General features: G+C 48.3%; 4 protein-coding genes and 1 long non-coding RNA gene across 6 annotated transcripts; 3 read left to right on the forward strand and 2 right to left on the reverse strand.

The window, feature by feature from the left end:
- Positions 1-14,695: 14,695 nt before the first annotated feature.
- LOC116216923 lies at positions 14,696-22,758 on the reverse strand. The gene is made up of 4 exons (XR_004160601.1): positions 21,276-22,758; positions 20,984-21,166; positions 20,002-20,157; positions 14,696-17,783 (listed from the first exon to the last, which is right to left on the reverse strand). It is a non-coding gene; the product is annotated as an uncharacterized LOC116216923 (long non-coding RNA).
- On the forward strand, positions 20,036-27,414 carry LOC100539461 (putative P2Y purinoceptor 10). Its single transcript, XM_010715079.2, has 2 exons — positions 20,036-20,125; positions 24,811-27,414. The coding sequence occupies exon 2, from the start codon at positions 24,813-24,815 to the stop codon at positions 25,833-25,835; it is 1,023 nt and encodes a 340-aa protein (XP_010713381.2). The 5' UTR covers positions 20,036-20,125; positions 24,811-24,812; the 3' UTR covers positions 25,836-27,414.
- Positions 27,415-28,989: 1,575 nt separating this feature from the next.
- On the forward strand, positions 28,990-34,393 carry LOC100541562 (putative P2Y purinoceptor 10). Its single transcript, XM_010715077.3, has 2 exons — positions 28,990-29,901; positions 32,228-34,393. The coding sequence occupies exon 2, from the start codon at positions 32,278-32,280 to the stop codon at positions 33,391-33,393; it is 1,116 nt and encodes a 371-aa protein (XP_010713379.1). The 5' UTR covers positions 28,990-29,901; positions 32,228-32,277; the 3' UTR covers positions 33,394-34,393.
- Positions 34,394-38,259: 3,866 nt separating this feature from the next.
- GPR174 (G protein-coupled receptor 174) lies at positions 38,260-44,208 on the forward strand. Of its 2 annotated transcripts, none has more exons than XM_010715081.3 (2): positions 38,260-38,531; positions 41,506-44,208. In XM_010715081.3, the coding sequence occupies exon 2, from the start codon at positions 41,952-41,954 to the stop codon at positions 42,981-42,983; it is 1,032 nt and encodes a 343-aa protein (XP_010713383.1). In that variant the 5' UTR covers positions 38,260-38,531; positions 41,506-41,951; the 3' UTR covers positions 42,984-44,208. The 2 variants fall into 2 exon arrangements, with proteins under 2 accessions (XP_010713383.1, XP_010713382.1); XM_010715080.3 differs by having other exon boundaries at positions 38,260-38,497.
- A 9,007-nt stretch (positions 44,209-53,215) lies between these two features.
- ITM2A (integral membrane protein 2A) lies at positions 53,216-59,808 on the reverse strand. Its single transcript, XM_010715082.1, has 5 exons — positions 59,617-59,808; positions 59,202-59,390; positions 58,522-58,632; positions 57,277-57,427; positions 53,216-54,270 (listed from the first exon to the last, which is right to left on the reverse strand). The coding sequence occupies exons 1-5, from the start codon at positions 59,791-59,793 to the stop codon at positions 54,182-54,184; spliced, it is 717 nt and encodes a 238-aa protein (XP_010713384.1). The 5' UTR covers positions 59,794-59,808; the 3' UTR covers positions 53,216-54,181.
- Positions 59,809-62,299: the final 2,491 nt, after the last annotated feature.

The raw sequence follows: 62,299 nt of genomic DNA on the forward strand, positions 1-62,299 counted from the left end.
TGCAGTCCAATGGGGTTTTTGGTTTTCTTTGATTGCAAACAGGGGTTTTTAACCAGAGCAAGCTGGAAAGGAGTTTTCCAAACAAGATGCAATCATGCATCTTGGGCTGCGGGAGGGAAGAAAATCATTGCCTGTTGCCAAAGCCATTGCAGTGAATCACAGCCCTGCAGGACCAGAGCCATCCGACAACAATAGCGATCCGGCAGTTCGCATCTGTGAGTTAAACAAGCTCACGAGCCCTAAAAATAAACCTGCTAAGCTGCTGAAGTCGTATTTTCCTACCAAATTTCCTGCTGAGCTGTTCCAACCATCATTCGACCGCATACTGCCTCATTGATAGACCTTCGTGGTTTATTGCAGGCAAGGAGATTTAATTAGCAAGCGAGGAAGCAAGGAATTCCTGTTGGTGTTTTTGTGAGGGGGGAGCTGGAGGGAAGAACAAATGAGACAAATTATGAACGATGTGAGCGTTTTCCTGGCATCAGAGCCACCTCGGGATAAATGTGATCCTATGAAACACACCTCCTTCCTCTGTGGCTCTCCTTTCCTTCCCTTCATACAGCGTGGTTTAAATAAAGAAACATCTGCAGAAACTCTGCAGCAGATGAGCCCTAATCAGGTGAAGATAAACACACATGTAGGGTGCATGGAGAGGTGTAGGACAGCAAGGGCTTTGTGAGCAGGGGATCCCAGGCTGCAGAATGGAGCTGGCAGGGGTTTCACAGAGCTAAATGTCTGTTCCCAATGGGGAAACATGCTGCAGCACTGACACAGGCCAGGGAGTGCTATGGGAAAGTACGCACTGAATATCACAGCACAAAAAGACATCCGAGAAAAAAGGAAATGCTATGAGACAACCTAGGCAGCAGATGTATGGGATGAGTCGCTGATAATGCAAAGATATTTGTGGTGTGAGTAGCTTACAGCAAGAGCCAGAATTACCCTTTGGTTCCACAGAATGACTTACTTTTTTTTTTTTTTTTAAGCGTGGGAGATCTCAGAAGCAGACCCTGTCTGTGTCTTCCTGTCTGTGTCTAGGGAGAATCCAAAGCAAGAGAGGCTCAGCCCCAACCAGGGGTTTGTTTGGGAAATGAGCTATCAGGGTCCCCTTTCCAGGTGCTCTCTGGATGCCTCCTGGACCAGGAGAACTCAACCTCTGTTGATGCCAACAGAAGACCCAGTCGCTGTGCAACCACAGTGATTCACGTTGTGCTGCTTTGCTCTGCCACCATTCAAAGCAGTCTCTATCTGCTGACTGCAAGCAGCACCACAGCAGTGTCAGTGCTTCAAACAGGAAATCTGCATCACAGGGCTCTGTGAGCAGCAGCCACTGCTGTCAGTGCTGCTCCTTCCCCTGCTCCTCTGCTGGATGTCCCACCTGGAGGAGACGGATAACAGATTTAAAGCAGTTCCTCATAAAAACCACTGCGTCCCACTGCTCCAGGAGGGAAATTTCATCTGCTGAAGTTGAGCAGAGAGTTGCAGCTGGAGAGGGGGGAGACCAATGCCTTGCACAGGATATATTTTTACTGGCTTGGTCTCCCTTGGCTGCTACAGCAAGAAAACCTGAGGGCACTGGGCAAGAATCAGGCGTCAAGTTTACTTCCTTTTCTTGCAGAGTTTAAAGCAAAAGAGCATATTTCACTGTGCCCTCTCATGAAAACATACTAAGCATATATAAATATATTCATTTTGCCATAGCTATGCGTGACTGCGGTGGATAAAGACCAGAGACAGGGTCTGGTGTCTGTCTATCACTGACATTACACTGGATGGCTTCAAATACAGAGTTCCAGAGATACGTTAGAGGACACTTGCAGGAAGAATGTAACCGGCTAATTGCTAACGTGCTTGGCTGAGGGCTGGGAGGGGACTCCAGGGCCTGAGCAGAGCTGATGAAAGCTGCACCTCTCAGCTGTGTAACACCAAGCCAGAGCCATGGGGTGCTTGTCGGATCCAGGCAGGTTGTGCAGCCCAAGGTCACAGCTTGCCCTGCATAGAGCAGCACAGTTGGGCTGCAAGCTCACACCATGCCAAGAGCCCTCCTGCCCCAGCTGTGTCACAGTGCTAAGGAAAACAGTGCCTTAGAATCATAGAATCCCCCAGGTTGGAAGAGAACTCCAAGATCATCCAGTCCAACCATCGACCTGTCGCCAATATTTCCCAATAAGCCATGTCCCTTAGTACTACATCTAAATGTTTCTTGGTCCCTCCAGGGACAGTGACTCCACCATCTCTCTGGGCAGCTCGTTCCAGCATCTGACCACTCTTTTTGGAGAAGAAATTCAAACCCTCCACCCCCCAGCCAATACTGCAGCGGTGAAGCCACAGCATTTCACACAATAGCTCCAGACCTCGAGTGGTCACAGATTGCCAGGTTGCCGCTCCTCAGGGACAAACACACTGGTAGTCAGCTTGTTTCTGATTGGTGCTACTCTTTCACATTTTCATGTGAACATGAAAAGTGAGGAAGGAAGCTTCATCTGCACACGAAAAACATTTCAGCTATGGGAAAACAGGATAAATCAAAATGCAAAGGGATGCTGATAATCCAGGGATTGAATTACTGAGTTAACCAGCAAGCTCCAGTCACGTTTTGGAGACCATCCTAGAAAAGGCCATTTATTCCCAGCACCATAGCAACAGAGCATTGGTTCATGTTGTAGTTTTGTGCCTCGAGCAGGAAATCAGGGAAGGAATTTTGATTATAAGAGAGCACTGCTGAAGATGTGTCTTTGGATAAAAAGCCTTTTCTGCAGGGGGGGTATAGGGTGGGGAAGACAAGCCAGCTCCCTTTGTTTCTCAACTCATAGCCAAGCCCTAATCCTGTACATACAGCCTGGCAAAGTTGGATTTCCATGGCAACTCTCTCTCAGGACAGCAGAGAAAGCTGGCAAAGGGGGAAAAGGTCATGATTTAAATACCTTCTTGCTACTACGAGAGACTGGATGCCAAACACACAGAATCAACTGGACGTTTAAGATGGATCTATTTACAAAAAAAAACCTCCTCCAGTGAGAAACCCATCCTTTTAGGACATGCACCTTCCTGGCCTCGCACAGCATCCTACGCACTTTACCTTGCTTCTGAATGACCACAGCCCCTCTGCTTGCTTTTGCTCAGGTCGAGCTGTGCCGCAGGCAGGACTGAAGCAGACTCAAAACACAAAACTTAACAGCCCTGTGTCTCAAAGCCAAAGGGAAAAATCACTTTTAGAAAGCTCTGCTGAGCTGTCCTGGAGCTATCACAGACTTGGAAGAATGGAGCCCTAGTTCAGAAGCCATGCCAAGATGCCTGTTCCATGCACGCTCTATTTATAAATCAAAATTGAAACTGTTTTTATAGGGTGTTTTTCCAACCAACCAACAGCTTTTCCTTTAAGAAGCAACAAAAGCCCCCCAGACGCTGCTTTGAGCACTCAAACAACAACAAAAAACCAACACAACAACAAGGCATCGAGTCTCAAGTCTGCACACCTGCAGTTTGGACACACGAAGCCAAACCACCGACCTGCCCTTAGCACAGGGCTTCACACACAAGCACTGCTGCGGCTGAGTGCTGATAACATCATGTTATTCCCCCTTCTGATGGCCAACACCTCCATCTAGCAGCAGGAAGGAGGCAGCCAGACATTGCTTGTCTGAGTGCCCAGGTGTGCTGGGTTTTTACTTCGGATGCCCAGTCACCCCATTGTGAACATCAAATGTCACCAGAACACCAAGCGATTTGAATTCAGGGCAGATCCCTAAGGCACCAACGGTGCAATTACTCCAAAATATAAAGAATTTAGACAGTGTCGCTATTTGTCTTTGAGGCTCTGGTGCTCATTTCAAGTGAGAGCTGAGGTTAGGATAAGTGCTCTCCAGTGTCCCTCTCCCAGTTCTCTAAGGCACGACTGCAATAGCTCATTAGACAATGTGACAAACAATAACGCAGACTATTCCAGCTCAAAAGACAATAGGACAGCTTTTCCTTCCAGCCTTTGTGAACATTAAAAGCATATGTGTCTGAAAGTGGCATCTCCACATCCAGCAGCTGTCTCCTTACCTCCACTCCGAAGGCACGATGCTCAGCACTATGGGATGTGGTCACTGAATGATACCATACGAGGTCTGCAGACCAGCACAACTCCTTGTGCACATTGCAGGACTGATGAGATGGGGCCAGGGAGGACAGTCATCACAACGCTTCTCTGCCCACTGTCTGTTGGAGGATCCTGGAAAAAAAATAGGATCATTAGCAGCGAGCATCTAGGTACGTGTTGCTTTGCAGGCACAGAGATGTCAGCTGCTCCTGGGCCCTGCTTACGGTCTTATCCCACCTTCAGAGATTAATTTAGTCCTGGAAATCCAACCAGATTCTGCCTGGCAAATCATGCTCCCAAAATGCATCTCCTCAAGTTACCCCTCAGCCACCTAATTTGATTTTACCCAGTTAAATGCATTACCCTGCCTTAAGGAGTCAGAACTAAGCCTGACATCTGCTAACACAGGCTGGACAGATGTCTTGAACGCTACCATCAAATTAAAAGGTTGAAGAGAGAGGGCTTGAAGTCTTCCTATGTCCCCAAAGAAATAGAGGTTAGAAGAAATAACAGAAGGGGAGAACAGGAAAAAGATATGAAAGTGCCAGGTGAGCTCAGGCAAAGGAGGAGTGGTAGAGCAGAAATAAACCTGTCAAAGCACAAGGCAAGGAGAGCACTATCTGGAGAGAAAAGATAACGAGGCAGAAGAGGGAAGTGGTGCAGGACGGATGGGAAGGAAAAATCTGGAACTTAAGGCATGAACTCAGAAGAAAGGTTAAACCACGGTGAGTCACTTGTTTGCATCCCTCAGCCATCACATGCTGAAGCTCTCCTGCAGGGCAGACACTTCTGGTCCAGTTTTTCTTGTGAGACCCCACATGCAATGATGTAACGTGGCCCAAGAGGGCAGACCATTGCCACTCCATCACTGCTTGCACAGTAATTCCTAAAGAACCAGCTCCCAGCAGGAGTTCACTGGGTTGTTATTCTACTGCAAGCTTATTACAAGACTAATTCCAATTAAATTCAATTATTCTCTCCCATCAAGGAGACCTGAAACTTTCCCCTTTCACTGATGTCAGTCAAGGCCGTGTGGGAGCATCAACTCTGCATGAATTCCCAGAACATGCACACTCCCCATCTCCTCTCCTGCCCATCCCATTGCAAGGGCACTACAGCAACACACCCTGCAGGAAACACCTGGGAATTACTTCTAGTCCTGCATTTACTGCCATTTGGAATAAGGCTTCTCCAGTTAACCCCTATGAGGCTGAAAGCACTTTGCTAAGACCCATTCACAGCATTTCTGGGTCTTCAGCTGCCTCTCCCAAATGAAGAGCAGAACATGAACAATTTCCTATTCTTTTGTTCCTGCAAACATCTCTCAGAAGCTTTATTTTGTAAGGTAATCATTGTAAAAGTCTGACCACTGAGCGTGGTAAAAGATGCTCCTGGGTTTATTGGGACCTATTTACAAGAAGAGCATTCCCCAGTGACAAATGATTGCATCCACATGGCCAGTTCTTCTCTGCTGCTTAGAGAAGCAGGGCTGTACTCTGCCCTTGTGTCATACAGAGAAACTGCCCAAGGTAATGGTCAAGCTCGTGGCAACAGATTGGCAACAAAACCAGAAGCCCAGCTGTGAGGGCTGGACCCAAAACTGCTAATTGACATTGGAATCCTGGTCCTGCTGAGAGCAGCAGCAGCAGAGGGCAGCCGTGGACACGGAAGGAAGATGCAATTAGAAACAAAAAAAATACGCGGGGCTGAGGGTTTCCTTCCACAAATTCATCTCCTGACAGAAAGCTGAGGGTGCTTTTGGAGGAAAAATACTGCTGGTACCCATGTGACCCTGTGAGTAGAGGAAATAAGGAAAAACAACCATTAAGGGGCCTTCAGAAAAAAAACTCAGCTCATCTGAAATCTTCTTCTCCAGGCCAATGTGAGGCACTTCAAATCCTAACGATACCCACAGCCAGGATTTATTTCCCTACAGCTGCTCCTGATGGTGCTTTCCCTCTGAGCTGCTTTTGTCCCTCCCTTGACACATCCGTTTGAAAAAATATTTGCTGCTCTAAAGCCCCAAATGGCTTTTCCCATTGCATCACCTTGAGCTAAGAATGAATTGCATTTTTATAGAGGAAAGGAAGATGAGATTTTAAGCACAGGGGAAGAAATAGTTTTCATTTCTTGCAAGCCACCATACAGAAGAAGGATTAGAAGTTTTCACTGTTTTTAAAATTGAATACTGTGAGTGTTGTATAAGGCACATACTGCCATCGTGTGTGCAGGAAGGAAAATGAGAGAAAGCTCTGACTTGAGCAGCCCCACAGCTGGGGTCACTGTTTTCCAGATCTTCAAGCAGATCTAGGAGCAATGCTCCAGCTGCACCTGCCCTCCAGCAATCTCCCTGAAGTTCAGAGTCATTCTTTGACAGTAATACCCTTAGTTATTATGGTGGTGTAATGCTAGAATGGGATGATAATAGCAGGGTGGCAAAGTCTTTGGCTAAAGCAAATGAGAATGAGCCCAAATGCAGCAGCCACAGATGCAGAAATGAAGGAAAAGAGCTGCTTACCTTTGGAAGGGCTCAGGTAGGCAGGGATCTCCAACAAGAGATGCCCTCACCTCCACTGCCAACCCTTAAATGAGGGCTGTGCAGGGGTGGATCCTGACTCCATCCCTTCCATCACTCAGTGCATTGCGTGCACCTGAGCTCCGCTGGGCTGGCCCTGCCTTCCCACCAGCTGCTCCATCACTGCTTCAGGCCATAAGTTAGCATTGCCACTACAGGTGGCAGAGACTCAATTGCACACCTATAGATGCTGGGAATTAGAGTGAGGCTCTTGAAAAAGGTACAGAAGGCACTTGATGATTTTCCTTATTAATCCCCTGAACCAGAGCATCATTGTTCCAAAAAGGAAACTTGGCCATTCTAGGAGAGTTTTTCAGTGCTTATTGCAACAAGATGGACAGAGTGATTATTACTTAAGAAGGCTGAACTTCTCATGTCTTCATAATTGAAGAGAGTTGATCAGAAATATTAAGAGAAGGGGCAATCTGAAAGACCCCTGGCTTCACATGAAAGCTGATGTGGAACTCAGCTCCCAAGCACACACAGAAGTGGTTATAACTGAGAGAAGAACCATCTGTTAAAATGTAAACCCAAAGCAAATGATTTATTCTTTGAGGTTTGCAAGAACAAAGTTCTTTCTGCCCCTCCAGCTTTCGCACCTCTTAGAAAGTCATTACGTCATTCCAAATTGAAAGTACCAGCGGTTTGCTTGGACCTCCTAACATCACTGTCATAGCATAGGCTTTTTCCTTTTCTAATTAAGCACAGTCCTGAGCAATTAAGGGCGGACAGTATTTGCTGTTCAAGATACGACTGGCACCTGGGAAAAAGCATTTTAATTCTATATCAAGAGCGGGAGAAAGATTGGAGGGAGAAAGAATGAAAGAAGAGCTGGATGGAAAAGGTGGTCTCAGGTGGAAAGTGTAGGCCTGAAATTGGAGGTTGTTGTGAGGGATAAAGACTTCTCTAGAGAACAATGAAAGCTTTCAGAGACAAAAAGAAAATGTAGAAGAGAGGTAAAGGAAACGAAACAGAAAACGAACAAAATGAGAGCCAGCATTGCAGAAACAGGACTGGAAACAAGTGGGCGATGTAAAGATAAAGGAGTTCTGCCTGTAAGGGGAGGTCTGCAGCACCAAAGGGGGCAAGAAGACAGGAGGACTGGTTAGAAGGAAAGAAATGAGAAGAGATGGTGGGGTTTGAGGACTGGGAAAGGGAAGATATGGGGGAAGCAGTGAAGAGCAAGAGGAGGAAGGTGGAAAGGAGGACATCTTTGTTGCCAGGAGAGCTACATGGAAGGCAGCATCAGCGTACAGGGCTGTTATACTGCGTGGGCTGACAAAAACAAGAAGTGTCCGTGGGTTCAGTTAACAGACTGCTTCCTTCAGAAACCGTCGCTGAGGCACAGGGGCTGCTGGTGGGGGTGAGCCCTCACCACAGGCAGCCCCATCTGCAGACACCCACTGCTTCCCCTCTGCCACAATGGGGCTGCTGAGATGGCCGCAGGAGACCTTCCGCTCCAACAGAGCTCTGTGAGCAGCAGCTGAAGGCGAATGGTCTCAGAGCAGCACCTGGGTGCACACAGAGCAAGCAGTGGCCCCTCCCCTGCTGCTGGGAGCACCACTGCCACCATTTCCACCATTCCCACCACCCCCCAGCCCACTTTGGCCACCATTTTCTGAATGGCATCACCACACTGGGCCTGCAGCTGGGGGAGTTTGGCATTGTCTTTAACAACTGCAGCTGCTCAGAGCAAGAAGCATGGGGAAAACTGGCAGTCTTGGTGTGTAGTCCCACACACATCTTATTTCCAGCTCCACGTCTTCTGCTCAAGCAGTTCAAGACAGGAACAGACTTCAGTAACCCATGTTGAATGCTGTACGTACAAATTCTTTCATTTCACTGAATTTCAGTAGTAGACGCTGTAGCCTGAGGCAAATAATTGCCTACAGAAGATGCTTTAGTATCTGAAATGGAACTGAAGCTCATTGTTACAAATAGTCACATAATTAGGTTAAAAGGGAAATAAATTTTGACAAAGTCAAGTTCCTTCCTGTTCTGAACACACGTGTGCAGCAAGGGAAAGTTCATTTAGCCTGGGCTTGAAGCTGAAAAATAATCTTAAAATAGCAAGCGGGCCCCAGAAGATAATAAGTCGTAATTATAATTAACCCTCTAAATACAAACGTATGAAGCTGAAATGAACTCCACAGCCATGTTTGCCTTAGAGCAAGAAGTGGGTCAGATGTTGGCAGGGAAAGAAGCCTATCAGCAGCAGCATCATAGATGTAAGGAAGAACAGCAGTTGCACAGCTGTTCTAAAGGCACAGCATTGAAGGAGTACAGTGCTCAGATCCTGCTCTGACTCTCAGCCCAGGTACACCAGGATAGGATCAAAAGGCTTTTAACAGCTCACTTAAGTGGAAATTAGGACCTTAAATTGCAAAACAAGATCCTGCAGTCTCTTGTATTTCTGCTGCCTAAACTCTGTAGGCGATTCTGATCTCAACCTTTCATTAGCTCTAAACAGAGCACGTGACACAACTTACATAATCTTAGATGCTAGTTAGCATTTAGGGTTTCCCTTTAGTTCTCAGAGAAAAACAGACAAAATGGCAAAGGTTATCTCCAAGAACAGGCAACTAAAACAATCATACCATATCCGTGCCCATTTCTCCTTGGTAACTAAAGGAGCCCAAAGCTCTGCTGTATGCCTGAAGCAGTGAAAATTACCAACTCTACGTTATTTTTCTAAAGGATGATGGTCTTGATCGTTAATCAAGCACAGAGTGCTCCTTTGGGCCCCAACAGGACCCCTACAGACTCTTAAAGGACTCTCCCCAGAGCAAGGTACCTGCACTGCATAGCTGATGTCTATGCTAGTGGTGTGACCAGAGGTGATGCTGAAGATGAGCATGACTGCACTAAGGGCAAGAAGGAGCTGAGAGCCTTGGCCTGAGCCATGGGCAAGTGTGGGGAGCCCAGGTGAGGCTGCTCAGGGCTATTATGGGATAGCATAATAATTAGCATAGTGATTTTGTAATTGGATGCACCTGCTGTCAAATGTCACTGCTATGAAGCCTCTCAGACTTTTATACAAGAGATTGAGTCACTGTTCCATCAAGCTTCCTTCTGGCAGGCCCCTAAAAACCCTTCTTCCCTTTCCAGTAAACCAACATTGTTAGCACAGTAGATGCCTCTTCGTTCTCCTCACCACCACCGTAACTGTTGACCACAATGAGAGACTGTGGCCTTGTAAATGTGAGGCTGACCCTCAGCAAGTCTCCCTGGCTTCCTCTGAGCACAGAGACAGGACACACCTGCTGACAGTTTTTGATGACAATCTTCACCTCTCACAGTCCAGCTCTGCTGCCTGCTGTTGTACACTATGCCCACTGCATGGCTGACGTAGTGAGGAGGCCCTGCAAAAGCAGGGGGAGGCTGAGAGGAACGTGGATTTCCACTGCAGGAGCCATCAACCACAGCTTTGGCAGCAGCAAGAGCCAAGCCCTGAGCAGCTTCTGACAAAGCTGTGGTGCTGGTGTGAGGAGGTCCCTGCTTCTTCCTGGCCAACTCGAGCTGTGCCAGGGCTGGCATCTGAGCAGCTCCCCAATCCTCTAGCAGTGCTTGGCACAAAGCTTTGATCCACCTCATCTGTAGCCCTTCTCAGACTCTTTCTAGGACTGCTTAGAAAAAAAGCCCTAGCAGGAGCAAAGGAAGGATGGCACAGCACGGAATCCAGCCCTAGTGACTGTTAGGTTTGGGACAGCAAGCACAGGAATGAGGAGGTCTCCCTGTCCTGCAATGCAATGTGTGCATCCCAATGGCGTGCCAGCTGACTTTCTATAGAGACTGAATAGATAGAGAACCAGCTGCTGTTTTGGAAGTGATTTGAGACTGCCATGGTATGCTGGACTCATTCTGGTTTTATGAAGGGTGAAAGGCCCTAAAATCTGTGAAGACCTTTTTGCAGGGCTGTGTGGCGATATGCTGGTGTGGCACAGCTGCATCCATCAGCAAAACTGCAGAGCAGTGAGCCTCTGCGTGGGGTTCTCTCACTCGGGCAAGCAGCTGCAGAGGCAGAGCTGCATAAACACCGATGGGAAAGGCTGCGTGGGTAAGGAGACCAAGAACATGAGAGATCAGAAGCCTTTTGTCTCGGTACTTTGTGTTTCTTGCACCCTTTGTGTGCAGAACAGAGCTGATAGCGCTGTCCTGCCTAATGCTGAGCCCTTAAAGGTCAATGGGTGTTCAAACAATTCATCAGGGATGTTACATAAATACACAAACGAGTCTGTACTTCATCTCACACCTCAGGAGGGTCCCAACCTGCTGTCTGAAGAGCTAGTAACAGTCACAGCTGCATGAAACAGTGTGGGCTGTAAAGCTGCCTGCAGCACTGCGATAAATATATTGAGGCAGCGCAGCACAGAGCTGCAGCATTACAGCCACACTGCTGGTTGTGCAGGAGCTGAGCTCTGAGTGCAATGTGTGCTGCGGCAGCTGCACCGTGCTGTGCTCCGTGGGATCATCCAGGGCTGGTGTGAGTCCCAGCTGGGGCAGTCACACCTCGGTCTAATAAAGGCAGTGGGGAGTGCAGGACAAGTTTATACAAGAGGACAGAGGCCTCCCAAGCACGTTAATCCAAAGCAAGGATGTTGAGAACAAATGTGAAAGCTCAGTGAATTCGGACCAGGTAAACCTGTGTTCATGCAGCTGCTTTGTTGGTGTTCTAGTGTTAGCAATCTTTTGCCCAGATTTACTCTTTTAATGAGAAACAAGCTGAGAGAAATTTGTGTTGTTCTTAAAGCTCAGTTTGGTGACCTGCATGAGGAAATCTCTCAATTGCCTTCAACAGTGATCAGCTTTCCATCAGCAACTTCATGACCAAGCAGCCAAAATGAGCTTGAAATAAGGACCTGGGCTTCTTAGAAGTGGTTTTGATCGAACAAAGGTACCAAAACTGCAGCCATATACAGCCAGCGTTGCCATGGATGTACCGAAGAGCTGCAGGCACTTTGTGCTCCCACCTGGGTCCATGGAGTTGTGCACAGGCCCTGAGCTGGCCCTGCTCGGGGCAACTCCTGCCTCAGACCACCTGGAAAGAGCTCCTTCACACCTAATGGGGAACTTAGGTGGCCCAGTCCCCATGCTCCCAGCAAACATCCTGACAGGATCGGGCTCCACTCAGAACACAGCTGCAGAGATGCTTAGGCTAAACAAATGGAAGCCATGAGCCTGGCAGCTGTGGTGGTGCCCATTGTCTGCAACGCCATCGGAGCTGGCATTCGAGGTGGGCTCCCACCCATGCCTCAAGGGAGACTGCCCTCAGTACCACGCCTGTCACTTATTCACTTAAAAAGGAAGGGTGCCTTCTCCACCCTTCCTTTCTCAGCTCTTCCAGTTGTGCTGCCAAGAGTTCAAGATACACTGAGTCAAACAAAGGAGGAAAAGGTTGCATCGTGGGCTCAGCTTTTCCTCTGAGCATCTTGCTTTGCTCTCCCGAGGAGCCTTCATCTCTGGGGCCAGAGGAGAATCCCATGAGCTGCAATGAATGGAGCGTGCTTCACTCTCCCAGCACCAGGCATAGCAGTGCTGCTGTGCAAGGACAGACTGATATGCTGGCTGTAGCCCCAACACACATGGGCGGAAAACAGCCACGTACACCTTGGACCAGTTTCAGAAGGAAGTTATATATAGCTGTACTTGCAAAAGTAGCTGTGAGATGAAGGGCAGCCGAGACTTAAACATGTAATTTTCAAAATATAGCTGTAACAGTAGAGGCTGTTGGCTGCGGGAGGAGATGAGTTCAGATCTTTATGGGAAAGGGCTCCCATTTAAACAGCACAGCGGTGGAATGCCCTCCCTCCATCTTTTGGCATAGAGGACAGAAAAACAATGACTTCTCTCAGCTGCAGAGCTTCTCTGGCTTTAATTTATGTTTCAGGAAGAAAAAATAATGTATTTTCTGCCATCACCCATTCACTCCTCAGGAGAATAAGTTTAATTACTTTTGCCAGTTTTAACAAGAAACCACATTGCCAGCAAATAGCAAACATTTCCTGCTTGCAGGTTTGGCTGGACTGTGTGTGAAGTCAGTCCTGACTCTCCCTGCTCTGCAGCTCAAAGCAGACTTCATCATCTGGTGGCTGTGCCCAACACCATCTCAGTGCCAGACTACTCAAGCTCACCATCCCTCTATCCTCCTGCAAACTGCTCTGTTCACTGCTCAGGATTTGCTCATCCTTTTCAGCACACATCACTTCCTACCTGCCAGAGCTGTCTGAACACACATAGGTTACCCACAGCTGCTGTCAGAGCGGTGAAGCCCTCCCCAGCCCTGGCCATACCCCTCTCATTCTCTCTCTGGAATTTGGCTGCTGCTCTGACACATATTGCATTACAGCCGCGCACTCCAGGGAGGGCATCTCTTTCCTTCCTCTGAAGCATCTGCTGAGGCTGCTGACAGAAGGCAGGACACTGCTCTGATGAAGCATGATGCCTTCTGCTCCGTGGCAATCTAATAAATAGACACTAATAGAGCTAACTTGAAATCCCTGATACAGGCTGTACAGCACTTCTTCCAGCTGTTAGTTCTCCTCCCAGTCAGAAAGGGAGAAATAAGAATCCCTCTGATATCTTTGCATCCTGACACCTTTGTTCTGCTGAGCAAAGTTCTCACATCACCGTGCATGCCTTGACCACAAACCAGGGTTTTTTTTATTTAAAAACAAAAAACTGCCTCATCGTTCTCAAGAAAGGACGGTTGCTCTGTGAGTACGTGAGAGGCAGCTCCCCCAGGCAATCAGTTTTATCATCTACGGTGGCGAAACTTGTTTTTATCTATGTGCAAAGATGTTGAGAAGTAGGGATGGGGGTGACGTCGGTGTGGAAGAGGAACCTGAGAACTGCCTGCAGGTCTGGGAAACGTTTGCATTCTGCTTACAAAGAGCAAACAGAAAAACACACCCCAGAGGGCTTCAATACGGCTCAGCAAACCAAGCAGACAAGCAAACCAAAACCCACAGCCAGACACAGCCTGATAGTCTGGCCTGAAAGGAGAAATTGCAACAGCTGCATGCAAAGCTGGTTCACAGCCGGAGCCCACGGCTGCTCTTTGCTCTGCATTGCTGCCCAGGGTGCAGGAGGGCTGCTGTGCTGCTTGGAATTACAGGGCTCTATGCCATGCCCTGTGACCAAAAGGCATCTCCCACTGAGTTCAGAGTGGAGGAGAAACAAAGCATTCTCTCAGCCTGGCTTCCTGAATGCTTTCTCTCTTTAACTAATTCTTGGGATGTCCTACATGTGGAGCCCACCCAACAGGTTTAGATGAAAAGGCATTATCCCAATCTCCAGGCTGGATGTGGCTCTGGGCAGCCTGCTCTGGTGGTTGGTGACCCTGCCTGTGGCAGGGAGGTTGAAACTAGGTGATCATTGTGGTCCTTTTCAACCCAGGCCTTTCTATGATTCTATGATTCTATAATCTCAAAGGTTTTCTGCCAAATCTCCCAAGTATTCTTAAAGGACTTCATTTGAAAGCAACAAAACCTGAATTTTATAAGGCAGGCAGAAGCATGAGAGATGCTTGGTTCCTCAGGAGGTGTAGAATGGTGTGATCTGGCTTCTTAGTGTTAGCTAAACGTGCAGTGTGCGTGGGAAGTCATCTGCGAGAGGTGTTTGTCATTAATGCCCTTAGTGTTTGCACACACAGCTCAGATGCACTTCGAGCAGAGCTGATTTCTTTGCTAGAATTAAGCAGCAAGCCAGCACTTCAGCAGTACAGTATAGGGAACTGGTGGTTTGGTATAATCCATGTTAAGGGTAGAAATTTAAAAAAAAAAAAGGAAGAAACTTAAAAGGTAGAAAACGGTGATAAAAAGTAAGAAAAACAGATGTAGCTGAGTCGTGGCATCCCAGAGTTTGAAGGGTGCTCTTTGTTTGCTTTAAACATGGCACAACTGCAGAAAGCTGTAGACATAATTAAGATACTGTGTTGTATTTCCTCTTCAATTGTCACAGAAAAACTGCGTCTGGTGAGTGAAAGACAAAACTAAGCAAGAAAATAGGGGCGGGAGGGGAGAAGGAGACGACCTAAATACAGAGATACTGGAGAAACCATCAAAAGGAGAAGTTGTGACTGAAACAAATCAACAGGGCCAATGCACTGCCATTGCCAAGGAAATCTTGACTCCTCTATCCAAAGGAAACTGCCCATAACCGTACAGGCTTACTCATTGCTTCCAGCACACAGATGGAGCTAACAGTCCCCATGAGATGTGAGCAAAGGACAGCACTCGCCAGGCTGGGAAGCAGCCCCAGCACTGACATGCATTCCCTTGGCTGCTGCCCTCCCACTGATTTCAGAAGCCCAAATCCACCTCTTTGTGGGACATCACAGCTCCTTTCCAATCCCCTCCCCAGATCTCCTCTGCCTGTTTGCCGGGAGCTTGCTGTTCTGCAGGACTTGAGATGGAGCCCTCCATACCCACAGGAAGGAGCAGCCTTGGCACTGATAACTAGCAGTACTCAGCTTTGGTGGAGTCCAAGCAGTTCAGCAGTTTGGCATCTTGTTACATGCTGCAAGAATAACAGCTTACCTAGGTCCTTATAAGTAAAAGAGGAGCACTAGGGGCCCTCTACCAGCCAGCAGCTCCCCCAAGCAGAGCTGGAGCATGACTTCACTATCAGTGGCTTTGTGGGTAGTTGCTGATGTCATCAAACTTGTTTTTTTTCTCTGAAGAGGTTTACAACCTGACAGCTAGGCACGTGCCTAGGTAAGTGTTCATGTCCATAAGGCACTTCGTTTGTCTGACAGATCCCCCTACCAGCCTTGAACTGCACGAGTCTACCAGAACGGTGGCAGCTCTGCACAATGGCTGCAATGCAGACCTCCCTTGGGAAATAACCTAATTGTAATGCAGTGTGGTCCCACAAAGTGTTTCCGTCGCCCTACTTCTCCCTCTTCGTGTAGCTGTACCCTCCCCTGCATCCCTATCAACCCTTTCCTGTCTGGGCCTTGGGTAGCGCTTTCCAGTCTACATTCTTCTTGGCCGTGTCGGTCAGCAGCAGCATCAGTGGCTCCTTGGGCCTCAGACCCTTCTCTATATGCCTGAATATGACTCTGAAGGACAACCAGTGAAGTTACAAAGAATTTCATCCTCTTTCAACTGCAGGTGGCTTTGGTTTAGGGCAGGATGTAGGAACGGATCTTGTATGGGATTAGCATTAGTGCCATGCCTCTTCCAGTACTTCAATATGTCAGTTTAGCTGACTTGCTTTGACATTTGCTGTCCCACAGTTTGATTTGCGTACCAACCTCATTTGTGGACGTTAGCAGCCTGACCTCAGTCTTGTCAACTGATTCCTGTTTTTCAATTTATTCAAGATCTCTGCTGAAACATTTGCTGCTGTCTGCCCAGCTGAAGTGAAAGGGGAAGCACGATGAAGTACAGGAGTGGAGGGGCTCATGACTGCTGGAAGGGTATTTTCCAGCCTCAGGAATCCCCCCATAGAATTAAAGCACTGTTTTTGTGTTCCAGTTCACATGAAAACGCTTGCCTTTCACTTCACAGCCCACAGCATCACGGACAGCATTCAGGACATCGGCACACCAGTGGCTGCTGAAGCATCGTTGTTTTCCTTCCAGTCTTCTCAGTGCCTGCTCCTCTGCCTTTCTGTGCATGCCAAAAGCATGCTGTGTGCTCCAGTGCCTATAGGCAGCATCACAAAACAGGTGGGAGGGAACTCCTCTGGCCTGTTTTGCAGAGAGGAAGCAATGCAAAGATGCAAATAGATGAACTCAGAACCATGGATCTTCCCACACTGGTTTCATGAACTTTCCACAGCAGAGCCAGGCTCTTCAAAGCTACAAAACCTGCTGCCTCGAGCAGTAGCATGAGCTGTGGGGGATGCCCCAGTGGTCCTGCACAGGTTGAAAGCCTCCTTTTCTGAAAGCCAGCTACTGTATTCATGTAGGTTCTCAATGGCAACATCCTGAGGGCGAACTGCTACATGCCAGGATCGTGGCTTTCATTAGCACTCTTCTTCTAATTGGCTTGCCAATAGTAGGTGGTTAGTCATGTAGGAGTTGCCATAGCTGGCAGGTGATTGCTGCAGAGCTGACCTAGCTCCTTTCATACAATGATCTGGTACTGGGAGATGGGAAAAACCTCCTTGGACTGCGTGACCTTGCAGGTCTTTTCCAACTTCGGTGATTCTATGATTCCATTCCTTGCAGCAGTGCATGAAGAGCTGAACCCTCACACAGAGCTCTGCAAACTCTGTCATTCGTGTGACATTTACACTGAGTTGGGTCCTGCAGGAGCACTGCTGGAAACAAGCACAGTGCTCCCAAAGGCATGCTGGGATGCATTCAGGATGTGGGCAGGTAAGGAAACACACACAGGAGTGCTGGAGCTGCTGTAGAGCACGGGTTACTTACAGCTACTGACACCCTTAGAAGCAGAACATTTGCAATCCTCTTGGACAAAGCAGGCAAAGCAATTAAAACCATCATGCTATGACAAATAAGAAAGCATTCCCTCCTGGCCCTTCCCTCCTTTTCTTTCATTCTCTCCAAAAAGCCAGAGGTACCGTGTTGGGGGATTTGGAACTGGGAAGGACAGCAAAGAAGTTTCAGCCCGGGCAATGGATAAACCTATTTTTAGTGGCATGGAAAATGCTCCTCAGAGGCTGTGGATTGCTACAGTGTAAGAGACGTTTCCTCCTTCCTAGTTTCTGCTGAAATAAGAGAATTTTAGAAGCAAACAGCAAAAGTGAGAAAACAACCACTCCACTGGATGACTGCCTGTGGCTGCTTTGGCAGCAGCATTTTCTTGGGGGAAAATCCCAGTGCCACCCAGTTCTGGGGGTCCAGGGACTCAGCTGGGGTGCATGAAGCCTGAGGTGTGCTGGCAAGGGTTCACAACTCCAAAACACAAAAATACCACCAGGTACTCCAAAATTATTTCTCCCAGGACACCTCTTTCCCCTATGGCTGTTTCAATTGTAGCCCTCCAAGGCAGGAACGATTCCCATCATGGGAGGGGGGGAGCTGGAAGCAGCACATTTTGAAATGCTTGTCAGCGTTCCTCTTTCTGTTATCTGATGGAAAGGGGTTTCGAATAAATAACGCATTCATGTCCTTCAACGTCCACATCTGCTTTTCGCTTCCTGGTTGCACTCCTATAAATAAATGATTATAACATGTAAGGATGATGCACACATAAATATAATTATGTGACATATAACATATGTGTGCTACCTGCTACGTGCTGCACGTATCATATGTAATAAATAGATATTAAAACCTTATATATAATTTTTATTTAACACATTGAATATTATTATTATTATAGTAATAATAACTGAACCCCCACAGCTTCCCAACCCCAGGCAGAGCCCAGGGGATCCTTCTCACTGCTGAGGCAGAGGACAGCAAGGTGAGGGGTGCTGCAGATCTCCCTGCACTGTGTGTGTCCTGCCCTGGGTTCCAACTCCCACATCACTGCTCGTGGCGTTTTGCAGGAGCACAGCTCTCCTTTCCTACAGGTCATCCTGGTAGCAAAAGTTTCTGATGAGCCAAACCAGAACAGGAACAATTTCCAGCATGGTATGCAAACTGAAGTGTTACCTATATAATTAGGGCGAATCTATGGGGAAAGCACCTCTGTAACCAGTATAACTGTCTACAAAATCCCTAGAGTATATTTAGTTTTATCAGCAAAAAACCTCTTCCTCACTCCCTGCCTGCATGATAACACACATAGGAAACTGACACGCAGCACATCTCTATTCCCCAGATTCACACCACTGCCCTGTCCTAGCACTGAGCTCCCTTAGGAATGGCAGCACGGAATTGGAGTGATCACCCGAGAGGGTTTTGACTGTATTACTTCAGCCAGCTCTTACAAAAGCCCAGACAACAAACATCCTTCTGTTTGGGACAGCTGAAAGCATCCCCACTTTACAGCTGGGTCAGCATCAGCGTGAAGAACTTCAGCAGAGCAGATCTGCAGGTGCCGTGGCTGGAGCTGTTAGAACTGCCGTGCTGTTGCTGTGCTTTATGTACAACCACCTGCACTGAACATAGAGCCGTTTGTGTGCAAATTGCTGAGCTGTTCCAAGCCTGGTGTGCAAGAAGAGCTGTTCACACATACGCAGTGCACTTCTACAATTTTTCCTTTTATTAGAGCTCACTTCGAGGTGGGCAATGTGTTCCATGTACCAACACGTGCTCTGGTCAACTTCATCTCTCCTTTGCCCAAAGAGCATGGCTTTGGCTCCAATTGGTCAAGTTTATGAGCTGAGTGAGGCTGAAAGGGCTGCAGAAGGAGGCTCATGCAGATATTCCACCTGCCGGGGGGACAAAGGTTGTTTCCCAAATGTTGCTCAGGTCCATCATTGCTCCTGAGGTTCTTTCCCCTGTCAGGCTCTGCCTTGCTGAGCTGCAGCACTGAGTGGTGCCCACACAGGACAGGCAACTGCGACTGGATGAATTCCAGCTGCTACAACAGCTTACAAACCAGCTAAACAGGATGCACTGATAAACGCTGCAGTATTGGCCAACAGCTCAGTATTGCTTTTCATCAAGCCCCTGTAAATGATTTTAAAATAAACATCTGACAATCTTCTGACTTCTAGCAAGCTCCTTTGACAATTGATGGAAGCAGGGCAGCCCATAAAGCACAGCAGGGCATTTTAAGGCTGTTCACTGTGGGCCATAATCACCTGAATTAGAGCCATTAGTTTTGCATCCTTTCATGCCCACTGTCCCCCATCAGGGCATGGGCACAGCAGTGTTCCTCTGCACACTCTTAAAATTCAATGGATTGGAGAACCAGAGGGCTGAGCCCCATTTAACCCCCCAGATTAAAGGTGAAGTGAGATTTCACCCCACTGCTGGAAACACTTTAAGTAGTGCAACCACTCAACATTTCTGGCAGCAGCTTCAGTGCCTCTAGTCTGAGCAGTCTGCTTATTAAGAGCAAGAGAAACATCAAGCAAGGCTCAAGAGAGCTCTATAAAAAGCTATTGGGAATTTGGGCTCTGCTGGGGGCAGGAGTGGGTGAGATGGAGCAGCCATGGGCTGTGACTGAGCCCCTTGGGTGGGAGGCAGAGCTGATTGCAGGAACCTTGGGGTCATGTCCATGGTCAGCTCAGCACTGTGCTGGAGTACTTGGAGGGGAGGCAGTGGCAGCATTGCTCTGCTCAGGACATTCTGCAGCATCATGAGGATCCAAGCCACCCTGGAGCCAAAACCCCAAAGATGAGGGCACATGAAACCCATTTTGGGACAACATCGCATACACCCATCCAGGACTCGGCTCTGCAGGGCTAGGAACCCAGCAGTTGAATCCCCCAAAGCAGAGCCACACACCACAGGCACACATCAAAGCATCACCTTTGGGCAGGCCGTGATGTCACGCAGGTTGCCACGCTGGTGTAAACAAGGCTGGTGCGGTGCTGCAGCCGGCGCACTTCCTCCTGCCTGCAGCGCTGAGCCAGCTGGGTCACTGCCTGAAGAGGTAAGGCTGCTTTTACGCTCTCTCTTTGTGATCTAGAACAAGCATTAATGAGATTTTAGGGTCTCCTGTGGGGGTGTTGCCCTCCCACGCTTTTTCCCTGGGCTCAGCTCATGCAGGGAGGGGGACTGGGAAGCTCTGGCTCTTGGCACAGCAGCCCTCCGAGTGCTCCTATCCTCCACACGAGTGCATGCAGGAGGCTCAACAGCAGCTGCATGAAGTTGCTGCCACCAGAGCAGGCAAAGGTTCAGCGTGGGCAGCTCCCGGTGCTCCCCAGGATCACTGCTGGGCCCGGATTGCTTCCTTTACCTGATTTCTCCAAGAATATCTTTTATTTTAAAACAGCACTCGGCAGTAAGAGGAAGTGCAGCAGATCTGTTTGGGTTTCCTTTTGTTTTTGTTTTTTGTTTTTTTTTTTCCTTAACAGCAATTTATATTGCCACTAAAGGAATAATAATCTCATGCTGCCCATGTGGCATCCATGCTGCTCTTTGCCTGAATCACAATGGCGGGACATCACTGCTGGAGGCTGGGGACACAATGTGACATGCAAGTGGGCTGCCTGGATGTGGCTTTGTCCTCAAGAGTGCTGAGGCTCAGAACTGAAATTTCAATGCAGCCACCTGCTAAAACTTAGCTAACTTCATTCACTGGGGCTTTTAAGCCATATTTTGTCAGAGGAGCAATGGGATAGCATTCACCTGTGCTCAGGAGGAGCTCGACAGCACAGCCCAGGGGCAGTTTGGCAGCGATGGATGAGATCCACATTGGGTGGACCTTAACCTGAAATTTCTTAAAGCAAATCAAAAGGGAAAAGTAAATCAAAGTACTGAGGGTGAGTCAGTGTCAAACTGGGCTTACCGCAGACCTGTGTCAGGGAAGACAGCAGCACTGGGGCAGCAGGTGGTGCAGAAGGAGAGAGCTGCTCCAGGCAGGGTTCCAGCTCCCAGCTCAGCCCTGGTGTGGGCGGTGGGACCACTGCTGTGCCCACACCTCCAGCACTGGGAATGGCACTGCACTGTGGGGCTGCGCTGCCCAAGCCAGCTGTGGGAGTAGGAATGAGAGCAGAATGCAAACCAAAATCTGAACAGCCCAGATCCGCTCCAATTTTCTTTGTTGAAAAAGAAAAACAGAAAAAGAAAAAAAAAAATACCTGTAACTGTAGGACTTTCCACTTGAGTACAGAGGTTTCAGACTGAAGCATGAGTGCGAAAGTGTGAGATACTCGCAGCCCTGAAATGAGGACAGAAGAATTTGTGCTGTAATCAGATCAACCTGCTGCAGGCAGCCAGCAGAGCACTGTGCTGCACTGAGATGAATCTCTTTTTCCTGGAAGTGCCATGTTGTGTTTCCAAATTATCCTGCTACGAGTAATTCTGTGCACGCTTCATTCTTACCCTGCTGCAATAGCCTCAGAAATACAGACTCCATGTGAAGCAGTGCTTAGATAATATTACATAGATTTATCACCAATTTTTTATTTTATTTTATTTTTAAACTGCATATTAGGAGCTGACTTCCCTCAGTGTGGTGTGAGGGACCAACAAAAAACACTTTCTGATGTGACACATGGAGACAAGTGCTGATAAAATCAGCTCGAGGACTTCAGCCTTTGCTGATGCTTCGTATAGCAAATGCTGTCTGAACAGCTTTGCAGATAGGAAGTCTGATTGCAGACAACCAGGGGCATCTGTGTGTGTCTGTGTTCGCCCTGGGGGAGGAAGGTGAGGGGGGTGGAGAGGGAGTTACCTCCAGTCTGAGAAAGTGGGAGGAAGGGGGCAATGCAGCTGTGTTTTCCTGAAAATGCCATGTTGTGCTTCCAAGTTGTCCCGCTACAAGCGGTTATACGCATGCTTCATTCTTTCCTTGTTGCAACAGCCTCAGAAACACAGACTCTGCAGAGCAGATCCCACAGGAATTGCCATAGAAAGTCCTCTCTTACTTGAAGTGCCCCCTGGCAAAGCCTGAGGACAGGTTTCCACATCAAGGAAAAGGGGGCTGCTTTTGAGCTAGGGAGCAGCAAAGTTCCTTTCCTTTCCCAAGAACCTTGAGATCAGGTCAATCACTCATAGCCACTGCTAGATTGCCTCCTGTACAATTTGGTTGAAGGGATGGATTCATGTCTTTGTTAATGACTTTGTAGCAAAGTCATCATTCTCAGCACCCACCACGTGCCAACGAGCAGCAATCAGCCATGCGCACATTGATGGCATTAATGCTGCTGCACCCAACAGGGTCACCTCACTCAGTCCATGTTCTTGGATATGCCCAGTCCTGAGGCCAGTTGAAGCAGAGAAGAGGCTGTCCCTCACCCCACGGCCCCAGTGCTGCCCCATGCACCCCCTGCCCACCAGTCATATCCTTACATTTGCTCAGGTAATGGAGCTGGGACATCTCCTGCCCCTTCATAAAGAGGGTTCTGCAACCTATGGCTCTGAAGGCTGAAGATCCCAACCTCCACTGTTTCCACATAAACAGCAGGGATAGGAATACCAATTCCCAGAGCATTTTCTCCCTAATGTCAGCAGTCTTCTTTTTAGGATCACCCTAGAAGATAGCAACACAAAGTCATGAGGATGTGGCCACACCACACCACCACCTCTGCCCCTCCATCTGCCTATGGGTTTAGAAAACTACCTTCAACTGGGCAAAGAGGAGAAGTTTTGATTAACTCTGACACCTTGTGGACAATTAGCAGATGAGGACAAAGCCCAGGGGGATCTCTCCATGTAAGGGGCTCTGCCATGCACTCAGGCTGCTGCAGCCCACTGGTGCCCATTGGGTGTCTGGACACAGCTTGCCGCCATCAGAGCACGTAGGCTGAGATGTGAGACCAAGCATGTGCATCATTCTCATGTTACAGCAGATATACATCCCGGACATGTACATTTACCCTAAATATCTCTGTTTGGTGGCCGCTTTGAGTCAGCAGCCTGAGCCTGATTACTCTGATAGTTGCTGTTGCAGCCTAGTTCTGAGCTGTCACATGAAATGTAAATAAGTCTAACTGTACGTTGGAACCCCGACATGCAAACCTACTGCTGTGACTCATCTGACCTCAGCCCCTCTGAGTATCACAGATCCATTGGCCAGCATTTGGATAGCAGCATGTTCTCAAAATGGAACATTTTGCAAATGCACCCAATCCTCAGTGGCCAGAGGCCATCTGGCGTTGTGTTTTGTCAGAGCATGGGGCAGTCAGGCTGACCTTGGCATGCAGGCAGCTAATAACTCTGACAGTGATGCTTAATGGCTTCTTGGCAAAGTGGGAGCTCACCTGGAGGGTGATGAGGGAGCAGCAGGTGTCCTGCTGGGGCTACAGATGGACCCGGCCTGGGACACCTAAGTGTTATCTGCTGTCCCGGTGAAGGAGAGGATGGGCAGTGCCCCCCAGCTACAGCATTTCTTTGCTATTTGGCACGGCTGAAGGATGTAGCTCAGTTGCTAAACCCAAACACATGGCAGGAGATAGCCCTGCCTTTTGCAAATCATGAGAAAATGAAACAGAAGTTAAAAAGAGAAGCAGCATTGTCAGCAGCTCCTGTTAATAAAGCCTGTAGGTGCAGACACTTAGCAGCCCAGGGCTGAAGCCACCTGCAGCCCCAATTAACAAAGTGAAGAAAGCCAACACTAATTATGCTCTTTGTCATTTGAGAACTCTAATCTTTTTTTACAGCACAAAAAAAAGAAGCCTTAGTAACAGGGGATGAGTTACTAATATCTACCTACAGAGACGCTTCTTTTTCTGGCAAATGCCCCATGCGAGTTTTGCTCTCAGGAAATGAGTCAGAAGCAGGGGAGCAGTGTCTGCAGTGTCCTATGAAACAGGAAGCCAATATTCAGTGTTAACTGTCACTTTAGACACGGAAGGGAATCACTATACTAAGAGTTAGAACCCTGTGGGGAAATACCCCATAAAACCAAACTCCTGTAACTTAACCCGCAGGCATAATCCAGTTGTTGGCATCCACATTTTGGTCACTGGGCTATGTGGTTGCTTTCTTGTAGAAGTCAGGCTATGGCACACTGTAACAATCAGAAAGATCAAGGCAATGGAATGGTGCTACAGGAGATGTAACCACAAGGAAACCAGTGCAATAGAAAGATGTTACAAAAAAAAGTGCTCACCCATCTTTGAAAATTTAGGCTCAAGGAGAAAACTCCAGACAAGAGGAATTTCCAACCAGAGACCCTTCCTCAGGGACATTCAGCCCTTAAATGAGGGCTAAGAGAGGTGCAGCCAGGCTCCACCCCTTCTGGGCACACAGGTGAACTGCTTTCATCTGTGCTCTCAGGGCTGACCAAGTCTTTTCCCCAGGTGCTCAGTGGTTCAGAAGAGGACTCAACAGTTCCCATACACACACCTTCCTCCTGTGTATTCCTTGCTAGCCATGTCACAGATGGGTTAGAGCTGCCAGGATGGGAAGCTCCTCCTGCTCTTCCATGAGCAGTGTGGCATAGTTTCTCCTATGCTTATGGAAACTGGAAAGCACAGCAAGGGGACTGATGCTGCGGTAGCAGTCCTGTCTCTTCTGCAGTAATAACAGGAGGGGGCAGATTTGAAGAAGGTAGCAGCATATTCTATGCAGGGGACATTCTGAGCCTCAGTGTTGTCAGATAGGAAATGTGAATGCAGACAACTCTTGCAGCGCCTTTGCCTTTACAACCACTGCTTTTTCTCTCTCCAGGAATGACCCGCACTCCCCCTCCTGTGCCAAATGCTCCCAGCAGTCCCATCATGACGCACAGCAACTGGAACTGCTCCGATCCCAACGTAACGTACAAATCCACGCTGTACGCTGCCACCTACACCATCATCTTCATCCCCGGCCTGCTGGCCAACAGCGCTGCCCTCTGGGTGCTGTGCCGCTTCATCAGCAAGAAGAACAAAGCCGTCATCTTCATGATCAACCTGGCCGTGGCCGACCTGGCGCACGTCCTCTCGCTGCCGCTGCGGATTTACTATTACATCAACCGCACGTGGCCTTTTGGGAGATTCCTCTGCCTGCTGTGCTTCTACTTGAAGTACCTCAACATGTACGCCAGCATCTGCTTCCTCACCTGCATCAGCATCCAGCGGTACTTCTTCCTATACCAACCCTTCAAGGCCAAGGACTGGAAGCGGCGCTACGACATCGCCATCAGCGCGGCCGTCTGGCTCTTTGTGGGCGCTGCCTGCTCCCCGTTCCCCATCATGCGCAGCTTCCGCCTGCAGAACAATTCCAAAACCTGCTTTGCAGACCTGGAGGTGCGGCAGATCGAGAGCAAAGTGGGCACCGTGGCGATGACGGCCACCGCGGAGCTCTTTGGCTTCATTGGGCCCCTCATCGTTATCGTGTTCTGTACCTGGAAAACAAAGGTCTCCCTTCGGGGCTTCCGGATACCGGTGCAAAACAACAGCGAGGGGCGGAAAGCTTCGAGGATGGTATCCACCTGTGCCATCGTGTTCTTTGTGTGTTTTGCACCGTATCACATCAATTTCTTCTTCTACATGATGGTGAAAGAGAACGTTATTACAGATTGCCTCCTGCGCAGGATCACGCTACACACCCAGCCCTTCTGCTTAACTCTTGCAAGTCTGGACTGCTGCTTGGATCCGATCCTCTATTTCTTTATGACCTCAGAGTTTCAGGACCAGATCTCCAGGCACAGCAGCATGGCCATCAGGAGTCGGCTAATGAGCAAAGAGAGTGCGTCGTCAGTTAAGGAATGAAACCAAGCCAGCTTAAGAGAATTAAGATATTTCATCTGAAACCCAGGATTGTTCTACTACCAACTCCATTACAGAAGACCCCTCGATTGTTCAGGGGAGTTTTGTAGCAGTGGAAATCTTTCAATACACACAAGATAAAACTTTATGATTAACGTGTTGGACTGACACAGCAGACATTGACTGCACCTACCGCTGTGATGCCCCCTCCTGACCCAGCGGGAGTGGAAAATCCCCAAAGCCTTTGATGGGAAATGGTGGAAACATCCTAGGAGTTCTTCTTTCCATTTCTCCAACTCCAGAGGCTCTTTGTTCAAGCCAAAGATGATTATTCATCCATACACTGGCATCTGCTGAAGTGCTTTCTCTGCACACCATGCATGCGAAGTGGTCAGGAATAGCGAGCAGCAGTTTTTCTGTCCATGCTCAGGGACACAGATGTGTGAGCTTGCTCCAGCACGGAGCCCCAGCTCGCTGCCGCCTGCCCCAGCTCTCAGAGCATTGCTCTGGTCATCACACTTACCACTGCTTCGTTTCTTTCTGCTCTTTTCATCAACTCCTTCTTCTCACCCTGCTCCATGTGTGTTCCTTCCCTGTGGATGCATCCTGTGCCTTACCCTGCAGCCAGTGCTGTGAGGTTGTTCGCATTCTGCACAGCAGGACCCTTCCTCTCTCCATGTCCCCTTCACACCCAAGGAACACCACTGCCAGCAGTGAGGACCCAGCATCAGTGCTGCTGGGTTGGGTGACACCAGTGGCACCACGCAGGTCCTCATCCCCATTATGTGCACAGCTCCCTCAGCCTAGTGCTGAGACCACACCGTGAGGTCCTTCTTTCGGGGTTCAGGGGCACGTGCACTAGAGAAGAAAGGTGCCCTTCCCTGGCTGGTTTCCCTAAGATGTGACAAATTCTACGCCAAATTCTGCCCATGTGTGTAACAATGGTTTCCCCGTGATAACTGGGACTCTTGCTGAACAGAAGCACGGATTTATTCCCTCTGAAACCCGTGTCTTTCCAAAACAAATGCATTCAGTGGCACCATCTCACATGTTGCTACAAAGCAGATAAAATACCAGACACACTTGCTGGGTATATTTTAACCACACAATTCCTCTTAATTACTTTTTCACTTACCCAACATTTTTCTGCATATTACAGTTTTTTACTTGACTGTTGTAGAACAAAGTGGGGGCAATTCAACATCCAGGTTTGGAAAACCATTACACTGGAGCTCTTCTCAAAGGCAGCGACCAGCTGTTGATTGAACCCAATTAGCTGCCACAGTTCTCCTCTCTTTGGTGAGAGAATGATTATGAACAACAGTATTATGAACTTAATCTCACAAGCAGATAAGTGAGGATGCCAAAAGATGCTCATCCAAACGGAGTAGCATTCACATTGTGTTACTGCAGCTTCTGTAGCTTTGTAGTAAGAACTGGGAGCTGTTTGCTGTGTTTACAATTCTCTGTTTATCAGGTGAGAACAAGTCGAATGCACTGTTATGGCAAGTGTGTAGCTCATCCTACGTTGTTCTTTCCAAAAACTGATGCTTCAGAAATAAACGCATTTTTGCAAGCGTAAGCTGAGTTTCCTAGTGGTCCCTTGCACCTGCAGAACAGAATGGGATCAGCTCCTCCTTCGCGTGGATCAGAGGCCATTTTGAAGTGCATTGGTGGCTGCTGACTTTTCTTGTTCTTTAAGATTCCTCTCCAGTCTACAGAAAGGTGTGGGATGGACCTCCAGAAGGGATAATATTCCCATCCCCATGAGGGCATCCCCAGCACCTCATCTCCTGCTGTCACCCCATCCCCCTGCCTTGCTCATCTCTGAGCTCCCTCAGATCCCACTTAACCAGCTTGTCTGATCTGTCGCACATCAGAGACCGACAGCTTGTCCTCTGCAATCCCATACAAGAACTCCCATGGTTTTAGTCCAAGCCAAACACTCAGCAGCAGAACAGGCCCCCAGCAGACCCAGCTGCCCCCAAGGAGGGGATATGGAGCTGCAGAAATGCCAGCCCCACTTCCTGCAATTCACTCCATTTCCCATTGCCATACAATGTGTTTATTATTTTGTCCATAGGAAGCATCACTTCACGTTGTTCCTCCTTGACTGTCTCCTGTGCCGGTGCCATTAGCAAAAGAAATATTTCTTTTGCAGTGCAAGCAAATGGTTCCTCATGCTGACTGATGTCAGAACTGAGAGGTTCCTCTCCTGCCTGGGGAAGGATCCTCCTCTATTGGACAGGAACAGGAGTGGGGTTACGGTCTGTGGGGTTTCTTGCCTTCTTGCAGGTTCCCGGTGCCAAGCTGCAGGATTCTGTGAGTACCTGGGCACACGACTTGTGCATTTCCACTAAAAAATACCTGGCTTGTGCTTTACACAAGAACTTAATCTGAATAGGTTGGGCAATGACCAACTCCAGTCTTCCTACCACTGCTCTCATAGAGACCCATGTGCCGTGGGGACCAGCCCAGCCCCAGTGCCACACACTGCCAGCCTGGTCAGTCCCTGCCCGGGGCTTTGTGCAAAGGAGAGCAGCTTCTCCAAGCCCTGTTTGTCAGACATCCTTCAGGTGCATCCTGTCAGACATTTCCCTGTGCTGAGCACTTACAGCTCCAGAAATGGGGCTAACGTGGATGGGAGCTGGCTGGATGCATGCCCTGGCCTCAGAAGGAGGACATCCTCACAGGATATCCTGGTAAAACATCACATCGCTTCAGAATCAACCTTTAACCTCTGCAGAGAGATGCTCCGGCACAATCCTACCCCCCTTGTACAAATCTGAGCTCTTTGCAAACAATTGCACACAGTTATTTCTCCCAGGGATTGCCGTCAGCTGCTGAAAATGGTTCATGGGGAGAAAAGATGAATGATGAGCAGCTCTTTCACCTTCCAAATCACTCTGCAGGGTTGGTTCCAGCTGTGGAGCTGGGGACTTGCACTGCACTTGGAATTACCTCTTTCTCCTCTCTTCCACAGTTGTGTTCTTGCTCGTTTTGCAGGGTCATAGGACTGCTAAAGAAAATAAATACAGAACAGAGTAGGATAGGATGGGATGGGATGGCGTAGGGTAGGGTAGAGTAAGATAGGATGGGATGGGGTAAGGTAGGATGGAATGGCATAGGATGGGGTAGGGTAGGGTGGGATGGGATAGTCAAAAAGAACCTACAGAGATCGTCAAAGAGCCCTTATTTACTACTGCACATTAAGTGCAAGACAAAAGGAGAACGTGGCAGCATCCACTTTAGCTTTACCAATCCCCAGGGCCAGAAAATGCAGCGCTGAGAAGGAGGCAGCTTAGAAGAAATCATGTGATGTGTAGATTTGACAGTGCTCAGCACTTGAGAAAGAAGAAGGTCATTCTCAGCAGTAGGGGAAATAAAAGTTATATATGTGTATATATGGATACACATATATAGATATGGCGAAGGAATTCAAGGATGTGAAAAATGAAATTGGGAATGCTGGACATTCTGTTTTTGTGAAAAAGTACTGCTTGGGGAAAATTTCAATCTTAAACCATCACATAATTTCAGAAATAAATTCCAAAGCCCTGTAAGCTTTAGCCTGTAGGGTTCATCATCTGAAGTAAACAGAAATTCCAAGGGAATGCAAGGAAATTACTGCCTTCCAGTAACTTTCTACTGATCCAGAGATTGGTTTTCCTTTTTCGTATGAAAGCAGGGAAAAAGAGAAGTGGGCTGAGCAAAGCTCACACTCACATCATGCAACTTTGAGCAGAAAGAAGAGTGCATCCAGGCTCCGTCCCATGGCATTGGTCACAGTGACATCACCGCCCTTCCAGCTGTTTTCGCGTCACTCTGCGAACACATTTTGTGTGCTGCAGGGAAACTAAATCCAGGATTTCCTGTTCTGCAGCCGCTGTGCCGGGCTGCAGATGCCGGCAGGATTCCTTCCAGCGCTCCAAAAACATGTGGGAGTTTGGAGGGGAGCCGCTGCAGCCGGGAGCGCTGCAAGGAGCCGTTGCAAAGCAAAGCCGAGGGCTCACTGCTCCTGCAGCCTAGCATGGATGCCAGCCCCGTGCAGGATGGGAGCTGTGGAGAGGTAAGCCCATTGCTGCTGTGTGTTTTTTTTTCCCAGTAGATAGAAGCTGTGGCAGTTCCGAGCAACTCTACTGCGGTGGGTTTTGATTTTCTGTTTTATATTTGGTTTTATATCCTGGCAGTGACTGTGGCTGCGCATTTCTGTGCCGCTGGCTGGGAGGGGAAGCAGAGCGCTGTGCACACGAGCTGGAGGCAGCTTGCAGCAAGCATTGCCTCCTACAGCAAAGAACTTCAGCTTTGTTACAGGCAGGAGCTGCTAGTACCGACTGACTCTGTTTACGCATTTCCCATCATTGCTTGGATTAAACAAACAAAACTACTGCTTGAAACACAGCTTCCAAAAAGCCTCTGTTACTTGAAATCAGCAGCTTACTTCAAGCCAAAAGTGTGGGGATTCTTCTTTTTCTTAATGTTTTCTTTACTCAGCTGCTTCTCCCTCCAGCATCCCAGCAATGAACAGGACTGGAGGGCGGCAGCTCTGCTGTCCCATCCCATCCCATCCCATCCCATTCCATCCCATCCCATCCCACTGCAGCCAGACTCCAGCTCGGCTCCGTCTGCCCAACAAACCCATGGAAAGGATGAGGACGAGTTTGAAAGTGGATCTGGGAGCACTCAAAGCTGTACCACAGAAATGCAGGGCTGGGTGGGGCAGGCAGTGATTCAGAGCAGCCAGGCAATTTCCAATACCGACAGCCATGTACGTGTCCAGAAAAAGGCACTGCTCACATGCTCCAAAAACTCCATGGTGCTGTGATTGCAGCCTTAGTGCCTTGATGAAGCACAGTTAGCTGGTGCTCACAGCTGATGGCTCTGCCCTCTCTCCCCTCTGCACTTCCAGCTGTAAACCCACCAGGACAGGCATGAAGTTTGGTTTGCAGCCGGATAAATCTCAGCTTTGCCATGGATAAAAGCCCCCCCAGCTCCTGTCTGCATGTAAATCAGAGTGGAGAGAGGGCATTACTTGTTACACCAATAGCAATAAGAAAAAGAAATATCAAAACAATGAAGGAATTGCAGGCAAAGACCTACCAAAGCACAGCAGCAGCCTTGCTCTGTAATAAATGAAAATCCGGTGCTGTCAGGAGGAGCTGTGTTCGGTGGGCTTCAGCAGGACCACGTGCTGCTGGCAGCAGGGAGCTCCCCCTGCTCTCACCAGGTGTAATGAGAAGAACTGCCAAACCAAAACTGCACATCCATGTGATGGCCCAGCCAAGAAAGGCACACTGCTGGGCTGCAAACAAAGCCAACAAGTGGAGAAAGAAGGCAGCGAGGCTCCCCATGGCCTTAGGATGTGGGCTGCAGGGACAGGAGAACCTCTCTGACGCATAGGATACATACGTAGCATCCTATGTATAAATAGTGTCCTATCTATCTATGGAGAGCCTCCTCTATGTATTTCTATCATCCTTTATATCTGTATAGAGAAAGCATCCTGTGTACATATAGAGCATCCTCTCCACAGCATCTTCGTGCACACAGAGGCACGCCAGCCCTCAGCATGACCTGCTAACACCCCAGTGCGGGGAGGAGAAACAGGCAAAGGGATGGAAAGAAACTCTGCTCATAGGAGACAGATGCATTTATCTTTCTGCGTGTCCTGCTGCTGGAGGACCACTCCTGTTGCCATAACACGATGCCTGCACAGTGCACCATGAGGACCCAAATTGAGTTAGCAGGACCAGCAGAGGGGCTGGCGTGCATTCGGCTGGCTATTAGCTTATAACCCAGCTCTGAGTCTGGAGCCAGAGCTCTGATGGATCTGTCTGCACCTCCCTGGACAGCCACTGCTCTGCTCTGCTGAGCATCGTTTATGGGTGCTGCTTATTGCCATGCTTCTGGTTCACACCAAATCTCTGTGCTGAGTCAAAAAGGCCCACTCATAGTCTCTCTTTATTTGTAGCATCATGGAAATCACTTGTAGGTGTACCAGAGAGCACCAATTTGGTCAGAGTTGGACAGAAAGCTCAGTGCAGTAGAAGTAGTTCTGGAAAAAGCCTGGAGAGATGAAGGTGTGCTCAGGTATTATCAATGGCAATTAATACAGCACTTAGGGCAATGTCACTGTGATAATGGGCTGGGGGACACAAAACACAGCTGTAGTTTCGCAGATAAAATCTTCCAGGAGCAACATGGAGGATGCCCAGGGTCACCATGGCCTGAAGTGCATTATTCAATGTGGGGAAGCACTGTGAGATTTTTGGCAGCGCATGGGGATGCGGTTTAGGGGGCATTGCAGTGAGGGTTCAAGACTTGGACTCGATGGTGGTCTTTTCCAACCATAGAATCACAGGATTATTATACACCACCTGTGTTTGTCCTTGCAGGAAGCCTCCGTCCGCCTGAACCCACTGGTGAGTGAGGAGTCTGGGCTGCGATGGAGAGCAACATGTCCTCGGGGAACTGCAGCCAGCCCCAGATGTCCTTCCAGAACACGCTGTACGCAGCCACCTACACCATCATCTTCATCCCCGGCCTGCTGGCCAACAGCGCTGCCCTTTGGGTGCTGTGCCGCTTCATCAGCAAGAAGAGCAAGGCTGTCATCTTCATGATCAACCTGGCTGTGGCCGACCTGGCGCATGTTCTCTCGCTGCCGCTGCGGATGTATTACTACATCAACCACATGTGGCCCTTCGGGACCTTCCTCTGCCAGCTGTGCTTCTACCTGAAGTACCTCAACATGTACGCCAGCATCTGCTTCCTCACCTGCATCAGCATCCAGCGGTACCTCTTCCTCCTGCACCCCTTCAAGGCCACAGCCTGGAAGCGCCGCTATGACGTGGGGCTCAGCGCGGCCGTCTGGCTCTTTGTGGGCGCTGCCTGCCTGCCTCTGCCCATCGTCAGGAGCCCGGCCCTATCCAACAGCACCACCACCTGCTTCTCCGACCTGGCCGTCAAGCAGCTGACGCCAGGAGCCTCCATCACTCTGGTGACAGTGGCGGAGCTCTTTGGGTTCGTCATCCCCTTCGGCATCATCGCGTGGTGCACCTGGAAGATGCGGCAGTCGCTGCAGGAGGGCGGGACGCAGCTGCAGAGCGCCAGCGAGAAGCAGAAGGCACTAAGGATGGTGCTGATGTGTGCCGCCGTCTTCTTCATCTGCTTCACCCCCTACCACATCAACTTCCCCTTCTTCATGTTGGTGATAGAGAACATCATCAAGGACTGCACCGTGCACAGCAACACGCTCCGCTTCCACCCCATCTCCCTCTGCCTTGCCAGCCTGAACTGCTGCCTGGATCCGGTCCTCTACTACTTCATGACCTCTGAGTTCCAGGACCAGCTGCTCCGGCATGGCTGTGCTGCCCTATGGGCTCGCCTCACGCACAGCCGACGCAGCCTCACCATGAGTGACGCCGGCCACAACATCCGCACCAAGCGGAGAAACCTGCCCAGGTTTCAGTTTTGGTCCCTCCCCAAGTTCTTTGGAAGGATAAACAGCATGGAAATCCCCCCGATGCAGCCCGACGAGCTCCTCTTGGAGTCCATCTCTTGAAAATGAGGCATTCTTCTCCACCTTGGCGCTCCCATGGCTTGAGTGAATATTGTGTTACGTCTCCAAGTGCGCATTAATACATGTCGGTCTCCAAGTACGTGTTAGTCTGTGTTGAATTACCCTCGTGTGCAGCAGGTGCGGGGATCAGACCTGGGAGGACATTCTGATCAAGGAAGGCTTGATGCTGCTGTTGAAAACTGTTTGCCTTACAGCATTTTCCCTCATGTCACAGCTAAAATGTCACCGCCACCACCAATGTCGGTGTTTCTCCTGTGCTGGACTGTGAGGGCCTTCCTCCCCTGCCATTGTTGTTGTTTCAGTGTCTTACCTATTTATCAGCTACAGAAGTCCTCCTGCTACAGCCTGGCTCTCTGGGATCAGGACACTCAGTGATCTGCATGTAAAGCAAACCTCTCCAGTGGGAAAACCCATAATCTGGGCAGAACCCAGACAGGTCGAGACTTCAGGGCTGCAGTGGGAGGATGAGGGGCTGGCAGTGCCATTCCTCCTGTCATCACAAGGAGGAATCACCCAGCACTTCGTTCAAGCCTCTGCTCATTGATGCAGATGCTATGCAGTCCCTCAGTTCTGCTTCATAACACAAAAATGGTCCCAGACTTCACTGGGGAATCAAGAAACGTTTACAAACCCAACCTGAGTGCATCCTATGGACTTCAAACTCGGGGGGAAATAAAATGTTCTCAACAAATTCTCAAGTGGGTATTATTTTAAAGGTTGCCACTTGCAAATAATCTTGTGGTTGTATAGATGGACTTAAGTCTCCTCCAAAGAGCCCCACGCATCACACTCAGGCAGCATTTCCATTCCATGTTCTTCTCGGCAGCTGCATTCACTCCATTTAGCAGCTAGCCCCACATCAGCTCTGCTCCCCCAGCACAGCACAAGCTCCAGGGGTGCCCATCCCACTCCCAGGCCCATTTGTGCTAGTAGAAGCTCCAAAAAGCCCCATGGGCAGCGCACGGGTTGGAGCTTTGCCCTCTCAGACCAAAGCACTGCCAACAGCAGTGCCAAAAACACTTGGAGAATTACTCAAGTCAGTGTAGGCAGAGGGTTGGGGCTTTTTTTGATAAAAAACAGGCTGACTGATAATTGGATGCACATTTCCAGCCTGTGCGACACTTCTGGCAGAGCGTAAGCAGGCGGTGTTTCTCTGTAGCTGGAGCACAGCAGAGGGACAGGCAGAACGTGGAGAAACTCTTTGCTATGTACTGCACACCAAGGGCAGGCAGCACACACACAGTGGGGGGCAGTGCACACTGCCCCCCACTTGCCCAAATCCCTCACCAGGACCCCCAAGAGCAACAAAACAAAGGGTTCTCCCTGCTCGTTTGGAGAGGGAAAAAGGCTTTTTAGGGCTGAAAATGTGTGCACATTGTGGTGGACCTTCAGGTGGACTCCAGTGAGCGCTCTTGGCCCTGAGTGAAGGCAAACCTGGCCACAGCAGCTCCATCACTACTGAGAATTCAGCACTTCCTTCCCAAAGAAAGCAGAAAAAAGAAAGTAAAATCGAAACTGGCAGCAGTCTGTCACATGCAGAGAGCAGCAGTTGTTCCGGGGGGCAGCCCTGCCTACACTGCAGCTCACAGGGAAATTCAGCAGCAAGAAACTCTTTGGGGGCTACGTGTGTGGGACAGCAATGATTCTGCTGTTGCTGGTGATAGAGAAAGAGCTTTAATAATTTCCTGAGCAGAGAGATAATGGGAGGGGACTTTGCTCTTGTACCTCTCTCAGCCTAAGTGAAAGCTTTTCTTGTTGCTGTTACTGGTTCTGCTCCGGCAGAAGAGGATTTGCTGGGTTTTAACCAAACCTGAGGAAATTCCCTTCCCACGGTGGCTGCTCTGACAGTTTGCTTTGCAGGAGCACAGGAAAAGCTGAAGGTTGGAGAGAAAGGAGAGCAGGGGGTAAGGGCTCAGACTGACAGCACCACATTCACCTGTGGGTGAGCAGCAAAACTGGGCTCCCTGCATTTGGCACTGCATCCTGAGATCCCACATGCAATTAGCTGTGCTACTCAAAGACACTGAGTTATTCTATCTGCATGCCATTAATTATACACCCAACATTCTGCAGCCCTTAAACAAGGATTGCCAGGGCGATGCCTCTTGCACACAATACTTCTGAGGGCACTGCAGGAAGGGAAGAACGGCTACTTTTCTCTCTGCTAAAAATACCTTTTCCTGCCTCCATGGCTGCATGCTTCCAGCCCAGCCTCACAATGCTTTTTGGCCTCTGCAGAAGCACTAAGCAGGAGCAGGGCTTGCACCCCCCAGCCAGGAGTGAACCTGGGGAGGCTGCAGCTGACATGGGAACAAACACACAGGCAGGGCTGGAGTGCTGCTGTGACCCAGAAGTACAGGCAGCGGATTCTGTTGCTTTAAACCAAACTGAGACAAGGAGAGGTTTTCCAGACAGGCGTGATTTCATCCAACCCATGGCCAAGTTTACTTCATGGGCACAGCCACCACCCTGCAGGGCATGGATGTGTACCGTGGTGGCACCGGTTGAGCAACTCATGGCTGTTCATCAGCCCCTCACACACAGCAGAGGAGCAGAGCAATGCAGTGCACTCACAAATCCCTGCTCACAGCACAACAAAATTGCTGAAAAATGCACTGATGCTCACAACTGTGCTGGGACACCCCACACAATGAGGGTCACAGCGACCCAACGCGGCCCAGTCCCACTGCACATAGTGAGACTTTCCCAGCAGTAACTGCCACGCCAACCCACAGGGGATTTTTACCTGTATTTTTTTTTCTTAAACAGTATTTCCCCAAGATAAGCAGAGAGGGAAAAAAATCATCCCCATCCAGAACTTTTTGGCCATGGGATGGTGAGAGCAGCGCCAGCTCCTCTTGCACACATCCCATGCTCTGTGTGCCCTTCCTGGGCTCCTCTTTGCTAAGCTGGCACCGAGCAAACCAGCTCATTAGCACCTGCCCAGGATGGGAAGATGTGCAGCCACCCCAACTGCAAGCCTTACTTTCAGCTTCTGAAATGGGGAGAAAGGCTGCTGCACGGCAGTGGGGCACTGCCAAAACAGGATATGGTTACGCTCCCAAAGATGGCTTTGAAATAAAAACCTTATCTGTACAGTAAGTGCTGCCCAAACACGGGTCATGCCTTCTTATAAACGGGCTGGCTTCTGAGGAAATGAAAGTATAAAGCAAAGCATCCATCGCACAGCTGAGCAGGAAACAAAAATATGATTTTCGGATCCCAGGCGCTGTTCAGGTATGAGGTTTTTTTGATGCTGCCCCCATTCCCGTCACTTGGCTGAGTTTGAAAGCAGCGCCCAAACCCACAGGATGGGGGAGTGGAGCACCCTGAGCTACGGAGCATAACAGGCAGCCATGAACACGGTTGCAGGCTGCCTCCCACGCTGCCCAACTTGCCCCGTTTTAGCGGGGTCATTCAGCAAGCCCCTGGGCTGAGGAGCCTGGGGACTGCCAGATCTTGCATTACCTGGTTTTAGGAAGGGTGGAAGAAAAGGGTTTTCTTGCAATCGCTTGGCTGAAAGCACCCTGCAGAGAGCGCAGGCAGCTGCCAGGAGGCGCAGTGCACTCAGGGACGTTTCTCACCGCTAAAAGCAATGATGGAAACATTGCGGGACCAACAAGACCAAGGGAGCAGCTCCCCAGGGCCCCCAGGGCCACAGAAGCAGCAAAACCCAACCCCAGTGCTTTGATTCCAAAAGCAGCAGCAGATTGATCCAACCCTCAGCCCAAGGGACAGCGCTGCGGTGAACACACCACAGTGCTGACAGCTCCCACAGAAGATTAATTATCGTGCATTAAGTAATAATCAGGCTTCAAAAGCAATGCCTGTGAGCTCTGTGTATTAAGACATAGCTGTTCAAGCAGCCAAGTGCCAGTGTGCTTTGGGAGATGCAAGCCCTGCACAGGGCTGTGCCACCACAATGACCAGAGCGTGCTCCTGTGTCCACCAAAATGAACTGAATTATCAGTCCTCAACCCTTCAACAATCCTCAGTCCTTCTTGGGATCATAGTCACAGAATGGCTGGCTTGGAAGGGACCCTAAAACACACCCAGGCCTAAGCCCTGCACTGTGAGCCCCCCAGCTCAGGCTGCACGGGGCCCATTCGTGGCAAAGAGCACCTCAGGGATGGGGCACCCATACTTTCCCAAGAGATAACTGCTATGACTGCTCACTAAAATCATGACATCACGAAGCACTACAGAGGAAAGCCCTTGTCCTGGTGAAGCCTATCCCACTGACTCCAGTGTATCCACGTCCAAGGAGATGCCAATTAATGCACATGTTCATTTTTCCACATCACTCCTCAGATCTTCCATTTCTATATTTGCCTTCAATAGGAGGAAAGAAACACAGAAGTGAGCAAATGCTTCTACATTTTGTAATGAAAGCATGTGAGCACACATCCCCACAGGGCAGGTTTGTGCTGGGCGGTGGTGAGCAGGGTGGCACAGGGAGAGCAGCCCCAACCCACATTCCTGTGGTAGGGAAGGAAAAAAGAGCAAAATCATCTCATATGAATCAGGGGGGTTGAAAAGACCACTAGGATCCCCAACTCAATTCCAGCATGCCCCACCATGCCATCAACACGTCCTTCATTGCCACATCCCCATGGCTCTGGGGCACCTCAGGGATGGTGACCCCACTGCTCCCTGGGCAGCCTGCATATCACTGCTCTTTCTAAGAATGAATTTTTCCTCATATCCAACATGAAAAGATGAGAGAACACAGCTCTCAGCCTCATTAGCCCCGTGCCCTTGCAACGAGTGACTCTGCAAAGAGGTGACAGCTCACTGCCTCCACACGGCACCGGGCAGGAAGCGCTGCTTCCAAAACCCACCGAAAGCAGCAGTGCTTCCGTAGAGCTCTTGACCACATACATAAATAAATGGGGGGGAAAAGGAAAAAAAATACACAACCACCTACCATGCTGGGCTCTGCCTTGACACCACGGGCAGTAGTGAGGCGAGCCCTTTGGGGAGGGTCCTGCGCCGGCGCAGCCTGCACGCCTGCAGCAGCGATTGCACTTTTGCTTTGAGAGCCGAGAGCGGTGGGAGCGCAGCCGGGCACCGTGGGTCTGCCAAGGTAGGAGCAAGCTTTGGTCAGGCTCATTGCTGAGGTAGGTTGTGCTTTTCTTACTGCTAGTGCCAGGTAGATCATGGAATGGCTTGGGTTGGAAGGGACCTTGAAGATCGGCTAGTTCCAACCTCTCATCGAGGCGACTTTGTGCCGCTTGCAGTAGGAGAGGATGGGATGCTGAGCAGAGGGACACCATCAGAAATCTCCAAAGTTAAGTGACTAAAAGCAGGGAGACGCAATGGTAAAAATTAGGGGAAAAAAAGTTTTTTCTGTGCTCGCTGTGCCTTGGGGAGGCTGTTGTAGGGATGGGTTGGAGTGCGCATTGTGGGATCACCAGCTCTGCTCAGCCGGGGGCACACGGCTGTGCCCCAACACTGTGTGCCAGCAGTTTGAGTGGAAACCTCACAGCTTTGGTGACCAGCTAACCACAGCACATCAGGGAAAGGAGACAGAGAAAGGGGCTCCAGACTGAACCCCAGCACTCCCTCAGCATGCATTTTCCATTTCAAATGTGGATAAATATTAACAAGGGAGGAAAAGAGTTCAGGCAAATGGCTAAGAGGCAAAAGCAGAGTATCTCACTGAGAATTGAAGTGTTCAGGTTTTTGTGCACATCAGTGGGACTTACCCAGCTGAAATCCCCCTGCCTGCCCAGCTGCTGCTCCTGGGGCAGCCCCCGTCAGTGCTCCTGGGATGGAGTATCCTGATCCTCCCCAGAAGCAGTTTCAGGGGTGATGATGGGGTTATGGTCAGCCATGGGGGTTCCTGACTGCCTGACCTGGAAGCCCAACAATTTCCAGCACTGCAGGGATGGGGCTGGCAGCACTCACACACCTGGAGCATGAGCAAATGAGAGGTTAATGAGGAACAATGGAAGGAAACCTAATTCAGCTGTGCCAATGCCCCCCAGCCCTAATCTGTAGTCTTGGCTCTCACTGCTCATCTTCTGTAATGAGCACTCAGCACTTGAGTGACTCATGTTTCAAGCAACCACAGGCAATGATGAATGGGCAGCTGCTCCAGTGCTCTGCAACTGAATCAAACAAAACAGCTGTATCTGCCTTGAAAACAGACAAAGCAGACGGTTAGCAAATATTTTATGACAACCCAAAGCAGGGTGGATGCTCAGCTCAGAAGAAATGCTGCATGAGTGGATGCTCCAGAGGCTGCTGGTAACCTGGGCTGGGGCACAAAGCTCTGCTCCCAACACAACTCTGGGGTGGGGGCACAGAGTTTGGGGCTCACCTGGTTCCGAGCACATCAACATCTCTGGGATGGCCAAACACATGAGGATGATAGCCAGCAAAAATACATTGGCTTCTTTGGTAGCATCTACAAACAGGAGAAGGACAGAGAGGCACCTGCATGGCTAACAGTGAGATGCAGAACTGCCTCTGGAGAAGATGTAAACCCAAAAATCTGCCAGCAAACTGATTCCAGAGAGAGAGGACTCTGTTTTTTTTTCAAAACTAAGAAGCGGTCGTACATAATTATGAGATTATATTTTGATAACTTCTGCTTGTTACTTATTAAGTACCAACAAGAAGCCTCCATCCAGCATCCTAAAGTGTCCGACTGTGGGGATGCTGGCAAAATGAAGAGGGGGCAGAAGCCTGGGAGGAAGAAGGAAGTCATGCCTCACCCCCACCACAGTCTGATCTGCCGTGAAACAAAATTTCCCCTTTCTGCAGCCTTTTTTTTTTAGCCTCTGGCTTCTTTGTATGCAGTGCTCTGTCTGAAACACTGTGCTCAGCACTGTGGCTGCCGGGATTTCCAAGGAGCAGTTTCTCACTGCATCAGGGTCCTGTGGCTGCAGAGCATCCCCCAATCCTAGGTGGGCAGCAGGAAAGTCCCTGAGCACCTACAGAGGGACCCTGAAGCTGTTTGTCCCATTGGCCGTCTGTCCCTCCTCCACGTGATGCTGAACCCCAGAGGTGTTGCTGAAGCCTGGTCCCATCACCCTCCTGCTTCTGGTGCCACTACAGCAGGCAGCAATGGGAGTCCCCAGCTCCCCACCCATGGTGAGACACCCCTGTAACTCACAGATTACTCACACTTCTGGAATTAATCGTGCCTGATGGTCAACTCAGAGCTAATAAAAGAATTGGGAAGTCTTAGCAAAACAAGCCCACGACTCAGTGCTGGTTGCTTCTGGAGTTAACGTGATTACTGCCCATGGTTACACTGGATGTTGGCTCCATCTCATTGGGCTCATCATTGTGGTACAAACAAAAGCGACGCAGAAAGCTGCCCCTGGAACTGTTTCCTTTTGCAGGTTTTCTCATTTCATCACCCAAAGCAGCAGTACAGCCACACTGACACATGCTAGATGTCAGCTTTGTTGGCAGACGTATTTTAGCACAGGAAGAAGCACCGCACAGCACCGCAGGATGCAATTCTATAGCCATGTCTGCTGCACCCACGTGGCACCCACGCTGTTCCCACTTCAGTCCTTCACAGTGAAGCAAAAACCAAACCAGAGCAATGTGGGTCAGAGGGCTGAACTCCCCCTGTATTTATAAGATCTGCTTGTTGGGGTTTTTTTTTGGTCTGATATATTTAGGTAAAGTCAACTGCTCACCATGCAAACAAGTTTTAAATGAAGCCCACCCACTTGCTTGATGCGGAACTGATACCTGGGATTTCCAGTGGTGATGCTCAACAGGTGGCTGAAGGAAAGGCTCAAAAAAGCCATGAGGAGAAAATCAGATTCACTGCCCCGAGAGCACTCAGGTGGTAGAAAGTGGCTGACAGGCACTGGGGCTGCAAAACCAGCTCACAGCCCAAATCTGTCCTGCAACACCAGGAGCTGCTGCCCGTGCCCTGGTTTGCAATGGTGACTGAACCCATGTTCTGCTCACTCTTTGGGTGTTTGGCACGTGGTTGCATGCAGTGCTGGGTGGGTGGTGAGGAGGTGCCACCAGATGCCATCCATTGGGTTTTTGTTATGGGCAGAGATGTTCCCTGGTTTCTGCACATCCACGCAGTGCTCCAACCACATCTTTGTCTTTCAGCTTCTTCGAAGGAGGGTCTGCAGTGCCCAGTGTGGGTACAGACTGGCACTGGGCTGCCCACTGCTTCAGCTGGTGATGATGGGTTTCCACGTGGGATCTCACCTTATCCAGCATTGCCAGCAGCTGCACTGACACTGGGAAGCTTCTGAGAACACAATGCACAAAGCTCCTGGCCGAGGGCATGGGGCAGTCGGGTCTCTGAGCCTCGCTCACCAACACCGGTGCTGGAGGGCCTTAAACCTTTTGATTTCAGCCTCAGGTCAACCCAGTGAGGATGATGTCACTGCACTGGAGCATCGACCCCACACACCTACACGGCCACAGCAGCAAAATTCATGAAGAGCAAAGGCAGATGGTGCCTGGCAGGAAGGAAAGCAAAGCTTTGGGGCAGGGGCAGCACTGAGCTCGCAGACCCCAACACACACTAGGATTGGGGCACTGGGGCCATGGAGAACAGCTCCAGCTGCTCCACCAACACTGAGCTGAAGTCCTACTATGCCATCACGTACGCATTCATCCTCATCCCTGGACTCATAGGAAACGTGTTGGCTTTGTGGGTTTTCTATGGCTACATGAAAGAGACGAAAAGGGCCGTGATATTTATGATCAACTTGGCCATCGCCGACTTATCACAAGTTTTATCCTTACCCCTGAGGATTTTCTACTACTTGACAGAGAGGTGGGAATTTGGAGGAGGCCTCTGCATGTTCTGCTTCTACCTGAAGTACGTCAACATGTACGCCAGCATCTACTTCCTGGTGTGCATCAGCGTGCGCCGCTTCTTGTTCCTGATGTACCCCTTCCGATTCACGGACTGTAAGCGTGTCTGCGATGTGTACATCAGCATCGTGGGCTGGGTGGTGGTGTGCGTTGCCTGCCTGCCTTTCCCCTTGCTGAGGCTCACTCAGAACAGGACCAACACGTGCTTTGTGGACCTGCCCGTGCAGGAGGTGGACCTCCCCACCTCCATCATCATGATGACCATCGGGGAGCTGGTGGGCTTCGTGACGCCCCTGCTGATCATCCTGTACTGCTCCTGGAAGACGGTCTTATCACTGAAGGAAAGGAATTCTGCTTCGCCAGACCTCGGGGAGAAAAAAAAGGCTCTGAAGATGATTCTCACCTGCGCTCTGGTATTCCTGATCTGCTTCGCGCCTTACCACATCAGCTTCCCCCTGGATTTCTTCGTCAAAACCAAAAAGATTAAGAACTGCTGCATCCAGAAGGTGATCTCAGTGTTCCACGCTGTTGCCCTGTGTCTCGCCAGCCTCAACTCCTGTGTGGACCCAATCCTCTACTACTTCACCACGGATGAGTTCCGCAGGCGGCTGTCCCGGCAGGAGCTGCACGACAGTGCCCCGCTGCACAGCCACAGCCAGCAGCACACGCAGGACACACTGCAGGACAACATCCCTCTGAATGCTCCTGGCCAGGAGTACGCCAAGAGCACACTGCAGGACATGCCCACTGATTGCTAGCACAGTGCCCATGATTTTGGGGTTTGGCCAATGATTTCAGGAAGGGTTTGAGCTTTAAGAAAAAAAGCCAAACTTGAAAAACCCATTGAGCTTTAATATTTTGGCTGAAGATTTGCCCTGTATAAATAACCACATGTAATTCCCCATTCCAAAGCTGGGCAGCCAGGAGCAGGACACAGAGCCATGCTGTCACCTGGCCACGTCGTGGTCACACCAGCACCACGCAAGGGACAGCAGAGATTTGGGGGTTTCCCTATGCAGAATTTGGTCCTAAAAGTGAGCAGATGGCCTAGAGGTGTATTCTCCTGAAGCAAAAGGTCACGGAGCAACGCAACTCACTTCCATAGGGTGCCCAGAGCCCACCTCATTCCATGCTGACCACATAGAGGAGTTTAACAGCAGTGTTGTGCCAACAGTTACTCAGGTATCCCTTCTGGGGGTGCACCAGATGACAATTCCCCAAATTGCAATGTCACTCACGTGCCCACACACTATTTTTCTACCCTTATTTTGTTCTACCACCAGTTATTTTTCTACCATCGGTTTATTTCTGGATCAGGGTAAGAAGTAGCAGAACACCACCAGCAAAGCCCAAAGCCCTCCTTGTTGCCTGTGATAAACTTTAAGCATGGATTCCTGCTTCGAGGGTATTCATTCAGGCTCCAGCAAGCCTCCCGGGTCCCTTTTTCCCCCCAAGAATGGCACGTGTGGCTCTGCACCACCGCACTACCATCAGCACAGCTCTGAGCTCACCACGAGCCAACTGCAATATCTGAGCAACTTCCTGTAGTCTTACAAAGGCCAACTCGTGAAGTTCAGGCCCTTAACCCCGGCTTGGCTGAAATGCTGTCAGAGGAACCAAAGCTGTATGAAGGTCAAAGCAATGGAACCCACTGCTTGTCAAACCACATAAGAGGCACAGAGACTTATAAAGACATATTCAAGGGTGGGTGGATTTCTAATGGTCATTACTTCCAAAAAATCAAGCAACAGCAGTTCTGTGCTCATCTGGCATTTTGTTTGCACCTTCTTGTAAAACTGTTATGGGAATATTTGAAATGTTACGTTTTGGAAACATAAAAATACTGTGACAATATGAAAACTTTATTTAATGCTAACGCTGTTTTATAGATTTAACTTATGAAAACATAAATATTTTATAGAAAAATGATGTGAATCCCATTTCTTTGTTGTTTTAGAACCCTTCCATTTAATAAAAGAGAACTCCACCAGCCTGTGCACTTGCATTCACCACGAATTCACCGGCGCCAACAGCACACTGCAATTCCCTCGTGGCGACAAAAACAACTATTTCTTTTCCACTACCTACTTGCATTCCGTGCAGCACGCAGTGAACACTTCCCTTTTCCCCAGCTTTCAGCACAGCCCTTGGCCTGCTCTCAGCATGCATCACCAGCTCACACAGCAGGGCAGCACCTGCAGGGCCGATATTTCACGTGCATCTGCAGAAACCCAGCTGGGTATGCAGAGCATCTCCCAGAGGATCCAGAGACACCAGACACACTTCACTGCAGCGTTCATGTTATAAGATAATGCAGATTTTCAGCTTTTCCTCCATCTTATGAACACCTATGCGTTTCAGAGCAGCCCCAAACGAGGCTCTCTTGCCCTAGGTCCATTGGGCTGCAATTGGGCTGGTCCCGTTTCAAGATGAGAATGAAACCCCCATTACTGGAAGGGATGAGACCCCCGACCCACACTGGCCGACATCAGCAGCTCCGGATGTGTGGGAGACAGGCGACGAGTGTCAAAAGTTCAGAAATAGATGAGAAAAACTCACTGTGCTTTGGCTTTCCCACCTAGGAAATACTGTAGGTGGGCCAGCAGCCATGTGGGTTATTCATATTAGCTCCAAGAGTCTCTTCATACAGGAAGTGGTGCGACAGCCTCAGCACTCACGTGAGCTGGGTTCAGGGCTCTGCATGCCCTGCGGCCCCAGCAGTGCTTTCTGTCATGGAATCACAGAATGATTAGGATCAGAAAACCCTCTCAGATTCCCACCCCCACCCCACCATTCCCATCACCGTGTCCCTCAGTGCCACATCCCCGCGGTTCTGGAACACCTCTGGGCAGCCCGTGTCAGTGCATCACGGCCCTTTTGGGCAGTAAGTTGTTCCTAATGTCCAACCTGAGCCATCGCTTCTCATCCTACCATCTCACAGCCTTTATCTGATGCTCTGTGGACACTCGGAGAACAGAGACATTGCCTTGCATGGGCAAACAGTGAGGCCTGTGCCCAGGGGATGGCTCTGCACCAGCTCAGAGGGATGCTCTGGGTTTCTTCAAGCATCCTCTGCATGGTGCATTTCTCCAGCAGTCCCCATAGAGCTGGGCTGACACCATCCTGAAGCAACACCCAGCTCAGTCAACAGCTGCTATCCCAAAAGGAAAGGTCTGTCCCCTTCTTATTTGCAGCATCACACTTCAGGAGAGTTCTCCTTCATGGAGCAATGGAAGACTCCTTCATGGATTACTGAAGGTATTTTCCTTGCAGGATATGCAGCTCCAGCTGCAATTGAGCCAAAAGCTCCCACAGGGTCAGCTCTGTTTCTGCTTCCCCATGCTTTATTTTTTCAGATTGTTGCACAAAGTTTATTTTCATCTTTGCAGCTTTCACCATCACCCTAAAACACTCCAAACCTCAGAGGACAGAGGTTTCCTGGGAAGTTCTGATCTTATCAAAAAGCCAATTTTCCATTAATTAAAAAAGTCCAAATCAAGCATTTTCCCTGACCCCGTTCCAACACTTTATCTGCAGACTGAGACCTGTGCTCTCCCTGATGCTGCACAGCATCTGCTCCCAGCAGCTGCATCCCACCGACCCCATTTGTAGCAATAGCACAGAACTGAGGAAAAATAGGTTACGTGGGGACCCTGAGCTGCTCAGCAGCAGCACCAAGGTGGGTTCTGTTTTGGGAAACAGGGAGCTTGGCTGGGCTGGGGGTCACAGCAAGGCTCTCATCTCACAGTCCCATTCCCACCGCCACACAGCACTGTACACTGCCTGCCTCAGCTGCAGGAGGTTCCATCACCAGTGCTGTCTTGCTCGGCACCTCTGTGCCAGGCACCAGGGCAGAGGCACAGCAGGGCATGCATGGCGAGGCCTGAAGCTGCAGTGGCTGCAGAAATGGGGCAGTGTGCACCTGGGCTATCAATAGCAGGGCTGTCATCCTCCCTCTCAAAGGGCAATCCTCAGCCAGCAGGAGAAGTCCAATCCAAACGTATCCATCTGGTTGTTAAAGATTAGATCCAAAGCAGGACTGGGGTTTTAGCAGTGCATGAATCTTGCTGTCCTAAAACACGGGGAAAGGATAAAGTTGTCACTGCTCCTCCCTGTAAGTATAAGACAGGAAATGGTTAAGATTACTCCTTCATCCAAGAGGGGATTTGAAACCCTGCTTCCTCATGCTCTGAAAATGCCTTTGGCTATTCTGTATGAGGACTCTGCTCCTCCCATCGAAGCAGAGGAGAAAAAGAAAAGCTGAGTAGCTGGTGCTGGGACCAGGGAGCAGACACAGACACAGCCTGTAGCGGTCGGTGCCCTCTGCTCAAAGGGGAAGGCACTTGTTCCTGCTGCAAGCTCTATTTCTGTACCTGACGTCAAACCAACACTGGTTATGACCCATGAAAGTCACCAGCTGCTGGGAGGGGCACAGGGGGTTTTGGTGGTAAGAGGCACACCCTGTTAAGGGATCTCCATCCTGCCCATGGGAAGCCAGTTTGGCACCGCGCACAGATGTCCTGAGAGCCTGTGCAGGCTGCAGTGCATTTGGACGTCAAAACAGTTCTCAACCCCAAAAGAGAAAACGTCCTTAGTTGTGTCCAAGCTCATGTTCACACACAGAGGTGTCAGCATGAAGCTAAAGAGTGGGACAATGAAGCCTCTGGGAAGCTGCCTACCTCTACAGTTTGCACTGGTTGAGCAGTGGTTGTCAGGATGACAATTCTCGGTGCAGTTCTGATGAAGTTTCCTTCTCCCCTGCTGTCTCAATCCTTTCTTTCCCTTAAGCCTAGAATTCAGGACAAAAAAAAAGCAAAAAAAAAAACCAATAAAACAGCAAAACAAAAGATTAAAAACCAGACCAAACCAAACAGTAAGCTTAGGATGAATGTGATAAACATAACTGACTGCCAATGAGAAGTAAAAACTCCTTCACTCTTCTGCATACTCATTTTCCCAGTGGGCTCAACTGTGATCCAAGGACACATCTTGTCAGGGCTCAGGTTGGTGAAGGTCATGGCTTTTACCACCCATACCATACAGCCATCCATGGCCTGGTGCAAGCACCCAGTGACCAGCCTCATCTCCTTTCCTGCCCTTCCAGATGCTCCAGCAAAAGACCCTCTATGTCAGACTCTCAAGTTCCTGAAGATCTGTCTCTGCTGACAAGGTTCTGTAATCTGCTGGAAGTCCATGTATCAGCCCTGTGATTCAGTGCCATTATCTCACACAAACCCCATATTACATGACGTAGTCAATATTTAAAGAAATGGTGAGTCCTTGTGGTCAGACAGAGGCCTGTGAGCTAAAGAGAAAGTTCCCAGGAGACCTACATAAAACAGAAGCTAACAATCTCATGGCTTTAGGTTTCTTGCTTAAGGAGAGGTTTCTTATTTAAGCAAATTAACACTAACCACCAAGGCCTCACATTCCAGCCTGTTCCCGTTGGTTAGCAGACCATCAGACCCATCACAAGCCCACAGCAGCACCTGCTCCACCCCAAGTTTTCTCTCTAGGTTTGCTCACCCCTGGACTCTCCCACCAAACAGCCAATGGCATCTCTTTGGCTGCAGCCTGGTTCTGAGGAATTTCCTACAGCACTCACTGGCCTGGGACAGGGCCAAGCCCTATCTATATGACTAAGGAAGTATTTACACTCCATCATTTTGTCTTCTAAGCAAGCCACGTGCTACTAAAAGTTCCAGAAAATGCAGTGGCTGCAGGGGTGACCTTATAAACACTACTACAAATGCTATCCAATCTCTCAGAAGTAAGAGTCAAGCAGTTCTCTTTTATTGGTAAAAGGGATGTGGGGCAGCTGACGCAGCCTCTGCAGGGAGCAGAGGATCCCTCTGTGCCCTCTCCTGAGAGCCAAGAAGCACGATGCTGAACTTGTGCCCAGGGAGGCAGGAGGTAAAGCACCACAGCTGCCTTAGATGGAGAAGTGTGATGGTATGGGGCAAACAGCCCTGTTGCTCCTAGGGGCACCTGCAGGCATCACACAGCCCCAAACTCACATCATCAGGCAGTGCCCATTTTCCTGAGGTCAGGCTCACCTTCCAGGGCACCATGCCTGGTCCCCACACTGCCACAGAGCCATCAGCTGGTCTGTGTGTCTGGAGCCTGGCACCAGCTCTGCTCTCAGCCTCCCCTCTGTTTTACGCTCCTTCCTTCAAATCTGTCTGTGATGGAGCCAGATACTGGTTTCCTCTCCCTGAGCAGGATGCTCTGCTCTCAGCTGCTTTATTCCTTCCTTTGGGGCACAACAATTGTCCCTATTCAGACAAAAGCAAGCCAGGCACTTGTTTTCCTATTCCAAGTCACTTGCTTCTCAAGGCTCCATACTGCATACCTGGAAGAGTTTAAAATCTTTGGCAATAGATTATTTAATATCGACTGGAAACACCTTTTTTTTTTTTAAATTCATAGTTTTCCCATAATTTTCTCCTTTCTCTGAGCAGCCCCAGGACATGTGTGTTGTACTGGAGTGCACTCAGGCAGCGCTCAGTCCCTGGATTAGCAAGCAAGAACAAAAATCTGCAAGACAAACCCTTGTAGAATTAACAAACAGGGACTACAACGATGCTCATCCAAAGGCAAAAGGATGAACATAAAAGTAACACTGCATGGCTCCAAAGAGCACATCCATGTATCTTCAGCCAGCATGACCTCTTTGATGTATGAAATCGCAAAAGAAAATCAAACAGTGCTGGGAGGGAAAATAGTACATTTTATACAGGGAAACCACTCATTTCTTTAAGAAATAATGAATATTGTGAGTCTAGGATATGAAGTATGCTTCTGCAAATAGGGTATTTATAGGAAAAATAGAGAAGTGGTCAAGGTCTGGAACTTCTTTCTCCCACACTCAAGGCACTCAGTCAGACACTTTGTTCTCCCTGCTGTTAGCACGAGTCAGGTTGGGAGGCACAGTGAGAGCAGGGCCTGGGGGGACACTGGGGGTCAGCAATGGGAGAAGGCAGTGCCTTTGGAGGGCCACTCCTCCTCCTCAGCTATCCATCCCATCCAGCAGAGCTTTGCAAGCTATCAGAGGCGATAAAATCGTTTTCAGAAGAGCAGAATTCATACCCGAAGGAAAGCAGCTCATACTGCAGCACAGATGTACGAGATAAGGAGAGGTGCTTTCATTTCTCTTCAGACTGTGAACTTACGCAAAAAATACTCATCTGCAGTTCAGATCACAGCCATGGAAGTGCTGCTGTTTGCTTGTGTGAAGCAACCTGACTTCCTCTTCTTATATAAGATGAGCAGAGCTCCAACGGCTGCCGGCTGCGCTGGGTGAGGAGCCATGCTGCGAGGATAGCAGCTCCAATTTTCCTAAGCAATAACTTAGTGACAATGGCTCAGAACCTGCAGTGACAAAGGCAACAGTACAGTCAAATGCAAAGGAGGCAAAGTGCTGACTTACAACTGATATTACTGTCCCAGCAAAAAAATAAGCAGCAAAACCCACCTGAGAAGCCAAACACCCCTCCCCACCTACCTCAAACGAGGCATTTCTGATCACAGACCACCTGTAGGCTCCTGATGAGCCTCACAGGCAGGCACTCTAACTCCAGAAGAAGAGCACCTGGCTCTGCTCCAGAGAGGGATCAGGTTTACAGGAAGGAAGTCCCTATTTCAGAATAAGGTGTCCACATATGGGCTTAACCTGGAACAACTTCAAGTGTCAGCAAGCCTTAAAAATGGAACGGCTCAGTCGAAGCTGAGCTCTTCTATAACAAACACAGCCTGCTGCTATCCACAGTCGGAGCGTTTCTTAAAAATTCACTCTCACATTTGTTAATGAGACTTGGGAGTGGTGTCACTGCACAAAGAAACAGCAAAGAAGCTTAATTAAACAAAATAATTGGAACTGTAAGAACTAATTTCCTCTGGAGGCGGAGTGCTAGACAGTGAGACTCTAATTACTCTCAAGACAGGAAATACACCCATTTATATTGCCTAGGCAATATCATCAATATAAACACATAATAAAAAAGTCATTTTAATGAAACAGTGTGACTAATTACACGTACTTACGATCGTTTTGGTTAGAGTCTCAAAGCTACAATCAGTGCAAACGTTTGGGCACTGTGCCACGGCTGGCAGGCGAGCCATCCCCCACACAGCTCAAAATGAGGACAGGCAGAGCAGCTTTAATCCATCCGAGCCTTACCTCGAGCAGTCCTCCAGAGTTGTAATTCAGCCACATGGCAGCAAACATAGCACTGCAGAGGCTCCATCAACAGAACTGTGCTTATCCGGCCCTGTAGGCGTTCTCTTCCACTCTAGGATTTTAAGTTCAGGGCACACTAGGAGGATACGAGTTGAAACACAACAGACCAGGCGTGTTTTTACTTTATGTTTAAGGCCATTGAGTACTTCAGAAAAGGCTGAGAAACAAAATGATCCACCTCAAAAACTAGAGCTGTCAGCTGCTGCATCACCAGGAAGGCGGCCATCCAATTCAGCCCGCCCTGTTGCAAGCAGAGATGTAAGAACTGGGGAAGAATTAATCCCAAGCACAGGAGGAAGACTTTAAGGCATGAAAACAAACTTCCTCAGGGAAATACAGAGCTGACTTCAGAGCTTGAATACTTCTGCCACTCACCACTAAATTCTCTGAATGCATCTGTATTTTTGGTGGCTTTTCCTGTGATGCTGAGAACTAAGAGAGGCCCACAGAAGTCAGTCTGGTCTTGCTGGAGTCCCAGCAGATTCCTCTTCTGGCCATGTATACAACATCACCTTTGCTATAGCTGTGAGGTGAGGTTTTTCACACCCATGATAGCCTGACTGTGCTGTAACAGCCTGTGGTACAGAGCTGAGCTTGTGGTGAAAAATGACTGACTTTTTGCCATCGGTTCATCAGTGGTTGAGGCCTCTGTAAGTCTTTCAAACATCTCCTTGCTGTTTCCATTTTAATTTCCCCAGATCTCCATCTCAGAGTATTTATATATGCAAACAACAACTTAATTCCTATGAATTTTTACAAAAATCAAGCTGGAGAAAGACCTAGAGTTCAGGTGTAGGCAAGCACTTTGCTAATGGAAACATCTGCCTATCGTTAGGCCACCAGCAGCAGCCTGCACCTCACAAAGCACATTCAGAAAGCTGCCAGACTTCTGTGAAAGCCAGCAGCATCTCCTCAGAGTAGTAAGCTCACGTTTGCTCTTACGTGCCATTTTCTCAGGTGTCTTTCTGATCAGCATACAAACAAACACAAAAAATCCTCATATGCTGGAGCAGGAATCATCCAAAGCACTGGATTCCATTTTAACATTCCTAAAGGTGTTTAAGATTTAAACATCAGATGAATAAAAAGATATCCTTATGCTAGCTTGCAGTTAACTGGTCTACTAGCTAGTGCAGAGATACTTCTGATTATACTGTGCACGTTGATCACTTTTTCAGTAAACATACTTACCAAAAGCAGCAGCTTCTGTCAAGGAGTTTGCATGTGCATCTCGGTAATGTTATCATGCAGTTATCACGGGTGAAGCTAAGTTTTACCCAGACATTAAATAGGATGTTATGCACTTACACAGGCTATGAAAGATAAAACTCATGCCTATAAGCAAAGATGCTTGACACCAGCTGAAGAAAGCTTGCATCAACCCATTTTTAGGCTCAGTTACGGTAGTTCACTGGAAATCTGCATTGTAGGCTAAAAAGAAAGAGCAGCAGTGTGGGTTAACTCAGCGCACAGCTGGTGCTGATGCACCAAGCTTTTATCAGCTGCCCGTACCTCACGCCCAAGCAGCTCAGAAGCACAAGGCCTTGCTGACTGTGCCATCTGCTGGTGCAAACCATCTTTCCAACTCTCACCCTTACCCCGGCTTCCTGCGGAGCAGATGAAGGCAGACGCTGCTCAGATACAGAATCAAATCCTGGGGATACTGGTTATTATGGTTATTATCCTCGTAGAAACAACCTTGAAACTGTGGCCCTTCGCTCCCAATGCCTGCCCACAGAGGTCAGTGGTTGGGGCCACGCACGGCACACGTGGCCTGAAACTGCAGCTACCTCCTCACTGACAGCACACCAAGTAGGTAAGGAGAACAATGTGTTCCTTTGAATGGGTTGGCTTATTGCCTAGAACATCTAATAAGTTCCTACTGAACTGACTTCATTCTTTTAAAATCTTTACCAGGCAAAGGTAAGAGAAACTGTTTCAGTCTATCTGGAAGCATTTCTAGTGTTTCTGTTACGTGTCTCGAGATAGCTGGGAGGCTGAAGTCTTGTGCAGTCACTCCAGGCTGGAAGGGAAAATTACCTTTTCTGTTTTCAATAAAGTCAGAGCTTCATGCTGCAATCAGATGCTCCCTATTCTCTGCAAGGAACTCGTTTCCAGACCTCTCCACTCAAGGCTACCAAAACAAACCAGACAACCACCCCACCCTTGATATCCTCTCAGACAATCAGGAAATTGTTGCAACAGTAACTTGTCCAAACCCACAGCAAGCAACTTGTCCGGGCAGCTACAATTTTATTTCAGTTTTATGCCCTCAACTTCGTTACTGCCTCCTACATTTACTAAATTCCAATGTAGGGACACATCCTCTGCATTGCCACACACCTAGGCAAAGAGCTGTGTTAGTTTCTAAGACAAGACAGCAGGACTCCCTGCTGCCCAGGAGCTGTTATCTCACTCGCCAGCCTCAACAATACCCAAAAAACACACGCTACAATTCAGTGTTTTCTTTGCCGTATTCTCACGCCAGGAAGTCTGCTTAATGAATTCAGTTTACAGCATTCAACTGTCCCTCGGGGGATCAAGTTTGAAGCGATGCATCCTTTCCTCCCCCTGTTGCTCAAGCTAGCCTTGCAGCATAACATATTTCCACCATTAACAACACGAGGAAAGTGAGCATCACAGGCAGAAGGGGATGGGGGAAGGAGGGAGGACAGCAGATGCTGCCCTGGAGCCACACACTGCTGTACTGCGCTCTGCTTCTGAGCACCAGGAAGTCACACAAACACCAAGTTTTTAGAGAAACATTTATTACAGGGTCGCAGAATTTATGCCAATATAAAGTCCCTTAATAAAACTCTCATCAACTGCAGGATGCTAACTTCACTACCTTCATATGACAGCTTTCAAAGAAAGAACAACGCGCTGACTGCAGTAGTAATGCTACTTGCTCATAAAAAGTTCATCTAAAAAGTCTGTATAAGCCAGAGTAGTTTAAGTTTACAACTACAGTCACATTTGCTATTACCAGAACAGATTCTTGAAATAGGAAGTTATAGGATAAACCAATTCATAACCAAAATACTGACGAGCTTTAAGAGCAAATCCATCTGAATCTAAACAACTAAATACCAAAACAAAAACAAAGGGTAGAAGAATTAAATGTAAGCTCAGGGAGGGTTCCAAATATACATACGAATTCAATACAGTAATTGCACAAAAAGAAAGAGGGTAGTGTTAGAGGTTTGTGATCACTGAGGTTGGATTTTACATGCTTCACACATGGATGTTAAAAGAAACCTTTAATGATACACATCAGGTTTTTAGCCAGAAGACCGAGTGCAGAACTATTCTACAGAACTACACAAGATGTGCAAACCACAGATTATTAATACAGCAATCATTCTGTGAAAGTTCAGGTGAACAGAACTGGTTCCTGGTTAACATTGTTGTGTGTATATATATGGTTTTTTCTGCCATTCCCAGGTTACTGCAGATCACACGCATTCAATGGATAAACTGATATCACCCTTCTAAAAAAACTTACTCAAACTTAAGTTCTACGTGAGACAACTAAAAATAGGTATACCAAGGATCAAAGAAAGCTGAAATGGTGACTGTCTTTTTGAAATACAAGCAATACACAGAAAATGCATAAGGCTTTTGATTATCACTGCACATTTTAATTTAAGAAGTCGACACCTAAAGCTCGGACTTCTCACTGAAGGTGTGAACTGGTCACCGCCCATCCAGCACCTCTCACTGCTGACAGATCTTTGTTTCAACAACGAAAGAGTTTTCAAAGTGTCTGATGGAATGGCAGTTCTCCACTGAACGTTTCTGCAGACCTGGGGAGGAGAGAAGATGAGAGGCTCAGTACAGCAAGAGATCAGGAACTTTGCAGCAAGTATTTACAGACTTCTCTTTTTAAATAATTCTCAACAGCGACGAGTTACAACCATTCTGTGCCTATTGATTCCACAGCCATGAAGTCATGAATCGCTTTGGAGCTGGACACTCCATCACAAAACCTTCCCCATCTTCAGAATAGTGACAACTCAGGAGAGGGCCAGATACAAACAGGGAATAAAGCAAGCTAAGATACTGCCAATTTTTCCTAGTATCCAGCAAACATTCCAGTGACAGAAGAGAACATTAAATTGACTCCTCATTTCTCTTAGTCCTTCCTAGTCACAAAGGAAAGAAAGGCAAAGCAGGGTGGAACTACAGGGAGAAAGCTGGGGAAAAAAAATAAAAAAAAAATAAAAAAATAAAATACAAGAAAAAGCAAAAGAAAAAAAAAAGGTAAAAAAAAAAGTTATCAGCATTTCTCCACTCCCAGTGCACATCAATGACGTGCGGAAAATCAAACCCCTTGGCCTGTAAGGATATAGAGAAGGTATGTTTTATTGGCAATTGCCCAAAAGCCCTGGAAAAATCGTGCTACAGATACAGGGTGAGCTAATACATAATCAGTAGTTTCCCGGAACGCTGATACATATTCATTACACCCCAAAGCACGCAGACCCTGCCCTGCTGCGCGTGCGTGGTGGGTCGTGGGTTGAAGAATTTTGTTGTCTTTTTCATGAAGGCTTCTGACCTTCCTCGCCGTAACTCCTGACAGGGAAGGGGGGCATCCTCCAAACTAGTTTCGTCTCGCTCTGTGGACATCTAATCACCTCCCTGCCAGATGTCTCAAACCTTATCAGCATGGCCTTCATCCCCCTCACTATCCCAGGCCCCGTGTCTGCTATCCCCCTTTCTCTAACGAGTTCTACATTCCTGCTTCTATAAACTATCCCTAACCATCCCCCTCTATCCCCCCCCTATTCTCAGTTACTGTGAAACCTTCTTTTTGCCTTTTACTTTTTCTTATGGGGCCCCTTTTCCACCTTTCATCAACAGAAAGTGTAATTCCATAGCGCAGCATTCACATGAGAAGAGAGATGGGGATTTGCCACACAGCTGATGATCTTATGGGGGGGTCTTTTCCTAACATTATTAAAGTGATTTTCTCTATTCTGGGACATGCCAGCAGCAGAACTGCTAACAGCTTACTTTTATCAGCTGTGGGTCTTTAATAGGAGGTAAGAATATGGTAGTCTCACAACCAAAGCCAAGCTGATCATTAAAACATTCCAGTACACAAGAAAAAAAGCTTTACAGCTTGTTTAATAAGCACAGAATCATTCAGAGCTGTAATTCTGAGTATTTTCTCTAAAACTAAACACAGCAGGGTGCTGTTTTATTTTATGAACCCCTAATGGCTGGACTGCCAGCTCATCTTCAATTCATCTCCATCCCAGCTTGTGGAAGCATTAGGAAGTTTCCAATGGCCATCTAACCAGGCGCACACACAAAACAGCAGGATGATCTGTCCAGTCCCCCATGCCTTCACCCACAGCTCTAGGAACTGCCTCAGAACCTATGGACAGTCCAACCTAGCAAACCAATCAAGCTCTAACCTGAGGGCAAACGCAGCATCAGCTAAATGAACAGACTTCCTCACAGAGGTTACAGGAGTTCATCCTCTGTGGTCTAATTAAGTGGGACAGTTTTGTACTTGCCAGAAGGTGCACAAACATCTTATCTAGAAGGCAAGAAGTGTTTTCTCCTCACGATCATTCTTCATCCGTCTAGATTGTTCTCTTCTCATCAAGGGCAAACAAGGTCAATTACAGGAAAGAAACTGCCCCAAGAAGCATCACTTACTTGCTAAAGTCTTTTTGTGGAAGTATTCTACAGAAGTTTTTACTGTGCAGCGAAGCTGTCAGCAGCACGAACTGAAACATGCTATAGCAAGGAGATTTTAAGAAAATACCATCACTGCTCTTCTTCGTAGTGTCAGCAGACTACAGTCAGAGCAGCAGCCAGTTTAGACTTACTCACAAAAGCATGCTTATAACAGCTAAGATACACTTGCCTCTCCCTCCCTTAAAGGCAACACGTATTGTTTCTTCATCTGCTTTTGCTACACAGTACCACTGTTTTATGTTTCCACATACAGAGCCTTCCATCTTGTTGTAAAAAGGACGTAAGTGTCTCACAAACAGCAGATGTGGCTCCTAACACTGCAAGCTGTAACTGGGGAGAGGAAAATCTTGCCCAACAGTTTGGCAGGAAAACTAGAGCAGAGAGTTCTGACAAACCCATCATTTGCATTCTGAAAGGCAGTTACGGACAAAGGATTCGTTTGCTCTGCATTTGGTGAGAGCAGCAGACTACAAAACGCCTCAAGCGAACGCAGAATCATAGTTCTGTGCTTCAGACCAACGTGTCAAAGCACTGCCCAACTCAGTCCTTTCCACAGAAGGATAAGGGGTGGCTCAAGGAGACACGGGAAGGTAGAAACAGAGCTCGTAAATTCCTAAGAAGTCTTCTTCCCCTTTCAGAGAGGAAGCCTGGGATGTCCAGATCCAGATATTCATTTTTTTTCCAGAGCAAATTAACAAAACTATCAGCTGTCATTTTGTGCTTCCATGACTCAGATTTAGAAAGGAGAATGAAAGAGCAAGTTACAGCTACAGAGAATCACATCATCCGATGGACCATGTGAATTCTGGGCCAAACCAACCCGTGGCTCCAATCAGAAGAACTGAACAAGTTACATTTAAATCTGTTTCAGCCATAAGTTTCAACTCTGTAACTGAAATCTTCTCTTACTTTGAGTGAAAACTTACAGTAATGCTTGAAAGTAGGAAAAAACACACAGCAGTTTTATCGGTAGTCTCAGCTCAGAAGGCAGGAGTAGCACCAACAGATTTACAGGTAGAAAAATACTAAATTTCGAGGTATTTACTCTTTGCCTACTCTGATAACAGCTTTAGTTTTACTTCTTACTGAAGGAAACTTACCCATTATTTGGTCTCTGCGCTGAAGTTTGAAGGTCTCTTTTCCAACACAGAGTTGGTAAATGAAGATCCCCAGATCAGATACATTCTCTATCTCCTCTGTAACCACCATTTCTTCACGCACCAGGTAAGTCTGAGGCAGGTAGGAACCAGTCTGAAAAGACAAAGTGCTTTGAGATATACTGTAACACCTGACGAGGACAAACATCACTACATTTTATCCTTTGCTTTGGAAGGACTTGAAGTCCTAGATTCCAACTTGCTTTTTTTTTTATATTAAAGATATGCTAGCCTTGAAGAGCTGCATACCAGCAATGTTAAAAACCACCAAAGGCCGTGTCAAACAGCTGCACTTACATTCAAATATAGTACAGTTAACTTTAACACTGCTTTCAAGTGTTTTGCACATTTCTCACCTCATACAAAGCAAACTAACATGATCTATTCAAGTTTATCTGTGTGCAACAGGAAGCTCACAGTTAAAACAGGAAAAATGAGGTATTAAGGTTCTCTTACTTGAGTCAATATACCCAGTACAGAAAGAAGCAGCATGACCTACAAAAGCTAAGTCTTCACCAAAAGGTTATAGTTGTATTACAGTAGCTTCCTGCTGCTCACAATCAACTTCTAAATGCAGAGGCAAGGGAACACACTTAAATTTTGTCTTTATTAAGGTGAAAAAAAGTAAGAAAAATGAATTGAACTAAGCTAAATCACTGGGCACAAGATCGTTCAGTATTGCATTCAATCTGGAAATATAACAGCAAGCTCTATCAGCTTGACCTGTAAGTTAAATCCTCCTGGAAGAACACCACTTTCAGTCACTGAAAAGTCAAAATGCTTGCAGTGAGCTCATAACCATAGTGATAGTGAAACAGGAGAACAATTGCTCTTTTCATGACAACTCTTGCAGAGCAAGTGAGCTTTCCAGCAGTCACTTTCAGGTTTAGGCTTTCACCAACACTTGGAGCCTCACGAAATTCCTTTATAATAGCTAAATTTGACCTTTGTTACGAGTTGCTTTCAGTTTTCATAAAGCTATGTGTTAGTAAGAGCATTATGCATGAATCTGCTCAACATAATATACACTGACAGCTGGCCTCAACTTCAGCACAGTGACTGAGCCAGGAGGATTATGCACTTTGATAGCAAGAGGACTGTTCTAGCAAGAGATTTTAGCTCCAGAGCTAACATCCAGCATTCTCAGCAGGAGTGATCATGTCAGGATAGCTAAAAGCCCCCACGTACCGCCAGTTTTGCAAAGAGATCCATCAGATTTCTTGGTGGCATAACTATGGATGTGTTCAGTGGAATCACGTAGCATTTACCCAGTTGCAGGTCAAGATATGCTGTCAAAAGCTATTTTAGGAAAAAAAAAACAACAAGCTTTCAGTTCATTAAGCGTGGCTTTTGAGTATTAGAACACAACTCTACGAGGTCTAAAAAAAAAAGTATTCCAAAATGCTGCAGACCATGCACAGCAAGCTGCTTTGACACAAATGTCCAGTACAAGAACTTGGCAACGACTACTTTTCCAAACAAAGCTGTTACAGTAATGCTTTGCTCACATAGGATTCTTGAACTGCAAGTGTCACTTCCATACACACCATGGGCAGCAACAGTCAAAACTGCATATCACTGAGATACATTACTTGAGAAACAACACAGCAGACTCAGTCTGGGTCTGACCTTTTCTAATATAATCGTAACAAAGAAATCAGCCCACTACTGGAGAGTTCAAAGGCAACAAACCCACTGTATTCCAAGGGTCCGATTTCCCACATTGAAGCCCAAACCCAAAGAGTTTGCACTGACAGTAAGCTTCAGCATCTCAGCAATTAAAACCCTGGAGCTACTACAACTTCCATTTGCTCCAGCTTCCCAGGGAAGCACAGATTAGCTATTTCTTGCTGCTCACATGCACTCACCCTATCAAAGTCATGGACAATCGCGGCTGGATCACTGTCAGAGAACTTTGGAACGGGCACATCAATGATGGCAATGTTGTCATCCTCCCGAATGTCAGCTTCTTCAGCAATAGGGAGGAAATAAGGTTCGACTGCACGATCCCGATTCTCATTCTCAAAGTAACACATTTCACCACGGTACACCTTGTGCTGAAAGGAAGAGCAAGAGTAGGTTCCTCTGTTAGTTTGTTTTACAGTGAATGGTGCTTTAAAGTTGCATTTCCAACACTCGTGTTACAATGAAGTGCAAACCTGCAAGACCTGGAATTGTTAAAGGATACAGCAGTCTTGAGGCAAAAGATTTATATTACAGAGGAAGCCCAGTTATGTAGTTTTTTGTTTACTTATGCTTAAAAAGAACAAACTTTCACATTACCTTCGGCATGAAGTACTTGTAGATGCAGGCTCCACCAACAACAACTCCTGCCAAGATGAATGCTAAACCCAGCAGAGTCAACAGGCATCTTCCAGACGAGTTCTCACCTCCCTGCGTGGCAACTTCAGGATCCTTTGAACAATGAATGATGAGAACTGAGACGGTGTAGCCACTCATAATTTAAAGCAAGCAGAAATCAAGTACTTTACTTTGACCAACAACTACTCTCAACGTACACGCAGAAGAAACAGAAGTCAAGCATAATATAGTAAGAAAACACCTGCATGAAATGCTGGTATATCATATTAAGATCAGTTTTCAGTCAGCACTGAAGAGAGGATATTGTCTCAGAGTAAGCTTCCTAGACTAATCTATGTTCAGACACTGAAGTTATTTGAAAGAGGCAATTTGAGTTACAGGAAATTTAACTAGCTGTAACAGAAGATTTAGTGCTGCAGCTGCTGAACAGTACAAGGAAAGCAAGATTTGTAGAGCAAGGTCATTTCCAGGTACACTGTGTTTTCAGCCCTGTTCCCAAAGCCTACTTTCTATACTCCTCTTTCCCTATCAGACGAAAGGAGATAGTGTTGCTTTTCCTGACAGGACTGGACTAACAGGAAAAAAAAAACTGGAGAATGCTCTTTTTTTTTTTCTCCTTTTTTTTTTTTCCTATTAGTTGGGAAAGAGACATCCAACATGAGGCTGACATTCGGGTTTCAGAACTTACTCATAATAAGCACAAGTTCACCGTGAAGGAGAACTACTCATTAGCTCTAGCACAGCTCCAAATTACGTCCAACAAAAATAAACTCCTGCAGCACATCCTACCTTGCAGCCCTAAAATACTCCTCCTTCCACAACCACGGAAGCTGTTTGTTTCTTTTTAATCCAGCAGCCTACAGCTCTCTAGTTCAGAGCCTTGTTTTTTCCTGGTGTGCTCTGACAGAGCAGGACTGCAGCCAAGGGAAAGGCTGATCACCATTACATAACACAGTGATCCCGTGTGTGATACCTCGTGCTGATAGCAGAACATTCATTTTTACATGCTATTCTTTAGGCCTTCCCAGGCTTACGAGCAAAAAGCCCACACTGAGCCCTTTGGAGAAGAAGAAAAGCACTCTCAAATACTAAACAACCAAAGGAGGCACTCACCTGGAAAACACCCTGTCTTTAGGTCCTTGAAACACCCACAAACACTGTGATAATGTTTGGTCAGGAACGTCCCTGTAATGATTCGTGACTATGGGATTTAACTCCCTTGTTATCAAGACTCGCTCTTTCACTTCTACATGCAGAAAAAGGATTTCACGTGGGGTGCAGGAAGTCTTTTCTTCCTGCTATTTCTACATCCAGTGCCTAGATTTAGCACAGCAGCCTCCACAGCCCTTCTTAATCCCAGTCCCCTTATTTGCACTCCTGTACAGCACATTTAAGTGACCTGTGATCAGAACAAGCCACAATACCACTAGCGAAAGCACACACTCCTGTGCTCAGCAAGATACGTCAGCACAGAAATCAAACACACCAACTACACAACCAGGGAAACAAAAACCAAGCTGTTCAGTGAAAAATCAGCATTCCTGCATTCCACTCTCCCATCCTCCAAGCAGAAAAATCATTAGTTCAGCAAGATCTAAGCTGCTCCGATCAGCTGGTTAAGCACTTGCCAAAAACATGGAAGAGAAAAAACCCAACAACTTGATTTCAAGCCAGAACGATGCCACACGTATACACCATTTTGCAGAAACCATCTTTCAGAGCTAGCTTTGCTTTAGGATCACCTGCTTTTCTGTTCTGCCATCTTCTCCCACACCTTTCAGCCCTTCAGTTACTCATCAAGCCTGTCATTAGCTGAACACAGCACTCTGCAGCAGGTTTTGGCACCACAGACATCCCAGCACTTGCATAATGTCAGCATGTCAGTAGCTACGCTTGCACTACTTTTGTCTCAAACAAAGCCAAGCTATTTATCACATTAAGACACAACGTAGGAAGCCTGACTCTCAGAAGGCTGACAGAGCTGATAAGAGAACACAATACCAAGAGTTTGCTCCAGTGGGTTACGCAGCCTCTGCTCTAAAACAATAGGAGCATAAAGTCACGATCCTAAGCCATGCAGTAACAGGCAAAGAAAGCTGGGAGCAACAGAGGAAAGGAATCACTCGCATTCACATCTGCAGCAAGGTCAAACTACAAGGCTGACACAGCCATCTCCGCGGGGATGAGCTCTGCAGGGACAGCACTGCGTCAGCCCAGGGGTTCCGTGCAGGTATCCCGGTGGGTTTTTGCCGTGCTGCCTCAACCAGCATTAGAGGTGAAATCTGTTCGCTCCGCACTAACGTTCCACCAAGAGAAAAACCGGCATCAGAGCACCTCTGAGCAGTACTGCGAGCTCACGGACCGCACGCACGGAGTTCAGGACCAAAAGGCAGCACAGGCTGACAGCGCCGGGTCCAACACAGCAGCGCAAACCGCTTCCGAGCCGGGAAGAGCAGCTCCGTGAGGACAGGAGAGGGCGTGCGGCAACACCGGCACCGCGAAGCCGAGAGCCGCTCGAACAGAGCCGGAGCCGTTAGCGGAGCAGGGCCGGCTTCGTCCCGCAGGACCGAAGGACCTTCAAACGCACTTTGTCCTCTCCGGCTCGCTGCCACCCCGGGCTCGTAACGGCCGGCCGGGCTCTGCC

This window comes from Meleagris gallopavo, chromosome 9 (assembly GCF_000146605.3).
Source record: "Meleagris gallopavo isolate NT-WF06-2002-E0010 breed Aviagen turkey brand Nicholas breeding stock chromosome 9, Turkey_5.1, whole genome shotgun sequence".
Taxonomy (NCBI): Eukaryota; Metazoa; Chordata; class Aves; order Galliformes; family Phasianidae; genus Meleagris; species Meleagris gallopavo.

What these genes read in the sequence shown, in the direction of transcription:
- LOC100539461 (XM_010715079.2), top strand. Translation starts at nt 24,813, where the DNA reads ATGACCCGCACTCCCCCTCCTGTGCCAAATGCTCCCAGCAGTCCCATC.
- ITM2A (XM_010715082.1), bottom strand. Translation starts at nt 59,793, where the DNA reads ATGAGTGGCTACACCGTCTCAGTTCTCATCATTCATTGTTCAAAGGAT. An exon ending in ACAAGTACTTCATGCCGAAG is followed by an intron (nt 59,391 to 59,616) that starts GTAATGTGAAAG and finishes TCTTCCTTTCAG; the next exon opens with CACAAGGTGTACCGTGGTGA. An exon ending in GCGCAGAGACCAAATAATGG is followed by an intron (nt 54,271 to 57,276) that starts GTAAGTTTCCTT and finishes TCTCCTCCCCAG; the next exon opens with GTCTGCAGAAACGTTCAGTG.
- GPR174 (XM_010715081.3), top strand. Translation starts at nt 41,952, where the DNA reads ATGGAGAACAGCTCCAGCTGCTCCACCAACACTGAGCTGAAGTCCTAC.
- LOC100541562 (XM_010715077.3), top strand. Translation starts at nt 32,278, where the DNA reads ATGGAGAGCAACATGTCCTCGGGGAACTGCAGCCAGCCCCAGATGTCC.